Source organism: Sorex araneus, chromosome 9 (assembly GCF_027595985.1).
Source record: "Sorex araneus isolate mSorAra2 chromosome 9, mSorAra2.pri, whole genome shotgun sequence".
NCBI classification, from domain to species: domain Eukaryota; kingdom Metazoa; phylum Chordata; class Mammalia; order Eulipotyphla; family Soricidae; genus Sorex; species Sorex araneus.
In genome coordinates this window covers 18,598,498-18,659,445 of record NC_073310.1, presented here as the reverse complement: position 1 = coordinate 18,659,445, position 60,948 = coordinate 18,598,498, and the positions used below count along the sequence as shown (strand labels likewise).

At 45.9% G+C, this 60,948-nt stretch overlaps 2 protein-coding genes across 4 annotated transcripts in view; one reads left to right on the top strand and one right to left on the bottom strand.

Annotated features, from left to right (window-relative positions):
* Positions 1 to 535: 535 nt before the first annotated feature.
* Positions 536 to 36,431, bottom strand: RNF185 (ring finger protein 185). The gene is made up of 7 exons (XM_004615565.2): positions 36,272 to 36,431; positions 19,309 to 19,526; positions 15,018 to 15,036; positions 12,805 to 12,917; positions 11,453 to 11,507; positions 4,758 to 4,875; positions 536 to 2,967 (listed from the first exon to the last, which is right to left on the bottom strand). Exons 2-7 carry the CDS (start codon positions 19,476 to 19,478, stop codon positions 2,870 to 2,872), a joined length of 573 nt encoding a protein of 190 aa, XP_004615622.1. The 5' UTR covers positions 19,479 to 19,526; positions 36,272 to 36,431; the 3' UTR covers positions 536 to 2,869.
* Positions 36,432 to 60,224: 23,793 nt separating this feature from the next.
* Positions 60,225 to 60,948, top strand: part of PLA2G3 (phospholipase A2 group III) — a 6,625-nt gene continuing 5,901 nt past the window's right edge. For 2 of the 3 annotated variants that reach the window (XM_055147587.1, XM_004615564.2), the window contains exon 1: positions 60,226 to 60,948. This exon is cut by the window's right edge and continues 832 nt beyond it. The gene's annotated coding sequence lies outside the window, so the exon portion shown is untranslated. The other variant, XM_055147586.1, reaches the window with a different exon arrangement.

Genomic DNA, 60,948 nt, shown 5'->3' with positions numbered 1-60,948 from the left:
CGTGCAAGGCAAACACCCTACCCGCTGTGCTATCACTCCAGCCCCCACTTAAAAATCTTGAGAAGTTCTGTGCCTACGAAAAATCAAATCAAATCCTCAGGAGCGGCACTCCTCATGCTCTAGGTTGAGGCCCATCTGCCCGGGGCATGGAGATGAAGACACTGAGTAACCTGACTGGCCTCAAAGCTGCAGCTTGTAAGTTAGGTATTCCATGAGGCCTGGGGCTGCCTGTTCGACAAATCACTTGCTGGGAAAGGGTATGTATGAAGCGGGTCTCAATTTCCACTTGAAATCTTGTTAGTGCTTGCCATTATTGTTTCGGGACCCCATGTGGTAGTGGTCAAGGAACCATATTTGGTGCTGGGAACTGAATTCGAGTCAGTCAGTGTTTGCCAAGAAAACACAGTGCATAGCACTGTGTGGTGCTATGCAGAGGCCGGGTTCGTGTAACTGCTCCTCAGCCCATTTACCCCCCAGCCCATTTACCCCACCCACCGGCCCCTCCGCTTGACACAGACAAGACCAGAGCTCACAGTAATGTAAAACCATTTGTTTAATTCTAAATCAAATCACTTTCACAACAGTGAAAATTAGTTTCTGGTTAAGGTGTGCCACTATACATGGTGCCGTTTTCTGACTGGTTGGGATCTGGTCCTGATCCACAAATGTGGCAGGAGGGGGGAGGAGCCAAGAGCATAGAAAACATACATGACAAAGGAAAGATGCCTTGGCAGAGTGGTGAGCCTGTAGGAGTGGTGTGAAGGGGGCTGCCATTTGGGCTGGGCCAGCAGCTCCAAGGTGGGTCCCTGCCTCGGCTCCTGGCGGAGGTTGTGTGGGGACATATAAAGTTCAAAGTCAAAGGGCACATTGGCCCACCAGGCTCTACTAACGGTCCTGGGGATGCCTTTTCTACTGGAACTCTCCTGGGATCACTCCATTTTATTAAACAGTCCAAATGATTTGATTTTCTATCTCTAACTATTCTTTAACCGTTTTCAAAACCCATGTGTCGGTACGGCCTCCCTCACTGAAGTCCTTTTTTATCACCACTAGGGGGCAGCAGTGTACTCAGCCATCCCACCAATCCTTTTGCCATGAGAGACGAGGGGGGCCTCTCACGTTGGAGATTTTCCGGTGATAAAAAGAACACTCTGGAGAGGGTGCCTCAAGAATTTTTAAAATCAGGCAGGTATACTGAAAGCTGGTGGCTTATTCCTGCCAAATGGATTCGGCAAAAGAACCACCGATTCAATACTTGTATTTTGACAGTTTAAACACTGAACTCTGGCATTGACAGGCGCAAAGGGGAAAGGGCAGAGGATGTGAAGAGGGGAGGATTTTCCTCATCTTACTCAAGGTATTGGTTTCCGCGTGCTACCCAGAGCCATATTTGAAAAAGTGAAAAAGGCAGGCCCTTCTACAGTTGCTTATTGCTTTGGGCAAGGAGCAGTATGAACAGGTCAAGTAAGTGGCTGCAGGCCCTAGAGGAAATTTCTCCCTACCCCAGAGGTCTTCTGGGAAAGGCTGGATTTCCAGAAGAGGCCTGACTGGCTGAGTGGGAACCGTCCCAGCACGTAAACTGTCCTCCTGCCTGGTACCACACTCCCTCAGAATCAGAGGAAGAGGCTTGTGGAGTTGAAAAAACAATCAAGGACTTGCAAGAATAAATCTGCCTGGGACTTTCCAGGGGAAAGACTTCCACAGGAAGACCACATCGTTATTTTCAGGTTGAGGCTGCACAGGCCCTGCTGCCTGGCTTTACAAATCATCAGGGGTTGTCTGCTCTCAAGTCCCATGCTTCCCGGGTTGCAGCACACTGACAAGGAGTTTTCAGGGGAATCCATCAAGCAATACCAAATTCAGGGCAACACACAGGTCTCCCCACTCCCTGCCTCTTCATACAGGACAACTTGGCGTCTGAGGAGGGTAGTCTTAAACATGCAGCTGGGATGACTTGATGAGGCTGCCTATTCCTTTGGGCAGGTCAAGGGGAAGATGCACCAAAACATCTGCCTGGGGGGCAGTCTTCTGCAGTGGTTTCTGCATCCACGTCCCAAATCCCACAGGAGTCCTGGGTGCAGGTCTTTCCACAGGCATGGCATCAGCACTGAGACAGGAAGAGGTGCAGTTTGGGGTGAAGGGCGATCAGCAAGTGTGAATGAAACCACGAGTCTGCAGGGCGAGTCTGTGTCAGGAAACCACGAAGTCACTGAAACAACTCTTCATGGCCCCGATTCATGAAAAGACCCTTAGGGCTCTCGGGATTTTATGAGGCAACTCCAGCTTCAGTCACTGCAATTACAATTTTTATAGAAGAGCAATTTCTTGCCTCTCGAGGAGGGGGGAGGAGGGAGGGAGGAAATCAGGAGAGAATATCACAGACAAATGGAAGGGGGCCCTCACTGCTGTGCAGCCCCGCTGACTTCACAGGCAGTTTACAAAGGAGTATCTTAGAGATGAAAGGAAGTTTCGGTAAGGATCATTTGGTGCATCTCTGTGTCCTTGAGATATGAAGCTTAGGTGAAATTATACCAGCTGTTTCCCTCTTCCCGCCTCTTCTCCATGCAGTCAGGACGTGCTGATCTGACTGGAACAGGATTTCATGGAGTCACCCATGAGAGATGATGCCATGCCATGGCCTGAAGTTTTAGCAGGGCATTTACAGCAGAGATCACGCTCCACGATCCTCACCAACTGGGCCTGATTGAGTCCCAAAGCTCTGATGGAGAAGCAAGACTCCTTGATATGTTACTGAGCCCACTGATTCCAGGGGTCAGGATTAGCCAGGAAGCCAGACACCGAGAGTGTGGGGGGTAGCATGTCACTAGTCCAGAGGCGCTGCCATAGATGTAGGCTGGGAACCCAGCAGTTAGGCAATCAGGAGCCAGAACATGATTACCAGGGCCACAAACAGGAAGAGACGTGACAGGAACTGTTCATCCACATACTGAGGTGTCCCAGGGACAGCTGGAGAGACAGGAGGAAGAAAGGCTGTCAGAATGCTGCAGCTGTACACAATGTCCAGTTGGTGCAGAAGGCAAAAGCTTTCATCTTTATATCTCTTTACAACAGACTCCTGGCACATTATAAGATTTCCAAACCCAAATAATATCAGGCCAAAAAAAAATTCTTTTCATAATTTATAGTTAATATTAACTAAAGCCTAAGAGGGTTTAGCTTGCGAGTTTAGCTTGCAAGTACAAATAAAACAGAAAACTTAAGAAGAAATAATAGAAGAAAACTATTATTTTTCTAGGCATCCTCTGTGTGCTATGTGCTATGCACAATTACTGCTTGGTGGTCAGTATTATTCCCCAATTTGTGTTAAAAAGAAATCTAAGGTGGAGAGGTCACACTATGGTGTTGGAACACTAAATGCCTAAAACAACTGTATAATGAACAACTTCGTAAATCACAGCGAGGAGAGGGGGAAGGCGGAGGAGAGGAAGGAGATGGGAGGGGAGGAAGAGGAAAGGAGGGGGAGGAGGAGGAGGAGGAGATGACAGAGAAGAAAGAAGGAGAAGAAAGAATAAGGAGGAGAGGAAGGAAGAGGGAGGAGGAGGAAGAAAGAGGAAAAAGGAGAAAGAAGAAAGAAAAAGAAGAACCGACTGGCCCAAGATCACAAGATTCACAAGTTGGTGGCAGAGCCCCCAAGTCCCCAGTCGTGCCGAGCCTCTCAGCAAGCACACTGCCTCCTGAGGCCTGAGCGTATCTATGAATTCTCGCTCTGTTGAGCCAGGAGGGATCTCGTAGGGCACCCCATGGGATGCCTCCCTTTCCCAGAGAGGACAACTAAAGCCCAGGCAGTCTATGTGATCTTTATACCACACTGTGAGTAAAGGCAGAAACTGGCTGAGAACTTTGTTCATCTATTTAAAGAAAAGCAGCCAACTGGACTATAGAGATAGCATAGGGGATAAGGTGCTTGAGTTGCACTGGGCCAACCCTGGTTTGATTTCCAGGGAGGTGCTGAGTGATTTTATTTTCCTGAAAAGGAGGCCCATAAGCCAAATAAGTTTGAGAACTTCGGTTTCCAAAGCACCACTTGTGGTTCCTCAAGCACCACGAGGAATGAACCCTGACAAGAGAATCAGAACTAAACCCTGAGCCTCCTAGGTATGATCCAAAACAAAAACTATAGAGCGCCTGCCTTGCACATGGCCAACCCAGGTTCTATTCTGGCACCATATGGCCCCATAAGCAGTGGGAATAACCACTGAGCACAGAGATAGAAGTGAGCACTGAGCACCATCTGGTGTGGTCCATAAATCAAAGAATCCCCTGCCCTCCCCCCAAAAGCTGACTTGGGGTGGGGGAGAAAAAAGAACAAGGAGCTGTATCCATCCTGGGATGAACAAACACCAAATGTGACCATATGGGATACCAGGAATAGAACCCAGGTAGGCTGCATGCAAGGCAAGAACCCTACTTGCAGTACCAGAGCTCCAGTCCACTTTTTATGGGTCTGGTGTAGTTCTTGGGAACCATTTCTGAGCATTTCCTCATTTGTAAAATAGAGTTAATCATATAGCTGTCCCATAGGCTTACTGCAAGAACCTCTAGATTGTCAAGAAATGAGCGGCTTAAATGAGCTTAATACTTGGGAAGTATGTGCTATTACTAGTGTAACTACCAGTGATACGAAGAGAGTTCAGCACATTTTGAAAAGGCTAACAATGAGATGACAATGGCTGTTATATATGTACTGATTAATTCCAGAGGATTCCCAGGTAGGGTTCACAGAAACAGAGCCTTACCTGGAGGAGGCCGCCCATCATTTATGTTAAATGCTGTGGCAAATATCCCAAAGGGAAAGGCCCCAATTCCAAAAGACATCTGGAAGCCACCATCTCCAAATCCAAATCCTTGAAATCCCTGTATGGAAGGAAGAAATACAATTAAGAACAATAACCAGTATTGCAAATTATAAAATATCTCAATCGTTTTTAAGAAAGAACAAAAGAGATTCCTTTGCACTTGTCAAATATGTCACCTCCACTGTGGCAGCCACCTCCCTTCCATACCTTCTGCCATCTGTTTTTTTTTTTTTGCTTTTTGGGTCACACCCAGCGATGTTCAGGGGTTACTCCTGGCTTTGCACTCAGGAATTACTCCTGGCGGTGCTTGGGGGACCATATGGGATGCCGGGGATCGAACCCGGGTCGGTCGCGTGCAAGGCAAACGCCCTACCCGCTGTGCTATCGCTCCGCCCCCTGCCATCTGTTTTTTTGGGGGGAAGAAGTTTTCCTTCCATCTGATCCCGAAAGTGGTATAATTGGGAAGCTCCTCTGCCCTTCAGGCCTTAGAGGAGTCCCAATTAAGGAGTGTACAAGCTAGGAAAAGGAGATTGTGATCCAGAATAAAACTCTCTGCTGATTGAAGTCGAGGTTCTTAGAGCTCCAGGCCTTTTTTTCCCAGATCCCACACTAGCCAGTAAAATTTTCTATATGCTTTACACAACAGTAAGACCAGAAATTGCACAGTTAACAAGCTACACAGTACTGTGAAGTTCTAATTAACCAACGTAAGTCATGACGGAAACCATGATACATACTATCAGATTCATTTCACTAAATATATAGTAATAGAAAAACTCTTCTGACCACTTATAGGACAACACTGTTCTAACACATGGTCACAAGTACATGACAATATGCAGTTATATGGTGTTTTTTTCTTTTTTCTTTTTTTCACTTTCATTTCCTTTCCCCTACTCACTTAGACTAGGGTTTGCGCAGACTCTGCGTTATGGTGCTTGTGCACTTGGCCAGGATGCTCACCAAGGCCTGCATTCCTTTAGCTATAGTGCTCACTTGGCTTTGCTGTGGGCTGCACTTCTGAGCTGAGGCACAAAAATTAAGGAAGGTGGTGCTTGCCAGAGCTGGCTATGGTATTCACATATCTCTAGTTGCAATGCTCACGAAGGTTCTCACCCACTTTTATTGTTTTTTTGTTTTGTCTGTTGGGTTTTTTTTTTTTTTTTTGCTTTTTGGGTCACACCCAGCGATGCTCAGGGGTTACTCCTGGCTTTGCACTCAGGAATCACTCCTGGCGGTGCTTGGGGGACCATATGGGATGCCGGGGATCGAACCCGGGTCGGCCGCGTGCAAGGCAAACGCCCTACCCGCTGTGCTATCGCTCCGGCCCCTTGTCTGTTGGTTTTTTTTGTTTTGTTTTGGGATCACACTTGGTGGTTCTCCAGGCTTACTCCTGGCTATGTACTCAGGGATCTCCTGGTGGAGCTCAGAGGACCATATAAGGTGCCTGGAATCAAACCCAGGTCAGATGCGTGCAAGGCCAGTGCCTTAGCCACTGCACTATCTCTCCAGCCTGTAGCTCCCCATTTTTTTTTCTCCCCATTTTTGAGCCACACCCAGTGATCCTCACAAGAATCAGGTTTGGCGGTACTCAGGGGATATAAGGTGCCAGGGAGCAAACCTGGGTCAGCCCTATGCAAGGCAAACATCCTACCAGCTGTACATCTCTCCAGCGCCCTGTAGCTACAAACTTCTTGCTGGACAGCATTACTGTAAAGACTAATAGTCAATTTAATTGAAAAAAAAAAAAAAAAAAAGCAATCCGATAGGAAAGAAAGCAACAGCTTCCATCTCAATGCAGAAATGCTTCTTTCACAGACTAGCATGGCTGAGTCAGGGCTCCTGGGACTGTGGCTGCCTTACCCAGCAAGGTGCAATTGTTTCATCAGTGCCATCCTGAGCACTAATCCCGGACTCCTTTCCATGAAAATCTGTATCATCACACAGGACCTCACTTTTGGAGGGTTTACATTCCATGGGCAGTTGCAAGTGCCTGTAAACACCAGGCGTGTGCATCACGACCAGACTTTGGCTTCCCGGGGTCTCAATCTCATTCCCGGGTTAAGAGCTACTGATCACTTCAGTGGGAACCAGAGCCTGGGAACGGAAAGTGGTGTCTCCCAAAGCCATAAGTGGGGACTTCAATTACAGCCAGCTATAAGTTTCAGTCCATTTGCGTGGCTATGAATCAGTCACTTCACTTATCTGGGTCTCTGGGATTTATACTAGATTACATATGCGAGAAGGACCTTAGTACAAAGCTTTCACATATAAAGACCATTCAACAGTATTTAACAGTTACATTAAGTTTCATTAATTTAACTCTTAAAAGCACTGATACCAAAAATAAATGTTTTGAGCACTGGGGCCAGGAGTGAGAGCCCCAGTGAGCACGGATATGAGCACTACAAGCAGAATAATCAAGGGCACAATTTAAAAGAGTGTAACCATTAGAAAAATATGTGTCCAAGCAGCACAACTAAAGGAATTTGACCCCTGGCAAGCACCTCAGCCAAGTATGTGGGCACCACAAAAGTGTGAGTACCATACCCAAATGTATGTGTGACACTTTTCATGGCAAGTAACATCAAAGAAGGGAAGGGGAAAAAGGAAATATGTAGACGAGGACCCCAATTTCTATGGCAATCTCTGATTCCGTGATTCTTCCCAAGGACAGCTCAGTGGTGTCTGTCTGGGGAACATGAGGATGTGAGTTTAATTGCTGGCACTGTCACACATGTTTGGGCGAGATTCCTGGGGCACAGCACTGCTCTTTGGGATCCTGGCACCACAAGTAAGTATGTGGTGACATGTCATGGCCAGGGGGGCCAAAGCACAAGTAAAGTGTGCAACCAACCACTAGCTCTGCAACAAAAGTGTGCGTGGCCCCATAACCAAATGTCCAAGAACCACATCAGCTCATCATAACAGCAGCAACAAGAAATGGGGAGTTGGGGAAAATCTTATCCCTGGAAATCCAAAGAAAATGCTGCGATCCGAATAGGAAAAAAGTATGTGCAAAGCGGGTCATGGTAGTATTATATATAACAGCAAAATCCAGAAGCAATTCAAAGGTCCTTTAACTGAAAAACCTAAATCATGCATCAGCATTAAACTGAATAAATATGACCCTTTGAGATACATGAGGGGTGGTAAAATGACAGTATAGGGTGCAGAACACTTATTGCCTCGCATGTGGCTGACCCAGGTTCAATCTCTGGAACCGAATATGGCCCCTGAGCACCGCCAGAAGTGATCCCTGAGCACAGAGCCCTGAGTAAGCCCTGGGCACCCCCGGGTGTGACCGAAAAACAAAAATGAAAAAAAAAAAATCACAAAGGACCCACATGAATAGCTCAGAAGCACTGATCTTCAAGCTTATGGTCAGGAGTTCAAAAACACCAAGCTCCATCCTGGAAGCAATCCTGTCCGTGACCCCTGGGGCTGCTACTCCTGGGAAGCACCACAGCTGAAAATGTGTGAACACCATGTCCAGAAAATGCAACACGTGGTGAGCACCACACCAAAACTTGAGTGCCTCAACTAAGAGTGCCTTCCCTGGCAAGCATGTGGACACGCAACACAGCATGTGTGCAAACTGAGGAGTACAAATCTTGGTGAGTACCATAGCCAAATGTGTGTGCATTCAACCTGATTGAAGACCCCTGGAGAGCCTATGAGTACTATGCACCCGGGCAGTCCCTGTAACATCATCACTGATGAAGGGAAGGTGAGGCATAAAGGGATAAAATATCTTAAAAATAAAAAATTAAAGAAGACACTAAAAAGTTACATTAAAAGTACTGAATGGGGGCTGGAGTGATAGCACAGCGGGTAAGGCATTTGCCTTGCACGCGGCCGACCCAGGTTCGATTCCCAGCATTCCATATGGTCCCCTGAGCACCACCAGGGGGTAATTCCTGAGTGCATGAGCCAGGAATGACCCCTGTGCATTGCCGGGTGTGACCCAAAAAGCAAAATAAATAAATAAATAAATAAAAATAAATATAAATAAATAAATAAATAAATAAATAAATAAATAAAAGTACTGAATGGGGTTATGGTACCACCAGCAGGTCCACTTGTACCTGCAGGGCGAGTGCATCAGCAGCTTGATAGTGCCTTCAGTCTTCTAGATACCCCAAAATAAGAATTATATTTTAAACAAACAGCATAGTGAAATAGTGTCAGATACTATAAAAATACACATATACAGGCATATTGAGAATTCGGAAAAGTATAAATACACTTGTTCAAGGACTCTGATAATGGATTCTCTCCTTTTAAGATTTAATCTTTTATAAGTGCCGAGGATCAAAACTAGGGCTTCATACATAATTTCTACCACTGAGTCGTATTCCTAGCCTAAGACAGTGTTTTCACAAGAATTTTGTTTTGGGCCACCCAGGAGTGCTAAGGGTCAACTACCAGGCAAGTTCCTTAGGGATTGTTGAGTGCTAGAGATAAAACGGCCTCCCACATACAAAGCCTGTGCAAAAACCCTTTGAGCTATCGCCCAAGCCCCCAGAAAAAATTTTTTAATACTAGCTTCTGATTTAAATGATTTTTCTCAGCTAGTAATTCTAAGAATTCTAGCAAAATAATCATGAACCTGCTACACATATCTGTAATTTTTTTAAGAGCATTATTTATTTACAATATTTAGGGGTTTTTGAACCATACCTAGCAATGCTTAGTTACTCCTGGCAATGCACTCAGAGATTAATCTGAATGATTGGGGGAACATATGGGTTCAACCCAGTGATCAATCCTGGTTGGTCCTGTGTAGGCAAGAGCCTTATGCATTGTAGAATCTCTCTAGGCCCCAAAGCATCTTTTAAACAGAAGAAAAGGAGGGACCATAACACAGCAGATAGGGCATTTATTTGCCTTGCACATGGCCAATGTGGTTCACTCCCTGGTGCTCATATGGTTCCCTGAGTACCTCCAGGAGTGAGCCCTGAAAGAAGAGCTAGGATTAAGCCCTGAGCAGTGTATACCCAATGGTCTACCACCACCCCACCCCATAAAAGGAAACAAATATCCAATGAATTAAATAAATTATAATTGACTAAAGTCTACTTTAAAGTCTAAAGTACAATCCTCAGACTCTACTGAACTGAAAAGGAACAGGAACTGAAGGGAGGAAGCGTTCACTGGACTATGGTAAAGAGAAGTTAGTCCTTTGGTAGTGGATAATGTTTGGTAACATACATTTTGAACATGTGATAAATTGTATCCCTGTGTCACTGTATCACTGTCACCCCATTGTTACTCAATTTACTCTAACGGGCACCAGTAACTTTTCTATTACACTCAGCCCTGAGATTTTAGCAGCCTCTTCTTGTCTTTCCCAACAATTGAAGGCTCTTTCAGGGTCAGGGGAATGAGACCTATAATTATTGTTTTTGGCATATCGAATACCCCACGGGTAGCTTGCCAGGCTCTGTCGTGCGGGCGGGATACTCTCGGTAGCTTGCCAGGCTCTCTGAGAGGTATGTATATATGTTACTGTATTTTGGAAATGAATACGTCACAGGAAGCTTGCCAGGCTCTCCCAAGTGGGCAATAGACTCTCGGTAGCTTGTCAGGTTCTCCAAGAGGGAGAACTAGGCTATTAGATGCTTCCGGGAGCTTGGTTTTATAGTCTCTGGATATTTCCTTGTATGATTGTATCCCTAAAACCTATATATTAAGTAAACAACATTTCCTCAATAAAAGAAGTCAATTAAAATACTATAGTAAATTCATACAAATAAGTACTAAATAGCTATTAAAATGCTACTGACACAGGAAATCTCTTATTGTTGAGGGCTGGAGATATAGTATAGGTTAAGGCCCTTACTTGCTTTACATGAGCCAACCTGTTTGATTTCTGGCACCACATATGGTTCCCTGAGCATTGCCAGGAGCATTCCCTGACCTCTATGGGATGTCCAAAATCAAGAACCAAACCAAAACCAAGAATAAAAGATATATTGTTGAAAGGCTGTTCTGAGACTGTCAATTGCATAGAGCAAGGATCTTTGCTGTGTTCACTGTGGTACCACCAGCAACTAGAATAATACTCTAACATAGAAAGGCACTTAAGATAGAACAAATATTTAAAAAGAGCTATAAATAGTAGTCACATATTATAAAAAATAAATAATAACTCAATGGACTGAACACATGCTCTGCACGCAGAGGTCCCAGGTTCGATTCCTAGCACCACAAATTTTTCTGAGCACCACAAGTGACTCTCAAGGACTAAACCAGCTGTAACCTCTGAGCCTCACCAGATAAAACAAAATTCACACATATAAACAGATCTATAAAATCTGCAATAATAGTGGCCAGGAATATGGCTCAGTGGTAAAAGCATGACTCAAAATATAAAGGCCTAGGTCAGATCCCTGGCACTGCAAAAACATTTGATAGAAAAAAGACCAAAATACTTCCAGTGTTCTGAGTGGTATGATTCATAGGTAATAATTAATGGCATCATTAATCCCCATTTTCCTCTCTATAACTTAGATTTTCCTTTACATTTATAATCAAAGGGAAAAAGCATAGGGTCAAGAAGGAAAAATAATATATTAATAATTATTAAGCCATGGGCTCATTTCTCCAGCTCTTCCTAGAATGTTCCTCACCCCTCTGTTCTCTGGCTCCGGTCTTTGTCCTTGAGGACGAGGAGGGGTCTTCTCTCTGAAACAAAAACAGTATAAAGCTCATTACAAAACACTCTGAGCTGATCCCTGGGTGGAGTGGGAGTTCTCCACCCACAAGTCAAAGTTCCCTTTCCTACCCAGCACACGAACCAAATGAAACCAAATATAAAGTCTTCATTTTCCCGGCAATTAACTGTTTTTCTCAACTGCAGAGGAAGCCAAGGAATAAAGCAGCTTGTTATGAGATTCATTAGATTGCCCTATAGCCTACTCCTCTCACAGGCACCTTAATCCAGACAGGGATGAATGCCAGCTAGTTCTTCTCCCTGGGTTGTCCGATAAAAAGTCACTGACGACATGAAGAAATCCCTTAATTCAATTTTGAAAAGAGGAGGGTTTGTCACTGAGAGGGATAAAATTCAGGATCTCTCTTTTTTTTTTTGCTTTTTGGGTCACACCCAACGATGTTCAGGGGTTACTCCTGGCGGTGCTTGGAGGACCATATGAGATGCCGGGGATCGAATCCGGGTCGGCCGCGTGCAAGGCAAACGCCCTACCCGCTGTGCTATCGCTCCGGCCCCTCAGGATCTCTCTTATTTGTCCTGTAACTCAGTTTTATCTTTTACACTTTTTGGACAAGTGTCACCTCTATTCTGTTTGCCTCTGGGTCTAAGCCTCTTCTACTATGGTGACAACTAATGTGAAAGACAACCAATGTGAAGGAGGTGGTTAACTTTGGACCTGTTCATTGAAGGTGAGCCTAAATTAGAGGTAATACAAGGGGTTGAACATGGGCTGAGCTCTCCCTCTTTTGGGGATAGCAGAAAAGCTGGTGGGAGAGGAAACACAAGGATTCAAGAATATGAATGGGCTGATTAAGTCCTTTAAAAAGAAATCCAATATATCTGGAATGTCAAATATCTATAGGGAATGTAGAGTGGGATAGGAATGTAAGCAATATTGTCAAGGTTTTTAAAATTTTTTTATTTGGGGGATGTGCCAGGCCATCAAAAAGGGTTCTGTTATAGCAATTCTCTGCCCCATTCTCCTGCTAGACACCCTGTTCCCAGGTGTGTTCTTCATACCACCTTGCATATTTGCAAGTGAGATGACATATACACCCCAGGTATATGTCCACTGGCAGAGGCTCAGTGGCAGCAGTAATCAAATCCAGAATTTGGTTACCCTAACTCTCAGCTTACTCCTGCATGCATCCTCAGAACTGAGGGTGAGCAAGCATTAAGGAAAGAATGGGTAAAGGAGTGATGAACAACTTGAAAGTCAAGTTCAAGGGCGGAGGGGAGGAGTGTGCAAGAGATGCCCCAAGGCCTCACCTGGGGTCCTGCTGTCCCGTGCTGCCCCTGCCGTAGAGTGGGATGACCTTGTCTCGACTGATGCCGGCTTTGCAGACTGGACACACCTGCCTGTTAGGTCTGGTCTCTAACCACTGCAAGTAGGAGAGAAAAAAGCATGAATGGCCCAAGCTCAACATCAAGCAGTCCATTAGAACAATATAGGCCAGAGCCTTAAAACTGGAATACCTCAAGGAACCGACTCTGACTCTTGCCCCTGGCACTCACTAATAAATATTTACTAGCGGTGAAATCAAAATTGCCTTTAAACACCACCATAATTACACAGGCTTCTTCACGCATCATTCTCTCTAGGGGTTCCCAGCAACAGAGCAAGAAGAAAGCGCATGCCTGGTGAGGTGTCAAGGAGCCTGTGTTTGAGTCTGGGCTTCAGTTTGGGATCTAGTGCAGCCATGAGTCTTTAAATTGCCACCTTCCCTGATGGATCCCTGGTATTACCCTGGCGATTTTTCTGTGATGTTTCATTTGTGTAGCATTTTGCCAACAACTCTGGGACTTTCTGGTGACTTACTGTTTTGCTTATTATCTAAATTCACTTTATTTTTTAACTGTACTTTCACTGACATTTGCATTGTTATTGCTTTCAAAATTAAAAAAAAAAAATTCTATACGGAGTTTCCCAAACCTTTTAACTGGTTATATTAAAAACACTTTTTTTCCTGGAGGCCACTTGGAGACCACCCCTGGCAGTGCTCAGGGTTTAGTCTGGGTTCTGTGGTTAGGGACCACTTCCAGTGGAGCTTGGGTGATTATCTGGAGTTGCCAAGGATAGAACTCATGTCAGTGAAGTACCATACCCACTCTACTATTTTTTTTCGGTCCTCCATTTTTAACATTGTTTTGGGGCCACACTCAGGGATGTTCAGGGGTTACTCTTGGCTCCAAACTCAGAAATCACTCCTGGCAGTGCTCAGGAGACAATATGGGATGCTGGGAACCAAACCTAGGTTGGTCAGTGCACAAGGTAAGTGCCCTACCCTTTATACTATCTCCTTGCCCCCCCATTTTAACTTTCTTAAAAACAGAAAATTAAAATGATAAAACATTACCTATAGTACCTTTATAAACCTTAATTAATCATGTTTTTTTTGTCAGAATATAAATTGTATCTTTGGGTCCAGTAAGGATAGATTTATTATACATATGTGAACTAGGGCTTCAGCATCTAGAAGGCAGCGTTTATTGATTTTTTTTTTTTTGAGGGGGGACCAAATCCAGAAGTGCTCAGAGGTCACCAAGACTACACTCAGTAATGCTGAGGGGAGTGGGGAAGGAAAAGACAGGCATGACATGAAGTGCCACGAACTGAATTTAGGAGATTAAACATTCAAGACATGAACTACCATTTGAGCTAGAGTCCTGGTCCTGTGTTATTCCTTAAAAACATCAAAATGCATGTATTTTGTGCTATAAACGTGCTCTTCTGGGTTCCACTGAGATCAGAATGCAGCCCTGAAAAAACCAGAAACACTTCTCTTGTCTCCCTCTTCTCTTCCATCCAGATTCTGAGACTACTGGTCAGCAACTTTCTTGCCCCCCCACTTCCTTCTCCCAAACACCTATTAGTGCAGGTTCTAACTGCAGGCAACAATGGATAAAGGCAGCTCTGCAAAATTATTCATAATTCTACACCCCAGGCCTTGCTCTGTCCCACCCACCAGGTGCCTGGGTCCCAGGCAGTATGGACTGATTTTCATAGTGTGAAGCTGGACAACGGACTTTTAGTTTTTGGGCTACACTCAGTGATGCTCAGGGGTATCAAAAGCTCTTTGGAATAAAATTGTTTCCCTCCCAACATTTTCAAACCATAAAAGATAGGGGGGATTGGTGATGTGGTTCTTTCTACAGAGAAAAAGTCACAAACATAAAAACCTACAAAAATGTAAAATTCAACACAATTTCCAAATGAAGAAAGGGGACCTGAGAGGTAGTGGGTTGCTAAGGCCAGAAAGGCAGTATATAACACGGTCAGGACCATCTTGGGTATTACATTAACCACCCTGCAGTTTCATCAATCTCTGTCAGTGGGCAGGTGGATAGAGAGTTGGGGGAAAGTAAGCAAATGAATCCACAAGCAAAGGAGATTGCAGCTTCTGACAGCAGTCTCCTGAGACCAGGAGTGCCTTGTGCAACCACAGCTGATGAAAGACAAAGTAAAATGAAAAGCATCTTACCTGATGTAAACATGGCCAACTGCCAGAGTCCCCAAGGGCAAGCAGTCATCAAGGAGAAAGAAGGGGGAAAAAGAGAAAAACGCTTTCATTAGCAGAAACACTGAAGATGCTGGGAACAGAAAAATGGGGGGAAAAGAATCACTACAATCCACTGAGAGTCCGAAGGCATCACTAGTCAGAAGATGCCGATGTCAAAAAAAGAATGAGTAAAACCACAGGAATGATGAGGCCATGAAGACAAAATGCCTGTCACCAGCCTTGGGCCTCCATTACTTGTGAAGACCTCCAGATCCCAGACTCTTCCAGACCCACATTCTTTATAAGTGAACTTTTGAAGGGTAGTGGCATCCAAATCAAATAAAAACTAAGGACTCTCTAGAAGGAAAACCACCTAGGGATGCTTGCACGTATGCTTAACACACTATTTTACTCAGTTCAATAGGTTCAGTCTTCTTGGAGGTTTCATAGGAAATCTGTGGATTTATATCTATGTTAAAGTCTTCAGGCTGTCCTCAGCCCTGAGAACTCTGGCAGGAAGTAGCCTGGATGTTCAGATCTACTGCATAACATCTTTAATGAAAAAAATGAGTATGGGAGAAAAACATTCTAAATCTCAGCTTTATTTTTTTAATCTCAGCTTAATGAATTACAAGACAGAAGCTGCTGCCCAATCTTTTATTTATTTTTTATTTGTTATTCATTTACCTATTTTTGGCTTTTGTGACACACTCGGTGGTGTGCAGAGGTTACTCTTGGCTCTGCACTCAAGGACTACTCCTGACCATTCCTAAAAACATCAAAATGTATGTATTTTGTGCTATAATTGTGCTCTTCTGTATTCCACTGAGATCAGAATGCAGCCCTGAACAAACCAGAAACACTTCTCTTATCTCCCTCTTCTCTGGATGCCAAGGACTGAACCTCTGCGCAAGGCAAGCACCCTATCCACTATACTATCTATCCAACCCCTCAATCTTTTTTTAAAGATATGTTTCATTTACTTGCTCCTGCTTTTGGGTTTTTGGTTTCCCAAGCAGTATTCTGGGAACCTGGGAACCACTCAGTCTGGCTCTGAATGCCAAACAGGTTCAGCAAAGCTAGGTACTTGGGCTATCCCAGTGGTCTGGATAGGGGGAATGGTGCTGAGGACTGAACTCAGTGTTCCTGCATGCATGGCATGGGATCTAGCCCTTTGAGCTACCTCCGAATGCTGAAATTTATAATTTGAAAAATGACAAAATTAAACTCAGAAACATGAAATAGCTCACCTCAAGTGCCAGGTCTAAAATGCCAAGTCAGCTAACTTTTTAGGGTGATTAATCCTCCTCTAACCTAGTATTGGGTACAAGAAGTTATTTTTATAGACTCTAAGGAAAAGTTACCCTAAGTCCAGGTTTGGGGTGAGGGGTTAGAAGGGCCTTTCCACGCAATGCTCAGGAGGTCCAGGGGCTTCTAGATACTCGGATACTGGCTGTGTGGGCTACTGGCTCAGTGCTTGGGCCTGGTGATGCAGGGCTAAATGCCAATAAGGCCTCGCTGGCAGTGCTTGGGGCCACTAGGGTCACACCCAGTCCAGAGGTCCTTGGGGATGATGTGCTGCTAGGGACTAAACTTTGCACCTTGAGAATATAAGGAATGCATTCTAGTCCTTCAACCTATCTCTAGTCCTCATTGCAGATTTTCCAATCAATCTTAATTGATTCCCTCATACAGTCATTCACTCACTCATCAAACAATTTACATACTGCACATACCTGCTCTATGCCACAACAGTGGAAAATGTAGGCATGATTTCTGTTCCTCATCAATTGCCTCTCCTACTGAGTCAAGTTTGAACTCAGATCATTCCTTTAATTCCTAAACAATTCAGCTTCAAAAATCTAGATGTACAAACTCCCTGAATGTAAGAGACACCTGCTTCTAGCGTCAACATGCAAATGCCATTCTAAATGGAGCTGAGGAATCCCTGCTCAGGAAATCGCATCCTCTGTGGGAGAAGCAGAAGTAACTTTCCTTTATAGGAAATTTAAGGATTAGGACAATGATAATTGTCTTTTTTTTTTTTTTTCTGTTTCAGTGGAGGTGTTGAAGGCAGGGCAGTGCTACATCTGACAGTGCTCCAGGTCCACAAAATGCTAGAAATCAAACCCAGCACCTCACACTGTAAGAAGTATGCTCTACCATTTAAGTCACACTCCCAGTCTGCTGTCATTTATTTAGTAACACTATGTGCCCAATGTGGCCAAATAACTTTTTATGTAATGTTACTGAATGGCTCCACTCACCTTTGAGGGAGTACAATTATTTTCATTTTAAAGATGTAAGGCACAGAAAGACTGGCAGATTTTCCCAGAACAAGGGACCCTGACTGAAAGCATTTGTTTCATGTTTTTAGTCTATGACCATTTCAATAGTATTCTCTTTGTTTTGGAGCCACACCTGGCAGTACTCTGGGGTTATTCCTGGCTCTGAGCTCAGAAGTGACCCTTGGTGATGCCCAGGGACCATATGTGGTGGCAGATACCAAACCATAACTGAAAGCATGTAAGGCAAATGCTTTGCCTCTTATCACTCATATCAAGTCCTAGTTTTATGATACTCTGGGGATCACCAATTTCAGAAGAGGGCTGACAGTAACAGTTTCTGAATCAAAGTAATTACAGACAGCTCAAGGACTGACTGCATGTTTTATATGTGGAAGTCCTGGGGGTAATCCCCGCAAAACCACCAGTAGCAGCAACTCCCCACACAGCCAGAAATAGCCCAAATACTACCAGGTATGGCCCAAATCTCACCCCAAAACAATCATGGCAAGAGCCTTAAACAAACAAACAAACAAACAAATCATGGCTCAAACCTCCATCCCAAAATAATCAGAGCAAGAGCCTCAAAAAAAACATTCCTCATTTTACTCATTCACCAATTTCTTACCTTATATACTAGTTGCTAACTAGTATAATTGTTTTGTATAATGTTTCTGGGCCACACCTGGTAGTGCTCTAGTCTTATTCCTGGCTCTGCACTGGGATCAGTCCTGGTGGTTCTTAGGGGACCATATGAGGTTGAACCTGGGTCAGCCACATGCAAGACAAATACCTGACCCATTGTGTTCTCTCCCCAGTCCTGCTAAAGAATGTAATTTAAATAAATCACACTAAAATGATCTTTCCTTAAGTTTCTTTTATACTAGTTGTTAACTTAAACATCTTAATATTGCTTAAATGACCCTTTCTTCACACCACTTCCCTCCTCAAAAATATTCGGTAGCACTATGTCCTAGTCAGTCAAATTTGGGTTTCCTTATCTGGCCTAGCCTCCCTTAACTATTTGGAAACAGTTTCTAAATACTCTCCAATCTCTATCCAGGATGCTATTAATCAGGTAGCCTCAGTATCTAAGAAGAATCCAATAATGCATATAGCTGTCCCTTAGTAGGCAATTACCCGCCTTGGGATGGCACATATTCCTTTCCTTAACTGGCATTGTTACCCCAATTTGCCTCTTTAAAAGTTTAAAATCATGAAGGAAAGGTGGGATTCTTGGTTTTGTTTGTTGTTGTTTTGGGGACACACCTGGTAATACTCAGGGGTTACTCCTGACCCTGCAATCAGGAATTATTCTAGCAGTGCTTGGCAGATCATATGCAACATCAGGGACTGAACCGACATCAGCTGCAAGCAAAACAAACACCTTACCTACTGTATTATCGCTCTGGCCCCATAATGGTAAAAATTATTTTAAACATTCACCTAGATTCTAGGAGCCAGGAAAGAATTCTGAAGGCCTGCAGGCTGAAAGAGAGCCGCTACTTCATTTCCATAGATATAAATTGTGACAATTACTAAAACCATAGCTAAAACCTTTTATCCAGAGTAAACCACTGCTTACAAACAACACTGAAAAATGGGGCCAAGTACTGTTTAATTGCCTTGTCCAAGGATCATTCAGTAAAGTGGCAGAATGAGGATTCTGAACAAGGGTGTCTGGCTTGCCTTGCTCCTAACCACTGTGCTATACCACCACTGGGTTCAGCACAGCAAGTGGCACAGTGGTGTCACTAAATGATGAGTATGAAAACTTTAATGGAGGGTTATGGAGTTCAGGATGAGGACAGGATTTACTGAGACCACTCAGGTCATGAACAGGAGAGCTGGGATGAAGACCAAGATCTCCTGTCTATTGGACTTGAGTTTATGAGGAATGTGGGAAATCACGTGCTCCATGGTAACCCAGTGCCCGAATTTTCTAAACTAGACAGTGCTGCCCCTGGGAAGGTGGTGCATATACTGACCAGAAGAGGTGGCCACACAGGCTAATCACCGCATCCTTGGCTGTGTCGAGGCAGATGTTACACTCAAAGGTGCTGTCCTGCCCTCCACTCTCACCAGCACCATTGCCACTGGGACCCCCTGCACTGGAGTTCTCAGGTGATGCTGAGGCCGAAGGTCCCTTGCTTGCCATCCTGGACTGCTGACAAGCTCTTGAGTGAAGATTCTCTCCAAGAAAATCCTGAAAAGCAAGGAGTCTTTTATCTTTGACTGCCCATGTCTGCAGAACACCCTCACCCTGCCTTCATTCTTATGTCCCTGTCTGTTCTCAGTTTATTTTAGTTCATATTATGACTGAACCCCTGAGCACACGTCACAGGCTTCAAAGGATAACAGTCATGGGGCACCACTGAGAGCACAATGATCAAAAACCCATTACCGTAGCCTAGAACATACCACACAAACTGCACAAATACAAAGCACCTTCAAGACCGTCATTCACAACAATGAAGTTCCTGTCTCACTGTTCTTATAGGCTCCAGGATGAGCACAGGTGACAAATACATGCTCAATCAAATTCAGCATTCAAAGGCTTTTTTTTTTCTTTTTGGGTCACACTTGGTGATGCACTGGGGTTACTCCTGGCTCATGCACTCAGGAATTACTCCTGGCGGTGATCGGGGGACCATATGGGATGCTAGGAATTGAACCTGGGTTGGCCATGTGCAAGGCAAATGCCCTACCCGTTTTGCTATTGCTCCAGACCCTCACAGGCTGTCTTCTAATGTTGGTCATCCTTTCCTTGGTGAATGAATCTGCTCAGGCCAGAAGGCTGTGACTGGTACACACTAGAGTATTAAGAAAACCCTACCTAGAACCAAGAAATATTAGTAAGTGAAAGAACTGAAAAAGGCATCTGGTACAAATTCTTCTATATACAATCTTGCATTCCCTTGCTGGCTGGATTATAATACCACCTACCTTAAATTCTCTAAACCAGTTTTCCTGGTGCCAGAGTGACAGTACAGCGGGTAGGGTATGAGGGTATGGTGCTTGCTTGTCTTGAACACAGCTGACCTGGGTTCAATCCCTGATATCCCATATGGTCCCCCAAGCCCACCAGGAGTGATCCTTGAACTCAGAGCCAGGATTAACCCCTGAGCATCACTGGGTGTGGCTCCCCAAAAACAGAACACAAATAAACCAGCATTTCCCAGAGTGGTCAATATAGCTCCCTAGGAGGAGCTAGAACAATCCAGTGGGTGAAACTGGAAGGTGCTTCTGTTTGCTTAAAGGAGGTATATTTCCAGAAGGATGCTGAGTAGTAAGGTGTTGTTTTTTTTTTCTCAAAGGTCAAATAAATTTGGGAACCCATGGAAATAATAAACTTTTTAGCTGTAATACATTTAATCTTTTTTTTGGTCCAGGTGTGGGAGAAAGGGGTCACACCAGCAGTGTTCAGGGCTTACTCCTGACTCTGCTCAGGAATCACTCCTGGCAGGGCTCAGGGGATCATATGGGATGCTGAGGATTGAACTCGGGTCAGCTATGTGTCAGATAAGCATTCTACCTATTATAGTAACATTCAGACCCAACAGCAATACATTTAAAGAAGGCAGTTTTCATCTCTTCTAAAGAAAAAACTACTATGTGTAAAATGTTATAATATACATATTATAACATTATATGTATGTGTGTGTATATATATATATATATATGTATCTTTGTGAAAAATTTTATTGTCATAGCCTTGGAAATCATCAGGTATACTCGGACCATATTTTGAGCAAACAGGACCTAGTCCATCTCTTTAGGAAATTGTGGCTGAAACTTCTGGGCTAACTAATGCGGAGCCAAGGGTGGGGATCATATTTTGACAGCCACTTTATTATAAATACCATGGGATCACCACAGAAAGCTGGTCAAATACTGAGTGTGGGAAAACAGACCACACATCAGTCTCCAACTCAAAGAACCTGCTAAGGAGTTAACGAGGATACCCGGACCAACACCAAGAGATACTCAGAAATCCTGGACACAGACTAAGATGTGTCAAAAGTCTAACTTAGTCACCCTCGCCAACTCAGAAATTCTGAATAGGGAATGCTGGCTGATCAAGAGAACCAGAGGCTTGGATACTAGCTTCCGGCTTCCTGGGTGGCTCAGCAATCCTCTTTAAATCTCTCTGGCTACAGTTTTCTCACCTGTAAGCCAGGTCTATCGGTCCTCTAGCTGCCCCTCTCCAGCTCTGAGCCTGTGTCGCACTCCAGGTCCTCTCACCCACTCTCAGAAGCAGGCAGCCCTGCCATAGGACTTGACTCACCGGTGCAGCACAACAGTTGCCTGGTCGCAGCTTCGAAAATACGAAGATAAGGACCAAATGTCAGAGTTCTCAGAACAAGGAGCCGTCCTACGCACAAGCAACCTCGATCTCTGGACTCAACGAGCATCCCTCACAAAGGCGACTCAGAGACTTGAGCAGGGAGAGAAGAACTGCTCACTGCCGCTTTTTCACTCAGTTACATCATTTTACGTAAGGTCCCAGAAGGGCAGCCGGCTGCCAACAGCACCAGTGCCTTGCTGGCCATGGCTCCTAGTCCTTTTCCCTGACCTAGTCCTCCTTCCTCTCCATATTTATCTGATCTCCTAGAACGGTGTCTGCTTCTGAGAGGCATGTTTAGGTTTTTCCTCGTTGTTTTGGTTCAAGAACCCGTTAAGTGTCTCTAAAAAAAAAAAAAAAAATCTTTGAAAAAAGGACTACAGGGCCAGGGAAATGGCTCTTTGCATATGGGAGCCCCAGATCCAACAGCCAGCCCCACATGGGCAGCAAGCACCTAGTCATAGAGCACTGCTGATGTGGTCCAAACTAACCTCTTCCAAATAACTATATTTTTTTTATCTTTTTATTTTTGCTTAGATGGGAGCCACACCTGGTGATCCTCAGGACTTACTCCTGGCTTGGCTTGGGAGACCATATGGGGGTACCAGGGATCGAACCCGGGTCAGCCATGTGCAAGTCAAATGCCCTACCCACTGTACTATCTCTCCAGCCTGTAGCTCCAAATTTTTAAAAATTGTATGTACAGATGTGAAAAGACAGCCATAAACATAGCATAAAGACAATCGTATTCACTGAGCAATCTTAATGATTGCTTGATGTGACTTAAGAAATACAAAGGGTCAGAGAGATAGTACAGTGGGTAAGGCATTTGCCTTGCATGTGGCTGTCCCAGGTTCAATCCCCAAAACTGCATTATAATCTCCCAGTACTGTTAGGATTGATCCTGAGCAGCCAGGAATAAGTCCTAAACATAGCCAGGTATGGCCCCAAACAAAAGAGCAAAAAATACTTTAAAGAAAGGAAAGAAACAAACAGAGGGACCAGCGGTGATAGCTCAAAGGGCTGAAACAAAAGCCTTGAATATATGCAGCCTGAGTTTAATCCCCAGCACTGCATAAGGGTCCCTCTCCCACCAGGTGTGACCCAAGCACAACAGCACAACTGGAGATCAAATTCTACCCCAAAAAGCACACGGCACCAATAATAAAGTATTCTTCAAACACAGACAAACCATAAAATCTCCAAAGCAAATGAGTTGCTTTTAGAAAACAAGGGCATACATGAATGTATTTGTTGTTAATCAACTCCAGGGCGATGCAATCAGCAGGTCCAGAATATGGACTTTCTGTAGAACAAAAACTTCCAAGTTCTGCAAAAACGAAATAGCATAAACAGTGCTCAAGAAACCTCGAGACCCCAAAAGAAATTCACAGTCAGTGGTTTAATGCAAAAGCCTGAGGATGTAGTGCCCTGCCTGGACCCTGCAATACCGGTGCCAGGGATTACCTGGACCTCCCTGGCAGTGCTTGGGGATATCCAGGGTTTGCAGCCAGCCACGCTTGGGAAACCATGTGGCGCCAGAAACCAAACCCAGATTAGGCACATGTCTAGTTCGTGCCCTAACAATTACATACTATCTCCTAGCACCAAGAATCTATATTTGGTCAGTTTGGTGGTCACATCTGATGGTTCTCAGGGCTTACTCTTGACTCTGGATCACTCCTGGCAGACCTTGGGGTTCAAAGGTTTAAACTTAAACCTCATGTGGCAGACCATATGAGGATTAAACCCCAATCAGCTGCGTAGAAGGCAGGTGCCCAACCTGCTGCTGTACTCTTTTTTTTTTTTGGGGGGGGGGTCACACCCAGCGATGCTCAGGGGTCACTCCTGGCTCTGTACTCAGGAATTACCCCGGGCCGTGCTCAGGGGACCATATGGGATGCTGGGAATCGAACCCAGGTCGGCCGCGTGCAAGGCAAACGCCCTGCCTGCTGTGCTATCTCACTCCAGCCCCTGCTGCTGTACTCTTGACTCTGGCCCAAGAATCTATGTTTTTAAATAAATGCCCCCAGCCTTCAATTCAGATTCTCTACTAAACATTTTTGGAAATTCAGCTCTGTAACAGGGAAAACTCTAACAAAAATGGTGTTTAAGAGGAAGAGGAACCTCAGGGCATGTCCAGCAGAACAGACACTCTTTGCCTATAGTACCCCAGGGACTCTAGACAGGACAGATAACTTGGGAGTTGGTAAAGGTTAAGCTGGCTGCCATCTAAAACCACCTATCACCCATCGGTCCATCTGGGACAGAAATGCTTATTTAAGATACAAGCTAGTTTTGAAAGACATTCCTAAATTCAAGATGTCCAGAGAGGCACGTGGTAATGGGACTAACACACATGTGCAATACAGTGTAATCCCTTAGGAACGCAGAGCCTGGCAGCTGGGAAGCTGACAGACTACCAGTCTCAGTCCTATTACCTTTCCAGAGCTGTCCTGGCCCACCTCACAGGAAACGAGCAAGAAAGAGAATGCCAGATCTGCTTATCCCTGCAGGAACCACTAGGGAACTTGAGCCTATGAAGAAATCTCTTTGTAACATTCTTGTGTTCAGTTCACAGTTTCTAGAGAACGCAGTTATTATCTGCCTTCTTTGTCACTTTAACTCTTAAGAATTCTTCAGCCCGCAAAAATAAAAAATAAAATAAAAAAATTCCTCAGCCCTGATATACAGAAGTATCTAGAATATTCATCTTGGCTCCGGAGATTATAAATTTGGGTGATAAAAGACAGGCATGGTCCAAGAGGGATTCCAGCAGAGGTCTTGTTCCTGTGGGCACATTTGTTAATAGAGATGAAGCTTTCTGTCAGGAACCATGGTGTACCTGAGCATGTCTGGGCTGCTCCCTAGGCTGTGCCTGGACCACCTGTAGGCAGAGACAATTACCGTGTTCCATGAACGTTACATCACACTCACAGAAGGTGGGTGTGGAAGAATCTGAAAAAGCTGACTGGAACACAGAACACACAAAAATCAAGCACTGTAATTTCAGAGGCTCAAAGGAATTGTTTTTGTTTTAAGCTCATAGGCATGGGCCTCAAGAAAGGCCATGGGCATTAAAAGCCTTCAGGTCTAGAAAGGGAGGCTGAATGACAGGGGTGGCTTCTTTCCCCAGGGCTGCACACGCCCTTTCCTTGATAACTACTTCATTTCCCTATGTAGTCAACCAACTATTCTCTGACTCCTATGCAATCCTGTATGCCAGAAGTTCAGGATCCAGGGGACAGAGCGACAGTACGGTAGGTAGGATGCTTGCGTTGCACACAGCCAACCCAGATTCAATCCCCAGGCACTCGTGATGGTCCCCTGAGCCCTGCCTGAGTTGACCCCTGTGCACAGAGCCAGGAATAAGCCCTGAGCACAGCTGAGTGTGGCTCCCAAAGCAAAAGAAACAAAAAGAAGTTCAGGATACAAAAAACAAAGCAGTGGGGGGTGTTCATTCTAAAGAGACACAGGGCTCAGGCTGTAGCTCATCGTAAAAGAGCTTGCCTTGTATGCTGAGGTACCGGGTTTAATCATCAGCACCTCAAATAAAGGGGAACACACAAAAATAAATACAGGGGACACACACACAGATAAAAACACAGGCAATTTAAAAATCAGTAAAGCAACCCTGTGGTTGGCACTGACAGAAGTGTGTACCAGAGAAAATGAGCGCAGGGACACATGGAGGTGAACTCAGCTCCCAGGACAGGTGGACAACGTACTGGGGCAAGTCCAATGTAGGGAAGCCCAGCAGGTACACAAGCGAGAGCTGGGACTCAGGCAGGCAGAAAGGCTTTGTCCCATGAGCCCTTCAGTATCACTGCTGAAGCGCCTAACCACCAGTGGGCTCTGTAATTCCAGCAGCCTTTCCTCCTAGAGCCCGTGCTCTGACTAAAAACCTAATACACTCACATGCTAGGCTGCAGTCATTAAAATGACGCTTCCAGAGATTTTATTTACACGAAAATTTAGATTATATCATATTAAATGGAAAGCAGAATATAAAATTGTATACAAAATATGAACAGACTACATTGCATCAACAAATTAAAGATACAGATAAACTTAGGGAAGAGGCCAAAAACATTAATGGTAATGAACTCTGGACAGTGAAATTATGCAAAATTTCTTCAGTCTCTTATACTTATCTGTATTTCTCAACCTTTCTACCATATGTAGTGATGGGGATTGAACTAGGGCTGGCCCCATGCAAGGCAAATGCTTTACCCTTCGTACATTGGCCTGACATGTCATACCTGCCAATGATTTGTGTTTAAAAAAATTTTTACTAAGTAACATAAGGAATTTTGGCAGCTTAGAAAGATATTTAAATTCCCTATAAAATCCATTGTATTTCATGTATAGTGCTAGGCCTCAAGAGAACAATTTTCAAACAACACACATACTTGGGTAAGGATTCTAGGGTCAGCTATTTGCATTTTTTCTTTTTTTTGGATGATCCCTGGCAATGCTTGGGGCCACTCTGACTTTGTGTTCAAGGGTCATGCGGAGCAGTGCTTAGGGACCATATTTGTTGCTGGGTTAAGCAAGCTGGGCAAGTTCCTTAAGCTTTATACTCTCTGGTCTTGTTTGTTATTTTGGTCATACCTGGTGACGCTTGGAGACTACTCCCGACTTTGGTGCTCAGCACCGCTCGGGTGATATGGTGCCAGGGATTAAATGTAGGGTGTAAAGCATACACTTTGGCAAAGGGGTGGGGGGTTCCATACCCAACAGTGTTCAGGGACTCTACCTGGCTCTGTGCTCAGAAGCGACACTTAGCAGCGCTTGGGAATCACAAGTGGTACTGGAGATTAGAGTTGGCCACACATAAGGCAAGCGCTTCAAGCACTGTACTATCTCTTCAGCCACTCAGTGAATTTTCTGAAGTTTACTAAAGGTGGAGCAAGAGTTAAATGACCTGTGGTTATCCAACTGGCTGCCTTTTGTCTGTCTTTCTCTCTCCTGTTTTTGGACCATATCCGGAGGTGCTCAGGGATTAGGCCTGGCTCTACACTCAGGGATCACTTCTGGTGAAAGTGACAGGGACCATATGGGGTGCTGGTTTGGAACCTGAAACAGTCACATATAAGGCAAGCATCCTACCTACTGTTCTACTACTCCAGTCCCCATTCTTTCCCTTTGAACCTGTTTTACTCATCCGTGAAAATGGAGCTATTACCTTCTTCACAGGAGAGTTACCTGAGTTTCCTGGCACATAGTTAGGTGCTCAAGAAATTATAACTCTTTTCCACTGGAAGGTTTCTCACTAAGTACACAAGAAGGCAGAATCAAAAAATCAGGAGATATTTGTTTCATTTTCCATCACTGTGAATAACATCAGGCAACATTCTGCTCACTTTTTAATATAAATCATTTAATCTTTAAGGTCTACATTTGAGGTACACACTTACACCATAGCCAGCATCACCTGCTGAAATGTTTAAGGTTCAAAGTCATGAGGTCACCTGTGTAGGGTCATAGAACCAGTCAGAGCCAAAGCTCCCAACTGCCAAGCCAATGTGCTTAATAGGCAGAACCTTACTGATGTGTCTATACATATGGTCTTGAGTTTGAACTCAGGTTCCAAGTGCCTTACTCAGCAAAGGGACAGGCATCTCAGAAATGTGTGGGGGTTGATAGATTTGATGCCCAAGGACCGCTGAGAACAGTACCACATAATAGGAATCAATCTAGTCAAGTAGCTGTGGACAATCAGTATCCTTAGAAGAATTCCTCAAGAATGTAAGATATTATTCAGAACAGGAATGTCACTGTTAAAAATAGTTTTTTAAAAGTACTGAGGGGTAGGAGAGATAGTATAGGGGTTAAGGCACTTGCTTGTACATGATCAATTCCAGTTCAATCCCCAGCTCCACAAATGGTCCCCTGAGCATTACAGTGTAAGTAAGTAGGCCCTGAGCACTACCATGTGTGGAGGAGGGAGGGTAGAGAGATCAGACGGAGGGGGTCAGGCATGCAGCAGGCAGTCTAGAAGATCTTCTGTTTGGCCCCTGGCACCACAGTGAAGAGGACAATCTCAGTACATATAGATAGGTAGGGAAAGATGTGCAAACACTGCGGCCAGAAGCGTGTTAAGTAAGCACAAGTGTGGGAATCACAGGGATCACAACTAGAACATAAATGCACACTACTAAAAAGAGTGAAACCCCCAGTGAACACAGTAAGCATGACTTTGGTCACCTGCAACAACAAAAGGAAAGGGAAGAGGGAAAAAAAATGAACAAAGGGCTCAGACAGAAAGCCTGAGCTTAATATATGGGAGGCTTGGGTTTGATGCCCAGCATTGCATACAACCCCAAAAAATTCACCAGAAATGATCCCCCCCGCACCCCAAGCACTGAGCCAGGAACAGCCCCTGAGCATTGCCAAAAGTGTGTGTGTGGGGGAAGGATTTAAATAGATATTTTTCCAAAAATGCACAAATAGCTAATAACACAAAAAGATGTTAAAAAAAAGAAAGAAAGAAAGAAAGAAAGAAAGAAAGAAAGAAAGAAAGAAAGAAAGAAAGAAAGAAAGAAAGAAAGAAAGAAAGAAAGAAAGAAAGAAAGAAAGAAAGAAAGGGCCTGGAGTGACAGTTCAGCGGGTAGGGCATTTGCCTTGCACTCGGCTGACCCAGGTTCGATTCCCAGCATCCCATATGGTCCTCCGAGCACCACCAGGGGTAATTCCTGAGTGCAAAGCCAGGAGTAACCCCTGTGCATCAACAGGTATAACCCAAAAAGCCAAAAAAAAAAAAAGTTCGACATCCCTATTAGCAAAATGCAATAAAACCTACAAAAAATGAGTAGGATGGTTAGCTGTTTTCTCTAAAAATAAATAAATAAATAAATAAATAAATAAAGGTCTTTTTTTCCTACAAAGAAAAAGTACCCCAGTTAAGGTCCTGCATGCTGCTGACCTGGGTTTGAACCCCCTGCACCTCATAATGCCCCTTCAGTCCTGCCAGAAGTGATACCTCTAAGCGCAGGGCTGGGAAGCCTGAACACTACTTGGTATGCCCAAAAATAAAAAAACAAAGGAACAAACACAATAACAACAACAACAACCCCCAGAAAATAACAAGTGTAAATGAGGTATGAAAAAACTACAAGTTTTATGCACTCTGGTGGGAATGTAAAATAGTGCAGCTGCTATAAAAATAGTATGGCAGTCACTTAAATAATAAGAAATAAAGAGCTAGATCAATAGGTTTAGCTTTTTTTCTTTTTGGGTCACACCTGGCAATGCACAGGGGTTAGTCCTGGCTCTGCACCCAGGAATAACCCTTGGCGGTGCTCAGGGGACCATATGGGATGCTGGGATTCGAACCTGGGTTGGGTGCATGCAAGGCAAACGCCCTACCTGCTGTGCTATCGCGCCAGCCTGCTTACAGGGAGTCTGGTTTTGATCCCCGGCATGGCAGAGAACTGATGGGGATGACCCCTAAACTGGGATTAAGCCCTGAGCACTGTCAGGCATGGTAAATAAATAAATAATGTGACTATCCTGTGAACAAACAAATTCCTTTTTGGGTATGTAGCCAAAATAGTTGAAAACGTGTCCAAAAGAAATAACTATTTCATAACTCCACTATTCATAATTGCTAAAATGTAGAAGCAACCCAAGGGTCTAGCAACAAATTAACGAATAAAAGCAAAATGTAATATATACACATAGTGGAGTATTATTCAGACTATTTTTTGTAGGAGTGGCCACACTCAGTTGTGCTCAGAGCTTACTCATGTTTCTGCACTCAGGGATCACTCCCAGCAGGCTTTGGGGACCATATGGGATGCTGTGGATTGAACCCGGGTCTGCCACATGCAAAGCAAACACCCTACTTGCTGTATTATCTCTCCAGCCCCAAACTATACACTTTCAAAATGGCCACCAGGGCCAAAGAAACAGTGAATAGTGTTGCTTAACACAGCAGGCAGGTTCGATTCCTAGTACCACATACGGTTCTCAGCCCTGCCAGAACTGATCCCTGAGCACAGAGCTATAAAAAGCCCTTAGGGCAACTGACTGTAGCCCAAAAACAAGCAAAAAAAAAAAAAGCCAACAGTGACTTACATGTAATATATTTTTATCACAATTTTTTTAATTGGAGGGGAAAAAATTCTTTATTTTTACTACAAAACTCAAATTTATTATATGATTCCCTTGTAGGGAGTATCTACAATATGTAAATTCCAGAGATAGAAAGTGGATTAAAGGTTATCAGGAGCTAGGGTAAGAAGAGAATGAAGAGTTATTGCCTAATGAGTACAGAGTTTCTGTTGAGAGTTTGGGAAGTCAATAGTGGGGATAGTTGCAAAACGTTGTGAATGTACTTAGTGCTACTGAACTATACACTTAAAAATGCTTTAAGGGGTCAGAGAGATGGTATAATGGGTAAGGTGAATGCTCTTCATGCAGATGACCCAAATTCAATTCTCAGCATCTCATATGACCCCCAATTCCACCAGGAGCGATTTCCTGAGAGCAGGGTGTGGGGCCCATGAACAAAAATGTAATGCAGCACTAATGCTACAACATGAATAACCATGAAGACAGTATGTTTAATGAAAGAAACCAGAAACAAACAAAATCACATCTTATGAGATTCCAGGTTAATGGTTTCCAGGAATATGGAAGAGTTGTTGCTAGGAAGTAGCTGCTAAGGTACACAAGATTTCTTCCGGGGTTGGCAAAAATGTTCTGGAATTAAAACACTGGTGTTGGGGACCAGAGAGATAGCTCAACGGGCTAACTATATGCGGTGAATGCGGAAGACCTGTGTTCAATCCCCATAGAGCATGGTACCCTGAGCATAGCAAGGGGAATAATAGTGGAACACCAGTGGGTGTGCCCCAAAACTAAAGACACTAGTAAAGGCTGCACAACTGTGAAATACTGAAAAACACTGAAATATACACTTTTAAATGATGAATTTTGTGATATGTTCAGTCATATCTAAAAAGTTTTGAGACTCTCCATAAAATAACTGGCCAATCCTCTTCAAAACTCTACGGTTATTAAGGATCTAAAACAAAACAAAACAAACAAAACACCAGACAGTCTTATCCATGATTGAATCTGTTGAAAAACCCAGGTATGCGGGACTTGTGACTGCAATCACCAGGCTCAAGTGGAGTCAGGAATGGGCGACTTCCCTCCATCTCCCTGTGCTTCTGGTAGCCTGGCAGTCATGCCCAGGAGCTGCCTCTGGCACCACCTAAGTTCATTAATGCTGGCCATGACCAAGAGACACACAAATAAAGCTCTCTGAAGAGAGCAATACAGAACGAGATATGCTGCAGATGCCTCTGGACCCTGAAGTCACTGTCCAGTTGAAAACAAACAAACAAACAAACAAAAAATGAAATTAATCTTAATATTTAAAATTTTAGAATTCCTGGAGCAAGCAGCCACATTTTATTTGTTGGTAATCTCTTATACAAGGACTTACTGGCTCCAGGGTGAATTACAACAATCTTCACACACATTCCTTTAAGGAAACATTTTTGGATCACTTTTAGATTATTTATAACAAGCAATACAAAATAACTTAGGTCCTGTTTTGGGGGCAGGGTTTGGGGATAGGGGTGGAAACATTCGAAATATGATGGTGGGTAGGTATAATGGTGGTGGGAATGTTGTTGCAATATTAAATGTAACAAATCATTGTGAACAACTTTTAAAAATATAATACAAATTAAAACAAACAAGTTATACCTTAGCACAAGCAGCTGAATCTTCCCAGATGGGATGAGTATGCAGGCTGAAAGCTCTGGGGTCTTCTCAGAATTGGGACTGGCAAATCCCTCCAAAACACCAGAGGGAAAAAAAAACAGCAGCCTCTGCAAACACCCACCATCTTTCCAGCAGAGAAATGGCCCAGGCCCATAACTAATCGTGAAAAGCATGACACCGCAGAATCTTCCCAGGACAGGTCCAAGATGAAAACTCTGGGACATTCTTGGGATGGGAGCAGGTAGATTCCCCTTTATGCCTGAAGGCACAGCAGCACATAGCCATACCTGATACCCTCCGACATAGAAACAGCTCAGGTTCACCACTGAACCTCATCAAGCAACCACTCCAATGCTCCTGGATTGCATGGCTATGTATGCAGCCTCCAAATTTCACAGTACTATCAGCCCAGCAGGATCACAGCAAATCTGATGGGAAAGTTTTGTAGAAGACCACCAAACCCAATGAGTCTAAATAATAACACAGAAGTCTAATCTAGCACAAACCAGCCCGGTAAATCCTCAATGATTTTTTGTTACACTATTGTAAAAATACAACAATTATCACAAACTGGCTTTTACTGATCTAAGTTTTGAAAATTCCATTTGCTTTTGTGTTAACAAACAGTATGAAGTTTCTTTGTACCTGCTTATAAGGCAGACTGGGGTGGTGGGTAGAAAACTGGAGACACTGGTGGAGGGAAGGTGATACTGGTGATGGGACTAGTGTTGGAACATTTAATGCCTGAACAACTGTATTATGAATAACTTGGTAAATTATGGTGCTTTCACAGAAATTTTTGATTAAAAACTTGACTAGATCAGCAGAAATAATACTGGGTCTAAGGCACTTGCTGTGCACAAATGTTCTACCCCTGTCACCACATGATACACTGCCAGGAGAGTATTCCTGAGCACAGAGCCAGGAATAGCCCCTGATCACTGCTGGTTATAGCCCATAACTCCACCACTACCAGAAAAACAAGTGCCGGGCTAGAAAAATAGTTCATGGTTCAAAGGGCTGGGGCACATGTGGGAGCACCAGGTTAAATTTCCAACGCTGCATGGTTCATCTCCCCTTCCCCTCAAACCCCCGTCCCAATGCTTTCTCACCAAATTCTTACTGTGCTAGTTCCATGGATGGAACTAGCAAGTGCTGTGTTAAGGGAAATCAGATGGAAAAAGATATACTGGATGATTTCACTCATCTGCAGTAGACAAATCAAGAAAATGGATAACGTCCAATGAAAAAAAATTGACACTGACAACAGAGTTGAATTTACCAAGCCAGAAAAGGGGATTGCATGGCTATGTATGCAGGGGGATGGGAAATGATCTATGGACAGTAAGGAGGGAAACTGGCACTTTGGTGGTGGGTGTAGTACAGTAACACTATAAACCTAAAACAAATATTTCTGCAAGTGCAAACCATTGATACCTCGCAACCATTTGAAAAACAGTGGAGCCAGAGAGATAGTACAACCAGTAGGGTACTCACTTGCCTTGGACCTGGATTTAATCTGCAGCATTCCATACGGTCCCCCTAAGCACCACCAGGAGTGATTTCTGAGTGCATAGTCACCCCTAAGTACAGCTATTGGATGTTGCCCAAAAACAAACAAAATACTTCATATCATTTAAGTTTGGCAATAAGGATTAAACAAGGCTTGTGCATTTCAAAGTTTGAAGGATATCTCAGTGCCTTTCATGTGGTATATAAACTGAGAAACGCCAAGAAGGGATGACACGTAGCTTCCTTAACGTATTTATATCATAGAATACTTCTTCCAGATGTATCACTTGAGGTTAGTGGTCTAGAGAATTATGGCCACTACTCTCAAGACTATTTCATACTATGGAAATGTTGGCTTCTATTTTTAAAAGCTATTTTTATTTATTTCACTAATTTCTCTTCATGGTGCCAGGAATCAAAACCAGGGCTCACTGCATGAAGGTATATGCTTTGCTGCTGTCACATCCCTGACCCCTAGATTTTTATTTTATTTAAAAAAAATGTTGGGGGGAGGGATTTTGGGCCATCCCTGGCTGTGCTCAGGACTTATTCATGGCTCTATGCTCAGAGATCACTCCTGGCAGGATAGAGGAACCATATGTGACGCTGGGATTGAACTCAGGTGGACCTGCATGCAAGGCAATTTCCCTACCTGCAATACTATTGCTTCCAGCCCATCCCTAGATACATTTTTAAAAAGAAATTTTCATATAAGAAAGGTTAAAGATATCACCAAATTAAGATTATCCTACCCAGAATCTGAATATCTAAGTATTTCATAATTTAAAAAAAATCCTATGAAACAAGCATGTAAATTAACACAAATAGGAAGCCCTGATTCAATATCAACTGTTTCTTGGGGCCCTGAGGGGAAGAAAGAATGTGAGCAGGATTGGGTCATAGACTCTCTGGCCACAGAAGCACTCTAGCAGGTTATGAAAAAATTATCTACTTGGAGATTTGTAAATCACTAATCACTGTATCACTGTCATCCCGTTGATCATCGGTTTGCTCGAGTGAGCGCCAGAGCCTTAGTGGTTTTTTTTGGGTGGGGTCACACCCAGCGATGCACAGGGGTTACTCCTAGTTCTACACTCAGGATTACTGGCGGTGCTCAGGGGACCATATGGGATGCTGGGTGCTGGGAATCAAACCGGGTCGGCCGCGTGCAAGGCAAACGCCCTACCCACTGTGCTACTGCTCCAGCCCCTAGAGCTTTAATGTTTTATCAGAAAAATAATATCCTAGAAGTATCATCCACAAATTACAGATGAGTAAGGATATACTGGCAAGTCAAGTCCATAAAAGGTCTGATCTTAAATGCTTGTGGGAAAGTTAGTGGACAGATTGCAAAAATTCTCAGCAGATCAGGCATTTATATAACATATGGTGGGAAAGAGGATGAAAGAGTGATTTATGTCCCAGGGAAGAAAGGCTGGTCTGAATAACCTCCAAGGAGTCATTCTAAGACTCCTCAATTCTGTGATCTGAAGAGTTCACCGGAGTCTGAACAAACAAAGTCTGCAGAGGCATTTCCTCAAATTGTCTAAGGAAAAAAAAAAAAAGCTTCAAATCCATGGGGTGGGGACCCTGCTTTATTATTTCTTCAACAAACAATTAAGAACTTTTATCAGACCCGGCCTTTCCAAAGTCCTAGAAAAGAAGGAAGATATACTTGACACAATGGGGAAGCTGATGTAAGTTCTGATCCACTAACCAGAAGATGTAGCAAGGAGGATGGAGAGGTGAAGAAATAAGGGAGGAGGGGATGGAGAGAGAGAACAGTGGGGAAGGTGGTTGCCAAGCCAGGTTCAATCACCAGCACCCCATAAGATCCCCTGAAGCCCTGCCAAGATTGATCCCTGAGCAGAGAGCCCTGAGGATAGTCAGGTGTGACCCCAAAACTTAAAAAAAAAAAAAAAAAAGAAAAGAAAAGAAAAAGAAAAAGAGGAGGCTGGAGCGATAGCACAGCGGGTAGGGCGTTTGCCTTGCACATGGCCGACCTGGGTTTGATTCCCAGCATCCCATATGGTCCCCTGAGCACCGCCCGGGGTAATTCCTGAGTGCAGAGCCAGGAATAATCCCTGTGCATCGCCGGGTGTGACCCAAAAAGAAAAAAAAAGAAAAAGAAAAAGGGGAGGGAAAAAGGAAGTCATGGTTACCCGGAGGATAGAGTCAGAGCTAGAAGATTCAAAGTAACTACTACTGAGAATCAGACGCTTGCTGTGGGAAAGAGACTTCATCGAATACCCATTCACTACCTTGCCTTCAAAGGTAATCCAGTCCATTGCTGGCATCACCTTACGCAGCATTACACTATTCTACCAAGCCCAAAGGGCTGTGTGCACCCTAGTTCAACCCCTAGAGCAGCAGAAGGCGGGACGCTGGGGCACTGAGCTGGGCGTGGGTCCCACAGCATTGCTGGCTGTGCCCACAAAACTTAAGTCTTACAAAGTCAAAACCCCGTCTTCTTCCTGTTAGAAGCCACCTGTGGGTCGTGTTCCGCCTCTCTCAGCCCCAAAGATAAAGAAAAGCCGTTTCCACCATCGTCACCCCCCACCATCCCCAACTCCCGCCCCTGTCTGGAAAACTCCACCCGATGTTCGCTTCTGGGCAAACCATCCTCATTCTTTCCAATATCCCGGACTGGCTCCCGCTGCCTCGGAACCAGGAAAACACACGGGCTTCAAACATCAGGAACCTCGGCCTCCCTGGGGCTTACAATCAAAAAGCAACTTCCCGGGTTCCGATCCAAACTCTTCTGAGGTTTGCCTCCCCACCGCCCCCCGAGGGTTTTCAAGGGTGATGGCCATGAAGACATGGCGCTCCTGCTTGACGAATGAGGAAACTGAGGCCCGGAGGGGGAGAGGCGTTTGCGTCCCGAAGCACCATCTGCTGCCGACCGCCCAAGTCTCGAAGCCCCGTGTCTCTCTCTCGCTCGCTCGCTCGCTCCCAAACTCAACTCTGCCCATCACGCTTCCCGACCGCGGCTCCTCCACACAGCGCAAATCCTTTCAAGGGGTTTCAGAGCGCGGGGTGGGGGTGGAGGTGGGGATGAAATAACAAACAAACGCGCTCCATATGCGAGGGGCGGCCTCGGGGGCGGGAAACTGAGGGCGACGGGCGCGTTCCTGGGGAGGGGGGGGGCTTCGTTCCGTCTGGAATCCCCGACGGAAAGCCCCCAAGGCAGCCCGAATCCTCCCCCGGGCCGGGCCGGGCCAGCGCGGGGCTCGCCGTCTCGGCGCCCCCGGGCTCAGGTGTCTCAGCGTCAGGGCCCTGAGAAGCGGCACCCCTGCTCCCCGCCCCCCAACCCGAGCAGCCACCAGCCGCCGCCACAGCCCCTCACGCACCTGTCCCTGCTCCCGTCGCGCGCCTCGAGGCCAGCCTCGACGGTCCGCCCGTCAGCTCTCCGCAACCACCCGGGCCGCGACGGCAGTTCGTCCAGCCGGACCTCGGAACCTTCCTACGCGGACTCCAATCACCTGACGCAGGACCGCCCCCTCTCGCATGGACTTCCGGCTACGACCGGAAGCGGCTCTTACGCTGCAGTGTGTCTTCCGCCCCATGGCCCAGGACCGGGACGCTAAGGTTCCGCTTGCGGGCGGGAGGAAACGAAAGAACACGGCGGGCGGGGGTGGGGGTGGGGGGCGCTTGGGAGGCAGGGGTCGATTTTTCCAAGAACCCTGTTAGAGAAGGGAAATTTACAATTAGCTTGCAACTTTTTGTGCCACCAAAATGTAAGGATAGACATGTTTTCACGGACAGGACCTTGCAGGGAGAAGGATGGTTTCTTCTGTAGTGAGGGCCGAAGGATAGGACGGGTTTCTCACGATGAGTTCCGCCTCAGAGGTCAAGAATCCTGGGTGACGTTTGCTGAGGAGCAACTGCTAAAGCCTGGGTGGACTCAAGGCAAAAATGCTGGGCCGGAAGGAGAACAGAACTATCCAGGGAATCAAGGTGTCACGGAAGCAGGACGCTCATGCAATGGGACACAATCCTGCCAAGGAAGTCACCATGGAAAGAACCCTTTAAGAAGACCGCTTCCCCATACTACCTCATAACCATCCCAAGGTCAACTTACTGTATCAGAAGTTTGTGAAGGTGGCCAGACCGATTTCAGGTGGGGAGAAGTTAGACAAAGGTTCAGAGCTCCGTAGTGCAGATGACAATCCTGGTTCCAAGTCTGAAAATTCTGGCTGTTGAGATTCGTCTTCAGGCCTGTGAGGAGCAACAAGGAGCAAGAAGAGACGGCAGCCAGTGGAGGAAAAGCACCTGAATAGAGAGGCTGGAGAAACCCAGGAGTCTAGCATAGCTGGTGGGGGTGAGAAAGCAGTCTTCAGTGCCAGGAAGCCATGGAAGCAAAAAGAAAAGGACATCCAGAGAAGGCAAGGAGAATGGCAAGTCACAGGATGCATATGGGCTTGGGCTACAGAGGCAAGAAAAGGAAGCAGCAGTCACCAGCTGAGAGAGGAGGTGGGAAGAGCACAAACCAGATAGGAAAAAAAAAAAACACAGGGAAAGAGACAAATCATAGCAGCGCCGATCTATTCCGTCCTAGGAGTTGAAGCCTCAGAGACCTGACACCCCTTGGTGAAGAGTCTCTCCCGACCTCTAGAACACCAGGCAGCTAAGGGGAGCGTGGGGTTGTGCTTCAGTTGAGGCCTCCACAGGGCTTCCAACCAGAGATTCTGGACTTAGATACTGTCAGAGCCAAACAGGGCCATAAGATGAAGACTTCAAGGGGCCTCCCCATTAGAAGAAGCTGAAAATGTAGACAATAGGTGAAAACTGGTTTTAAAATATTGTGAAGACTGAGAAAAACACAAATTTAAGTCTGTGGACTTAATTCATTAATTAGTTCTTTCTTTCTTTTCTTTTCTTTTCTTTTCTTTTTTTTGGCCACACCTGGCGGTGCTCAAAACTTACTCCTGACTAGGCTCTGAGGAACTATTCCTTTTGATGCTTGAGACCACACAGTTCGGCTGTGTGCAAGATAAGTGTCTTACTCACTGTATTATTAATTTAGCACTTGGATTGCCTAACACTGTTATCAAATGATTGAATATACATCAGCTTGGGCTCCAGGTCTACGTACAAAAAGAAAAAAAGTAAAGATAGTGAGAATGAGCATAATAGTAAAGAAGGAAAAATTGATAGTGTGTGATGAGATTATATAGCATCACATGAAGCTACTTACTTTCTTGGTAAATAAAGAACTTGGTAGTTCTTTCACAAAACTAACCACTCTTTTAAAGTTACACCTGTTCTGTGTGTAAATCACATGATGTTACTGTCAAGAGAGTTAATGGTAATAGATGTTAAATACCCCAAGAGGAAAGAACAATGAAGACTGAAACTCATGGTATCTGGGACTGTTTAGAGTCTGGAGGATCCTGAAAGAAGGACCAGGTGACTGATGAACTACTTTCAGCTCCAATTCATGCTTTATACAACACTTTTGCATAAGAAGTCACAGCCACCTACACTGTCAAAGTTTACAATTGCCATGGCAACCCCCAGAAGTGATCAAGTATCATTAGAAGCTGGATTACCCCAGACTCCTCCCACTTGAAGTAGCATTAATATCCCACCCTTCTTAATTTGCCTATGTCTATAGAACTGGAAAAATTGTAGACATCTGTGAAGCTCATTCTTTTTTTTTTTTTTTGCTTTTTGGGTCACACCCAGCGATGCACAGGGGTTACTCCTGGCTTTTCACTCAGGAATTACTCCTGGCGGTGCTTGGGGGACCATATGGGATGCCGGGGATCGAACCTGGGTCGGCCGCGTGCAAGGCAAACGCCCTACCCGCTGTGCTATTGCTCCGGCCCCTGTGAAGCTCATTCTTTGGTTATACCTGAGTATATTATATTTGTATATTATATTTTTATAGTATAGTATATTTGGTTATACCTGAGTTATTCCTGAATATATTATTCCTTAATATATATTTTCTACTCTTTATTCCTCTGAGTATATTATTCCTTAATATATGTTTTCTACTCTTTATTTCTCTGACTCATTAAATTCTCTCCAGGTTAAATGAACTTGGGACCCAGATTGGGACCTAATAGTCGTGGCCCTAACCAGAAACTGCAACAATAGGAGTATGTCAGAGTACACAGGAGATCATGTCTAAGATGGTCAAATCTAAGTGATTTGAATATCAAAATACAAAATATAGTGAGACCAGGAGATAGTACACCATGCACCTAACCTGGGTTCAATCCTGGCATCACCTGGTTCCCTGAGCACCACCAGACCTTAAGGCCCCGAGCACTTCGAATGGCCCAAGTAATCCCCAGAACAGCACGACTCAAATGCTTTACGTCCTCAACCTCTTGCACTGAATGGCTGGCCCACTTGGCCAAGAATCATCCGTAGGGCCCCCAGGCTTCCTGAACAACACTTGAGAGCTCCCCTAATACATAATCATAATAACAGTATGGGCTGGAGCAATAGCATAGCGGATAGGGCGTTTGCCTTGCACACAGCCGACCTGGGTTCGATTCCTTCGTCCCTCTCAGAGAGCCTGACAAGCTACCAAGAGTGCCCCGCCTGCATGGCAAAGCCTGGCAAGCTACCTGTGTCATATTCAATATGCCAAAAACAGTAACAACAAGTCTCACAATGGAGACGTTAGTTGTGCCCGCTCGAGCAAATCGATGAGCAACGCTATGACAGTGATACAGTGATAGTGAATAACAGTACAACTTTGAATAAAATGATAACCTGTGAGCTTTTGCTGACAAGTTAATAAAATATTAGGGTTATATTCTTTTTTTAGGGGGGGTATGCTTATAGTAGGATGGCAACTACTATACATATTGGAGTTAGGAAAGTAATGACAGGAAAAAAAAGAAAAGTAATGACAAAAGGGTCTAAGCACTAGTCTATCAGGTAAGGAAGGCACTTGCCTTGAACATAGCAAACCCAGTTTGATCCCTGGCACCCCATATAATCCCTTGAGCCCTGCCAGGACTGATCCCTGAGCACAGAGGCAGGAGTAAGCCCTGAGTAGCACTGGGTGTGGCCAGTATTTTTTAATTACTGGTTATGAAGAGAAACCAATAATTTCACAGAGGTATAACCTCACAGAACAAGTTAACCAAAGTGATCAAAGTTAACATCCCTAATAATGAATCTAATGGGATCAGGTGCCTTCTAATAGGACTGAGAAGGGCAGTTCTCTTCTATGGTATGTCTTTTTCTTCTCCTCTTCTCCTACCTCTCCTTCTCCTTTGCCTCCTCGTCCTTCTTCTTCTTTACTTTGGGCCACACTCTGCGATGTTCAGGGATGAGCTGCATGCAAAGCTACCACCTTAACCCTGTACTATCTTTCTATCCCATTGGGTTATGTAATTTTAAAAAGAAATATCACAGAAGATGAAACAAAGAATAGTATATAACCTCCGAGGTACCAAGGACCATCAAGGGCTACACTGAACACAGATTCAGGAATAGCCCCCTGAGTACCATTTGGTGTACTCCACCCCTGCCAAAATGCATAACCCAAATCTCATGAGGAGGCAAGAAATAGACCCAAATTGAGGGCCACTCTACAAATTACTGTAGGAGCTGTAAAATCAAGGGAAGATCAGGAATCTGCTCCAGGTTAAAGGAAACTAAAGTAGTTTATTTCAAAGCATGGCAATTCTAAACTAGGTCTTGGACTGAGGCAAGGGGCAGAATAAGTAATGGACAGTTTGGGGACACACTGAACTTCAAGTATTTGTTTGTTTTGTGGTCACACCTACTGGTGCTCAGGGCTTGCTCCTGGTTCTGTGCTCAGGGATCACATCTGGCAGTGTTCAGGAGACCATATGTGGTGCAGAGATCAAACCAGGATCTCCACATGCAAGACAAGCATCTAAACCCCTGTACTATCTCTCAGGCCCATTGAATTTTAAATACAAATTATAAATTAACTTTCAGGGGCTGGAGTGATAGCACAGCGGGTAGGGCGTTTGCCTTGCACGCGGCCGACCCGGGTTCAAATCCCAGCATCCCATATGGTCCCCTGAGCACCGCCAGGAGAAATTCCTGAGTGCAGAACCAGGAGTAACCCCTGTGCATCGCCAGGTGTGACCCCAGAAAAAAAACCAAAAAAATTAATTAATTAACTTTCAATACAGACAGCAATGTTAACTTTCTAAATGTAATCATTGTGTTGTGGTTGTGCTTAGACAATGTCTGTGTTCTTAGGATGTATTTAGAAGTAAAAGGGCACAATGATCTCAACTTTATTAATAATTAATTACTAATTAATCATCCTACCAAAAATGTCTCTCCAAATGCTTCAGAAAAATATGTGTGTATATATATTTACATATACATGTGTGTAATAGAGAATAAGCAGATGAAGCAAAATATAAATAATTGAAAAATCTAGAGAGGTATATGAGATTTTCTTATATAAATTGTGCATTGAAGTACATAATGTGTATGAGAATTCTTTTATGAAAGTGTGTTGAAGAAAAACACTTTTCACCTCTTTTATCATAAGAACCACAGAACTCAAGTGGATGAACTGGTTGGCACCCTAAGGGTGGTGAAGAGCTTACCTGCAACCTGAGATTTTACTTCACTGTAATCTAATCACAACGAAATGCTGTAAAATTCTCCTCTCTTCCGGCATGCCTCTCTTGACAGTTTCCAAAACTCTTTACATGTTTTGGGAAGGGGGTTGTGGTCCCAGTGCTGAGAAATCTCCTCCCAAGGGGCCAACTCTTCTGGAAAAAAGTCCTCTTTTTGCCTGAATCTTCAGCCCCAGACTAAAAGAAGCCTTTGCACTACTGAGATTCTGTCCCTGAGGCAGCTCTTCTTTGAGTTTGTGTCCCAGGCCCTGTGCCTTTATAGCATAACTGTATTGTCAAAAAAAAAAGCATCTTTGGGGGCCAGAGCAATAATACAACAGGTTGTGCATTTGCTTTGTACATGGCCAACCTGGGTTTGATCTCCAGCATCCTATATGGTCCCCTGAGAACTGCCAGAAGTTATTCCTGAGTGCAGAGCCAGGAGTGACCCCTGAGCATCACTAGGTGATCTAAAAAATTTTTTAAAAATGTATTCTTTTGAATTTCTGTATGTCTTCTCCTCAAATTCTTTTCAAAGATGAAAACAAAGGCTCCAAACCCCAAAGATGGGTAGGGACTAATAGTTGACTTTTCCTGCAAAGAGACTAGCTTTGCCCCAGCCTGAGGACCATAGCTCCCCAAAATATAGGTGGCAGGAATTTATTTCCAAGCTGAGCAGATCAAATGGAAGTCTCACACAGATTAATGGCCGCCCAGCGGCACAGTCAGGATCTTACTTAGTTTCTACACTGACTTGGAGCACCTGCAGACTTGGTGAGTCCTGACCATCCTCATCCTTGGATGAGGGTTAGTGGCACTGTGCCTCCCAGAATAGCGCCGAGTCCTTCAAGAACATGATGTGCAATGTGCAGGAGGGCAGTGCCACTCTATCCACATTCTCTGAAGTTACTGTAGACCAAGGAACCGTTGAAATTTCCAGTTACAGAAAGTTCTAGCGGATGTCTTCCAGGAAGATTCTCATGTTAGAAGGGCAAGAGAGGTGGATCTGTGAGGGGAAAGACCCACAAGGATAACTCAAGCTACCGATCACAGCCACTGGTGCTCAGGAGTCACTCCTGATTCTGTGCTTGGGGCTCGCCCCTGTGGTGCTCAGGATCAGGTGGTATAGTACTGAGGGTCAGATCCAGGCCTCCTGGATGTGAAGCATACACTTAGCCTGTTGAGCTAGCTCTATGGTCTCTAAAATATTTAAACATATTCAGAACCATAAAAATAAAATAATATCTGCCTCCCCTGGGAACTCACCCCAACAGCAATGCTTAGTGAGTTAAGTTACACAAAGCAAGACATTGTGTTATTTCAACCCATGGATGAACCAAATAAAAGAAAAAGTAACAAGGAGATGTGGGTGTTACACTGTTCAGTGCTGAGGGGGCTACTCAGGGGACCATGTGGTGATAGGGATTGAACCAGGGCCTCTGGCATGCAAAGCATGAACTCCAGTCCTTTGAACATCTATCTATCCTGTCCTCAAAAATAAACTTTTACATTTAAGACAAATTAGTGGCTACCAGAAGGGAAGGGGGAAATAAGGTAGGTAAATTGAGTAAAAAGAATTAATTATATGGTGAAGGAAGAATTGGAGTTAGGGGTGAATGAAGCTTATCTATATATTGAATTTTTTGTCTATTTTTGTTTAGGGGCCACATCCTGTTTGTGCTTGGTGCAGTGTTGGGGATAGAAATTGGCCCCCTGCATGCAAAGTATGTGCTCAACTCTTGATTTATCTCCCTGACCCCCATACATTGATTTTTAATAATGCCATTCCTGAAACATATCATATTTTCATGAAATGTTTCTTAAATTCTATTATTTACTTTATCATTATTTGTGGGCTTTTGTAGCCACAAATATTAAATAAATAATATAATTTATAACTATTATATAATATTAATATTTATATGGACTGGAGCGATAGCACAGTGGGGAAGGCATTTGCCTTGCATGTGGCTGACCCGGGTTTAATTCCTCTGCCCCTCTCGGAGAACCCGGCAAGCTACCGAGAGTATCTCGCTCGCACGGTGGAGCCTGGCAAGCTACCCGTGGCGTATTCGATATGCCAAAAATAGTAACTAGTCTCACAATGAAGACGTTACTGGTGCCTGCTCGAGCAAATCGATGAGCAACGGGATGACGGTGACAGTGACAGTGATATTATTCCTATATTTATATAATAAATTAATATGATTTGTTATTATATAGAATATCTTTTTGGTCATACCCAGTGGTGCATAGGGGTTACTCCTGTCTCTGGTTAGGGCTCACTCCTGGATGTCCCCAAGGGACCTCATATGGTAATAAGGTAATAAGGTAACAAAAAATATTTCTTTTTTTGTTGTTTGTTTGTCATTTTGTGGCCCCAAAGGGCCACACCCTACAGTGCTCAGAACTTATTTCTGTAGTCAGGGTTTACTCCTGGTGAACTGGTGAACTATATAGGGTGTTGGGAATTGAATCCAGGTCTACCGCATGTGAAGTAAGCTCTTTAACCACAGTACTATCTTTCTGGCCTCTGAAAGATTAGTTTCTTAATGCCTGTACTTTATCTTTCGCCCAGGAACAATATCTTCCATGTGGGGCATCAAATAGAGCTTCACACACGCAAGATATGTGTTCTACACCAGCTCAATTTTATCCCCAGTTCAATTTAAAAAATATATGTATCACAGACCAGAGAGGGCGTGGTGCTTGGGAGTTGTGCAACAGGCTGAGTGAACGCCTCGTGCCACACAGTTCCCTGAGAACCCGCAGGAGCAATCCCTAAGTACAGAACTGGGAGTAGCTCCCAACATACAAACAACAAGGAGTATGCAATCAAACACTAATGAACTATTTATCCTCTGGGGGAGGGGCTTCTCCTGTTGGGGAACCCTGAGGGCCATTCTTGGCATCAGTCCCACCTGCACAGGCCTTACATTTCAGTGCTCAGGCCTGGCAAGGAGGTGCTGCTTGTGCCCAGCAGTGCCACTGTTGCCCACCAAGGCCAGCACAGCAGTGCTGAGGTGGGTGGGTGAATAGAGGCTCATGTGATGCCAGGGATTAAACTCAGGTCCTAGTGCACGAAATGTATGTGCTCCCGCACTTTAGGCTATCTCCCTGGCCCCTATTTATTTAAAAAATAATAGTGCATAGTTCAATTATTAGTGCAAAGCAAGCCTCTCACCCCCTGTGTTATTTCTCTAGCTCCATTGACTGTGTTTTTAATATGAAAACTTTCACACCAGGGTTTATCTGATCCTCACTGCAGTCGTGTGAACTGCAGTTTTGGATCTTCATTTAACAAAATTATATCCGTCAGGGAGAAGATGCTCTCAGACCACATGCTGACGGTGCTGGAGCTGGGAGGAAAGAGTCTCCAGTTCTCCCAGGCTTGGGGTGAGGGTTGGGTTTGAGGAGGAAGTGAAGGAAATAAACCCACATATGCGATTCCTCACCAGGCAGCCTTCTCAGGTTCCCCTGGATGGGGAGTAACTCCAGGGAAGTCTCCGGTTACACTATGTGGGATTTGAGACCAGCCTCTGAGCAAAAGAAAAACAGTCCCAGAGCCAGGACTGAGCTGGCATTCACTGGTAGGACTGGGTGTTTTCCTGTTGAACACAAAACATTCCCAGGACATCAGCTTCACACAAGGCCCCTCTGAGACCAGGAAGATCTTGACAAGAACAAGATCCCTCCCAGTGCCTGAACTGGACCAAACTTCAGCTGTGTCCAAACTACGAAGTCACAAATAAGCAAGGCCAAGCATCAGCCTATCCTGGCTTATAAGGAGATCACTGCTTCTTCTCTGGTTTATATCTTTAGTCTCAAGTTAGGCTTCTCTTCTCAAAGTTAGATATCAGACTTCCAAAGAGATAATGCGGGTGGACTCTTTCGCCAAACCTGGTTTGATCCCCTGCGCTGTGTATGATCCCCCAAGCATCACCCAGAGTAATCCTAGAGCACAGAGTCAGGAACAGCATTGAACACTAAATGAAACAAAGCAAACGTATTAAGATATTCAACCGTAGACAGCCTCTGATCCAAAACCAAAGTCCTGCCAGAGTGGATAAGGCACCTACTTTATGGGTCAACCCCGGTTTGATCCCCAGCACCCCATATGGTCTCGTGAGCCTGCCAAGAGTGATCCCTGAGTGCAGAGTCAGGAATAAGCCCAGAGTATATCCTGGTTTGGCCCCATCAAAACAAAACAAAATAAAACAAAAACAATCCCAAAAAATAAAAATACCCAAAACACCAAAAACCAAATAAATAAACCCTTCCTCAAATCACCAAGTACAAATCCAATTCTTTTTTTTTTTTTTTGCGTTTTTGGTCACACCCAGCAATGTTCAGGGGTCACTCCTGGCTTTGCACTCAGGAATTGCTTCTGGCAGTGCTTGGGGGACCATATGGGATGCCGGGGATCAAACCCGGGTCAGCCGCGTGCAAAGCAAACACTCTACCCGCTGTGCTATCGCTCCAGCCCCACAAATCCAATTCTAACTGTCCTTTCTACATCTCAGTTCCTGAGATTAAACCGTTGCTCTCCCGGGTTCCCACCTCACCCAGCCCAGCCCGGCCCCAGCCCCAGCCCCACTTTGCTTATTCAACCATGGGGATGTTCCTGGTGATCTCAGAATAGAGGCATTGAAACTTCCAAACTTGGGACCGGAGTGATAGCACAGCAGGTAGGGCGTTTGTCTTGCATACAGCTGACCAGGGTTTGATCCCCAGCGTCCCATATGGTCCCTGGAACACCGCCAGGAATAATTCCTGAGCTTAGAGCCAGGAGTAACTCCTGTACATCGCCGGGTGTGACCCCAAAAGGAAAAAAAAAAAAGAAAGAAAAGAAACTGCCAAACTTATTACTGATTTGATTTGATTTGATTCCAGTTTTTGAGGGGGCCACACATTGGGGCTCAGGGGCTTCTCCTGGCTCAGTGCTCATGGGCTACTTCTGGTGGTGCCCTGGGAACCATGTAGTGCCAGGGACTGAGCCTGGGCCTCTCACATGCGAAGCATATACCTTACTTCAGTCCTTTCAGTCATCTTGCCAGCCCCTAGCTAGTGATTTTAGACAGAAAATTCATTTACAGAAACCTCTGCTTCCTCATCTCTTAAAATGGAAATATCTACCTACCTCAGAAGGCTGACATGAAGACATGGAACAGATTTTGCACTGAGTGAGGTCTCAGTAGACTTATTATGATTTGGGGAGGTGGTGTTGGTTGGACCAAAGAGTGATGCTCAGGAGTTATTGGTGCGCAGAGCACCCTATGTGGTGCTGTGGATTCAAATCATGATCAGTGGGATAAAAAGTAATCTTTAGTCCTTGAACTAGCTCTTCAGCTATTATTATTATTATTATTATTATTAGTAGTAGTAGTAGTAGTAGTAGTATTTGAGTGCTGCTTTCTTATGCACCATTGTTATGAAAAGTACCGAAGTCATCAACTTCAGTTCAGACAAATTTGCAATTATATATTTCAATACATTTCTTGTTAGTTTAGGAGCAAGTTCAACTTCTCTTTCCATGGTCATAAATGAAATACTTTTCTGGAAAGCAATGACCACATTCCTAAAACTTTAATGTGAGGAAACCAGCACTGTTTATTACTTCATATTCATATATAATATATAACAAACATATTATATATTTATATAAAATCAAATACCATAAGATAGAGTTACAAAATTGTTTCTGTCATACAATGTTCCAACACCCATACCTTCACCAGTGTATATTTCCCACCACTAATGTCCCCAGTTTCCCTCCTGCATGTATCCCCTTGCCCCACCCAGGTTCACATTCTTGTCATTAAAAATACTCCCCAATGGGGCTGGAACGATAGCACAGCGGGTAGGGCTTTTGCCTTGCATGCAGCCAACCCGGGTTCGATTCCCAGCATCCCATATGGTCCCCAGAGCACCGCCAGGAATATTTCCTGAGTGCAGAGCCAGGAGTAACCCCTGTGCATTGCTGGGTGTGACCCAAAAAGCAAAAAATATATATACTCCCCAAAATAACACAATTAGAATTGGAGAGATAGTACAGTTACGCAGCTAAGCATTTGCCTTGCACATGCTGACCTCAGTTTGATTCCTGGAACTGTATAAGATCCCCCAGGCACCACTAGGAACCCTGAGTACTGTTGGGTGTGAAGAGAGAGGCAAGGGCTAGGGGCTTGGCTTGGCTCAGTAACAGAGCCCTTGACTGTGTAGGGTCCTGGGTTGAACCAGTACCACCATCACCACTACCTCCCTGCTATACCAATAAATATAAAATAACATTTACTCCACTTCATTTTATTTTTTTTTCTTTTTGGGTCACACCGGGCGATGCTCAGGAATTACTCCTAGCTCTTCACTCAGGAATTACTCCTGGCGGTGCTGGGGGGACCCTATCGAACCCGGGTCAGCCGCTTGCAAGGCAAACGCCCTACCTGCTGTACTATCACTCCAACCTCAACATTTACTCCACTTTAAGCACACTAAGGCAATTACAGATCTGCAAGTCTCGTTGGTGGTATTTGCATTTTCCTGCTAGTACCCGGCATGGATTGACTATTATTTGATGCCTACAGCAAATTATTCTGAACTAAAAAAATATTCGGCTGGAAAATAATAAGATCAATAGGAAATATGTTTATTATTTCCTCTGCATTCTTTGCATATCTCAAGGAGTGTGTGTGTACGTGTGTGCTGTGTGTGTGTCTGCAGAACCAGAGCCAGTCTCCCATACAGAAGGTATGCCACCTAATGCCATCTGTACCATCTTACCACTGAGCCACACCCTCAAAAGTCCGTTTTTATTTGCTTTATTTTTTTTTAGGGCTACACCCAGCAGTGATCAGGGCTTACTCCTGGCTCTGCATTCAGGGGTCACTCCTGGCAGGCTTGAGGTACCCTGTGGGGTGCTGGGGATTGAATGCAGGTCGGTCACATGCAAGGCAAAGGCAAATGCCCTATCTGCTATAGTATTGCTCTGGCCCCTCAAGGGTCTTTCTTTTTTGGTCCTGCCTCCAGCACCTCTTTCATTAAAGATCGACCTGGCATACTCAGAGGCCGTTACAGCAATACCTGCTGGGGCTTAGGGTACCATGTGGTACCAGGACACAGACTTAGGACCTTCCACATGCCCAGCATGTACTCTCCTACCTTGTTACTTGAGCTACACTCTTAGGTCCTCAAAGGTAAAGTTTTTTGGGGGAGGTAGCATTCACAGAAGTACTCAGAGCTTGCTCCTGACTCTATGCTGGTGTCCAGGAGAACATACGCAGTGCCAAGGATCAAACCCAGGCCTGCTGTGCCACCTCTGCTACCTTTGAAGCCCTCAGCATTCTTCTTTAATTTCATGTATTTATTCATTTATTGGTTTGTGGGCCCTAGTTGGTGATGCTCAGGGGCGAACTCTTGGCTTTGCACTCAGGAATCACTCCTGGTGGTGCTCAGGGGACCATATGGGATGCCGGAGACTGAACCCGGGCAGACTGTTTTCAAGATAGACACCCTGCCCACTGTACTATCTCCCTACCCCCAAATTCTATGTATTTGTTATTTTGGTTTGGGGGCCACCTTCTGTGGTGCTCAGATGCTACTTCCAGTTCAATACTCAGGAGTCACTCCCAGCAGTGCTCAAGGGACTGCAATACTCAGAAGAAAACTCAGGGTTTCTGCACACAAAATAAGCACTCCAGCTCTTTGAGCTATTGCCCACTCCCTCAACTTTTTTCTGGCCCACCTGCCCCCTTTTACTCCTATGAATTACTGATAGTAGCAGCTAAAGTTTTTTATTGAGGATTCATCAGTGTGCCACACATAATGCTTACATACATCTGTCTGTGCCCTGCCAGAAGAAGGAGGAGGAGAAGGAGGAGGACTAAGAAGTGGAGGAAGAGGAGGAGGAGGAGAAGAAGGAGAGGAGGAGGAGGGGAGAGGAGAAGGAGTAAGAGTAGTAGTAGGAGGAGGAGGAATGGAGAAGGAGGAGTGGAGGAGGAGGAGTGGAGGAGGAAGAGGAGAAGGAGGAGGAGGAGGAGGACGAAGAGAGAGAAGGAGGAGGAAAGGAGGAGAAGAGGAGGAGGAGGATGGGGGAGGAGGAGGAGGAAAGGAGGAAGAAATGAGGGGGAGGAATAGGAATTGAAAAATTAAAAATAAAAAAATTTAAAAAGGAGGGGGAGGAGGAGGAGGAGGAGGGGGAGGGACGGAGGAGGAGGAAGAGGAGGAGAAGGAAGAGGAGGAGGAGGAAGAGGAAGATGCAGTATGCAGTAACTCATTTCTGGTTTGTGGTACAAGAGAAACCAATGCAATTGTTCTCAGTTATCTGCTTCCTAGTCACCAGGGGGCAGCAACTATCTGTAAATCTCCTGGTCCCTGGCTAGGCAACTTTCTCCTGGCTCTGCACTCCCCAGTTGGGTCTATAAGGGCTTGGAGGACTTTAGGTGGTGGTGGGAATTGAACCCAGGTCAGCTAATTACAAGGCAAGTGCCCCACCCACTGCACTATCTCTCTGAACCTTTTTTTTTCCTTTTGGTTTTGGGACCACAAAGGCTCCAGGCTCTGTGCTCGGCGGTTCCTCCTGCTGATGCTTGGGGTACTCTGAAGTGCCAGGTCTCAAACCCAGGCCTCCTACAAGCAAAACCCGTGCTTAATCCATTGAGCTATTCTTTTTTTTTTTTTTTTTTTGGGTACAGGCGATGCACAGGGGTTACTCCTGGCTCTGCACTCAGGAATTACTCCTGGCGGTGCTCATATTCCGAGCATATGGGATGCTGGGAATCAAACCTGGGTTGGCTGCGTGCAAGGCAAATGCCCTACCCGCTGTGCTATCGCTCCAGCCCCCCATTGAGCTATTCTTGATCCTGGACTCTCTGTGTTCCTCTCCCTGCACCCTAACTATACATCCTCATCCTCCCCAACTCAGGAAATTATCCCACTCTCATTCTGTTTTCACCCAGAGCCAAGCAGTTAATATTTTTCCCCCTCCCAGAGGAAATAATATTTGCATACAAAAGGTCAGTCTCCATTTCAGCTCCATGAACAGTCACATGTGGTATACGAACCCCTGAAACCAGCAGGCAGAGGCCTGTGGAGCGAGTGTCGCTCGCGGTCAGAGTGGTGGCCTTTAGCCTTTAGTCTGCAGCTACTGAGAATCTGAAAAGTGGAGTCTTGAATTGAGACACCTGGCAAGGTAAAATGTGCACTGGACTTCAAAGACTTAGTACAAAGAAAGGGAATATTGGAGCTGGAGAGATAGTACAGCATGTAGGGTTTGATCCCCGGCACCCCCTAGGGTCCCCCAAGTCCCAGTAGGAATGATCCCTGAGCATAGGAGTAAGCCCTGAGCTCTGCTGGGTGTGGCCCAACCAAAACCAATGAAAGGGGGTTAATGAAAAATGGCTTGTTAATAGCTTTTCAATAGATATTACACATTGAATGATGTTTTACACACGCACACACACATAATGCATTATTACAATCAGCTTCACTGTTTTTCCTCTCACTACTATGGGGTGCTGGTGGTCATGCTCCTGGGCTCTGGGGTCCATGTGGTGCCAGGGATCCAATGTGCTTTCCTATTTGAGCCGCATCCCTCATTCCCTTCTTTTTTGTTTTGTTTTGGCCACACCCAGTGGTGCTGGGGCAGCCCCTTCTCTGTGCTTAAGGGATGCCTGTGTTTAAAGAGATGAAAGAATGTCTGTGTGACTGAGCAAAGAGGTGGCAGTTGGTGTGAAACAAAGCTTCAGGTCCTGGAGAAAACTCCAGGCTTCATCGGGGGCCAGAGCTGCCCAGGTAAGTGTTTTAGAAAGATGAGGCTGACCAACAGGCAAAAGGTTTGTTTTTGTTTTTTTTGGGGGGGTTACACTGGTGATGCACAGGGGTCACTCCTGGCTCATGAATTCAGGAATTACCCCTGGCGGTGCTCAGAGACCATATAGGATGCTGGGAATCGAACCCAGGTCGACCACATGCAAGGCAAACGCTCTACCCACTGTGCTATTGCTCCAGCCCTGCAAAAGGTTTGTTAGGGTGACACCGAGAGTCAGAGGGGAGAAGCCAGCAAAGAATGGACAAGAGAAGGTGAAAAACTGCCTCCCCACCCACCCCTACCCCTCAACCCAACTACACACACACACACACACACACACACACACACACACACACACACACACACACACGCACGCACACGCACACAGTCCCCAACTATTTCTCTAGGAGGCGCTGACATTGGATGCCCACTAGGAGGCAGCAGATTCTGGCTCATGTTCTAGAGGCTTCAGGCCCCGAACCCTGGCAGACCTTTCTGGTCTGGTCCTGAGGAAGCTGCTCCCTGGGTTTGCTTATCCAAACCCAGAGAGACAAGGAGAGACCCGGTGACGAGGCTCTGGTCTAATGCTAGTTTCCATTTTCCTCCTCTGTTGACTTTAAGCAAATACATATACAAAACTGCTTGGGAACATAGGTCGTTGGGGGCAGGGAGGGTATTTACCTCACACGTGACTGTCCTGGGTTTGATCCCCAGCATCCCATATGGTCCCCTGAGCACCAACCAGGAGTGTCTCCTGAGTGCAGAGCCGGGAATAACCCCTGAGCATCACCAGGTGTGGACCCAAAAGAAAACAAGGGTCCTTAAAAGCACAAGTCCTTAACAGTTGAAATGGAAATTGCTTTGATCTTTCTGTTCCTTTTCTTGTAAGTTTATCTATTTTATTTTGGAGAAGGTTGGGATACACCTGCGATGCCCAGGGGCTATTCCTGGCTCTGTGCTCTGTAGATCCATGACGGTGCTCGGGAATTTGAAGGATGATCGCTGCACGCAAGGGAAATGCCTGAAATTCTGAACTATCTCTTTGGTCCTTCCCTTTGTTATTGACGTTATTGTTGTGAGAACTATGGGTTGCAAACACACCATATATTTCTCTGAGTCCCACTAGGAGTTATTCCTGATGCAGGGCCAGCAGCAGCTCTGAGCATGGCCAGGTGTGGCCCCAAAACCAAATGTCACTGTCACTGTCACTGTCATCCCATTGCTCATCGATTTGCTCAAGCCGGCACCAGTAACGTCTCTCATTGAGAGACTTATTGTTACTGTTTTTGGCATATCCAATACGCACGGGTAGCTTGCCAGGCTCTGCTGTGCGGGCTCCATACTCTCGGTACCTTGCCGGGCTCTCCGAAAGGGGCGGAGGAATCGAACACAAGTCATAAATAAATAAATAAATAACTTAGTTAATTTTTAAAAAGAGAGAGGGGAATGGAAAAAATAAAGGGCCCAAAATCCAAACTTCCTGCCCCCCAAAAAAATAAGAAAAGGGGCCCAGGAGCTAGTTCAGTAGCTAAGAACATCTGCCTTACAAGCATATGGTCATGAGTGCAACCACCAGTGCAGTCACATGCACCAAGCACAGTCTCGGCAGCTCTGCTCTTTGAGCCTGTCAACTCTGTATATGACCCTGAGTGCTACAGGCCGTTTCTGGTAGTGCCACAGCCAGGTGTGTGTAAGCACCACAAAGCAAGGGAGAAGACTAGTGAGCGCCATCACTAAAATATCCATCAACACTCCAGACAGGAATTGCAACTTCTGGAGAACTAGTATGTGAGCATTTCAGTGACCCTTGCACTGACCTGGCAAGCCACCACCACAAAAGAGTATGACCCTTGGTGAACAAGTCACCCATCGAGAAAAAAGTGTCCATTTCCATAAGCACCACAATCTAATACACAGCCCTGCATGGGTGTGTGTGTGGGGGGGCCCTGCTATTGTTTCACTAATAGCAACAAAGTGGAGCAGGAGAGGAAAAGAAAATTTTCAAAAAGTAATAATGCTAATAAAAGAAAGTGTAGGACCAAAATTTAGGTCTATTCTGGTCTTATTTGAGCCCAAACCACTACTTTCCCCACCCCGGGAGTTGAAGAACTCTGGAGTTTCTTCTAGATAAGGAAATTGGGCCTACAGTTCAGTGGTGGAGTGCCAGCTTGACAGGGCAAGTGTAATTTTCAATCATTGGCACCACCCCACGTATCTGTCTAATGCAACTCCTAACCTTACTGGTATGATCTCAATGGAACAACCAAATGTGTGACCCCCATGCCCCACAACAACAAAAGGAAGAAAAGATGGGGTGGAGGGAAGACAAGGAAAACCCATCCACAATGACAATTTTGATTTTTCTCCCCAAACTTGACATTGTGTTTCTTTTCTTTATGATATTGCATTGGCTGAGACTTTCTTTTTTTATTTGTTTTTGGGGTCACACCAGCTATGCACAGGGGTTACTCCTTGGTCTGCACTCAGGAATTATCCCTGGTGGTGCTCAGGGGACCATACGGGATGCTGGGAATCGAACCCGGGTAGGCTGTGTGCAAGGCAAACGCCCTACCCGCTGTACTATCACTCCAGCCCCAGGCTGAGACTTCAATTACATTAATAATCAGTACAGGTTCTGTTTGTTATTATTACTACATAATTAATACTTTCAAAATTAGTGTGTCAAAGCAATATCTATTGTCTCACACAATTTCTGAAGTTTAGGAATTCAAAGAGACCTTGCTTGGGTGGTTCTGGTTCAGAGTCTCTTGAGGTGACAGAAAATGTGCCAGTCAGATTTTACAAAGGTGAAACTGTCTACTAAGCACATGAAAAGATGCTCAATGTCATCAGTCATCAGGGAAATAATTTTTTTTTTGTTTTTTGGGTCACACCCGGCGATGCACAGGGGTTACTCCTGGCTCTTCACTCAGGAATTACCCCTGGCGGTGCTCAGGGGACCATATGGGATGCTGGGATTAGAACCCGGGTCGGCCGCGTGCAAGGCAAACGCCCTACCCGCTGTGCTATCGCTCCAGCCCCAGGGAAATAATTTTTAAAACGCAAAACACAACAGAGGGTTGGAACTATAGTACAGTAGGTAGGGCGTTTGTCTTGTTGACTCAAGTTTGATTCACAGCATCCCATATGGTCTCCTGAGTACTGCTGGGAGTAATTCCTGAGCACCATCAGGTGTAGCCCCCAAATAAACAGGCAGACAAAAAAAAATCCCGAAATGGAATTCCATTCATAGCCACTAAGGGAGCTAAAAAGACAATTACAAGGGAGTGGCAAGGTTATGGAGAAATTGCATCTCTCACATACTGCTGATGAGAATGTAAAATATGGTAAATGGAAATAAGTTTGGTATCTCATTTAAACATTAAATATGAGTTTATCATATAACCCAGCAATTCCACGCCTAAGAATACATTTAAGAGAAATAAAGTCATGTACCAATACAAAAACATATACATGAGGGATGGAGAGATAGTATAGCAGGTAAGGCCCTTGTCTTGCACACAGCTGGCCTGGCTTTGTTCCCTGTCACCTATATGAGCCCCTGAGCACCATATGGTCTCTGGGAACAGATCCAGAAAGCCCTGAGCACTACTGAGTGTGGCCCCCAAAATAAAACAAAAAATATATATTAATATCTATAGAAGCATCATTCATAAAAGTAAAAAATATGCAAACGATCTAAATGTTCATTAGCTGATGATTTTAAAATGTGATACAGGGGCCAGAGCAATAGTACACTGGGTAGGGTGCTTGCCTTGCACAAGAACAACCCAAAGTTTGATTTCCAACACCCCATATGGTTCCCTGAGTCTTCCAGCAGTGATCCCTGAGCACCGAGCCATGAGTAAGCCCTGAGCACAGCCAGGTATGCACCCCACACCCCCCATGTGCTGTTTGCACCCATGTGCCAGAGCACATGTGCCATCCCCATATCCCCTCTTGAGATGTGTATTTTCATGCTTTCATGTCTAATTCTGAGATGTGTGTAGGGGCTCTCTCTGCCCTTGGAGAAGCTCGCATTCTAACTTGAGCACGTTACTCTCCACTTTCTTCAACTTTCTCTTCCTCCTTCCCTTCAAAACCTCCAAATAGGGGCTGGGGTGATAGTACAGCGGGTAGGGTGTATGCCTTGCACACGGCCGACCCAGGTTCGATCCCCACCATCCCATGGTCCCCTCAGCACTCAATAATTCCTGAGTGCAAAGCCGAGAGTGACCCCTGTGCATCATTGGGTGTGACCCCTCCGCAATAAAAAGCAACCTCCAAATAAAATCTGTTTTACTTCATTGCTCCTCTGCTCCTGAAATTCTTTTCTGCAAGGTGAGACAAGAACCCAGTAACCCTGGGTCCCGGGTGGCAGAGGTGGATCGGGAGAAAGTGGCCATCTTTCTCCTCCCCACTTCACATAAGCCACCACAGGGCCCACCGACATCACTTCGAGGACAGAGTCCTCCATCTGGTTGCCATAAAGTTTATCGAGTGCATCTCCACCTGCGCCACAGTGGAACCAGACCTCAGGGACAAGATCCAGGGCTTGTCTTTGTACCGGATCTACTTGGGATCACATATCTGGAAACCTCACAGGGAACCTGGACAATCAGGTTCCTATTTCTGGGCCCTGAGACCACCCTCCCCGCCCCCCCCATCCCCAGCCCCTTTAGCACTTCCTCCTGATATCAGACTCTCTGTGTCTCCTTGGGTTTCCTCTCCTGGTCTGTGGCCAGTGGGATCCCTGCAGTCCCCAGGGAACGGCCGCCACCAGCTGACCATGAGCAGGCCAGGCCAGACAACTGTGAGCCCACCGAGAGCTGGTGAGGGGAGGCCCCGTCTACCTGCCCAGTGCCACCCACTATGGTTTGGGTGCTCTGGGTGCCAGTGCTCCCCACCCCTGACTGATCCCCAGCAGGGAGACCATCTCCCCAGCCTCTTCCTCTTCCTCTCCACAGACTGAGCTGCTACGGGGATGTTCCCTCCACCCCGCAGGCTCCGTCTCCACCTTCCACCTGCTTTTTCTCCAGTTTCTCAGATTTCTGACTATCTCCTTGGTGGTGACTTCCAAGAGGACCCAAGTGGGACCAGTTCCTGAATCTCAGGAACCCCAGATCCTCATCCACACCCCTCTTACAGAAGACTCCCTCCCACCCCTCCTCAGTTCTGCCCTCCCTCTCCTCCTCGCTCTGTCCAGGACCTTGCCCAGTGCCTGGCACACAGACACTCAGTGGCTATTTATTGCTGAATGAACGCAGAATGTTCTGCTGCTAGGCACAGCCTGCACCATTCTCTGGACACAGAGAACCGCAGAGCCCTTGGGGTTGGGGTGCGGCTGTGGGGGGCGGGGAGGGGATGCAGCTGTGAGGGGGAAGAGGCACCTTCTAGGCAGAGGGCCAGGGGAGGCTCTCCCCACAGGCCAGGGGAAGTCTGACCTGGCCCTTCTCCCTTGGGAATGGCAAGGATGGAGAGTCTCGGATGAGCTCAGGCATGAGGTCATGGCTGGGAGAATGAGAATGGGGAAAGGGTGAGCTTCCTGTCCCTTCCTCTGTCCCTTCCTGTTCCAGGCTTCCAGCGCCCTGGAACAGGAAGGGACAGAGAAAGGAGGAAGTGAAGATAGAAATATAAAGAAGGGAGGTCGGAGAGGCGGGACACAGGTTAGACACTTGCCTTGAAAGCGGCCAAGTCTGATTCATCCCAGGACCAGCGGTTCTGAGCACTGCAGAGATTCCCCATAAGGTCCCCAGCGCCCCAAGTAATCTTTGCTCCCACACGCCTGAGGAAGTACTGCATCCTCAGACCTGGGTGCTGAACCCCCAAACTCAGTTGACCAAGAATTGTCAGGTGAGGCCCATGGGCCTCCTGAGCACCCACCCTCACAAGAATTAAAGAAAGCGAAGGAATATAATGGAGGAATCCAAAGAAAGCAAGACTTGAGAAAAACGTGAAAAGAAGGAATGAGAGAGGAAGGGAATAAAAACAAAACACAAAGAAACAGAAAACCAGGTGCTGGAGTGATAATACAGAAGGTAGGGTGCTTTCCTTGCACTCAGCTGACCCAGGCTCAATCCCCGGCATCCCATAGGGTCCCCTGAGCCCACCAGGAGCGGTTCCTGAATACAGAGCCAGGAGTAAGCCCTGAGCACATTCAGGAGGGTCCACCCACACATTGGAAAAAGAGAGAAATGTGAAAGAGAGTGGGGAGAGAATACTGAAAAATAAGGGCAGAGTAAAAGACAGAAATAGGGTGGGAAGAAGAGAGACACAGAGGGAGGGGACAGTGAGAAGCTGGGGAGCAGAGCAGAGGAGAGAAAGACAGGGAGAGGAGACACTTTGCATCCTGGAACCGAGGGCGCCCTGTGCATCCTCTCCTGCAGGGGGCGCCCGAGCCGGAACCCCTGGAGGCTCCAATGGGCCACACTTGGGCATGGTGCCAAGGCTGAGCTGGTTCCTTCAACCCCTGCTGAGATCTCCTCAGCTGCTCAGAGGGCAAAAAAAGAACGATCGTCACTTGTGCTAAAGTGGGTGGTAACAAACAGCTCATGGATCAGGAAGCTCTGCATGGCGTGGTGGCCGCCGCGGTGTGGATGTGGCTTTATTTCATTTGTGGGACTGGGAGTGACCGTGGGGCCTCGTGCGTGCCACACAGGTGCTCTGCTGCTGGGCCATGCCAGGCCCTGGGTGGGGCTGGAGGTTGGGTGAGATCATGAGGGCCAGCGTGGCCAACCGGCTGGGCTGCGAGGACGCTTGCCTCTGACATCTCAAAGCTCAGGTGAGTGTCCCTGGGCCAGTCCCAGGATTAATAAATGTCCACAATAGCAAAGAAATGGAGACAGAAAGTGAGATGGAGCAAGAGGGAGTCAGAGAGGGAAAGGGAGGAGATGGAGGAGACGGAGCAAGAGACAGGAGATGGACGGAGGGAAGAGAGGCGCGGATGGACAGAGAAAGGCGGGGCACCTGCCTGGGGACGTCCACCCAGGGACCCTGTCCACTGGCCCCTGGCGCTATGCACCCTGTCTGTCCCTGAGGTGTGGGGCCCCAGAGGAGAGTGTCTGCCAGGCCCAGCCTGCCTGTCCCCAGCCCCTCACTTCTGCCACGCTCCCCTCCTTGAGAGGTCTTTGAAGGATTCCTGGTGGCAGGGTAGGCCAGGAGTCATCCTCTCAGTCCCTGAGTGACAAGAGAAGGAAAAACCCAGTGACACCCTCCCTTGAGGCCTGGATAGGCCCTGACTGGCTTCCCCGTGGGCCCCAGACAGAAAGAGACTTCAAAGGTCAGAATTACTGTCCCCTCATTGCACAGTGGGGACAAATGCAGCCCAGAGAGGGCAGGGAGAAGCCAGAAGTCACACAGCAGGGGAAGGCGTGTCCTGACCAGCTCTACAGAGGCCCACAAGCTTCAAATGGGCTGTCTCTGGCTCAGGGTTGTCCTGGGGCATGTGGAGTTCAGGATGCCGGGCAAGGCTCCAAGAGTCTTACCCAACATCTGCGACGTGACTGCAGTGCCGTAACCATCATACCAAACTGAGGCTCAGTGGAGACTGCTGAGTCTGGGGGGCGCTCGAGCCAGTCAGTATCCAAGCGACAGCTGTCTGGGGCTTGTACCAGTCAGGACCCTAGCAACAGCTGTCTGGCTTTGAAATGCGGGTTCCTACCCTGGGACCACCCACCCTTGCCTGTGGCATGTGGCGAGGAGGTGCAGGGGGGTTCGATGATATGGAAAAGGGGGTTCAAGGGACTTGGCCACTCCTACTTGGGACAACATTTCTGGAACAATGGTTTTCTGGCACAGAATTTTCCAGATACCTTGGTATAGGCGTGTCCCTGCCTTTGGGAACCCCAAGTCCCTTCCTGTCGTTCCTGCCACCACTCACTTGACTTTCCGACATCTTTCCTACCTCTGGAGAGGTGTTTGGTTGGCTGGGGTCCCAGGGCCTCCCCCCTCTTCTTTTTCCTCTTTCGTTTTTATTTTGTTTTGGGGTTATACCTGGTGATGTTCAGGGGTTACTCCTGGCTCTGCACTCAGAAATTACTTGTGGTAGGCTCAGGGGTCCGTATGGGACGATGGGGATGGAACTCGGATTGGCCCCGTGCAAGGCAAGTGCCCCACCCACTGTACTATTGCTCTGGCCCCTTTTCTTGCATCTTATCCCCTAGCAGTGACCTGTTGGGCTGTGGCCTAGACTTGTTCTGGTCACAGAGATTGTATGCATGCTCTGAAGCTCCCTTCTCCCTCCTTTGCCCCACCAGTTTTGCTTCCTCAGTTCTGCCCTAGCTTTGACTCCTTTGGTTGCATCCTTATGAATGAGACTCAGAAATTGGGGGAACAGCAGGGGAATAAGCAGATGGACAGACAGACCAGTCTCTACTACCCGGTCTGACTTCTTAGCACAGCCCCCAAGAACTGCTCTTGTGATCTTTAACCCCCTCCCAACTGAGAGCTGATGATTATCTAAGTAGCCTTAGGAAGCCTCAGTTTCTTCATCTGTACTATGGGTGTAAGCACTGGGCTTCCCCAGATGAATGAAAGCTGAATAATGTATTGGCTTCGGGACACAGGATCCGTGCTGGGCATGGCAACCCCCGTGCTCCTTTCTTTCATTTCTTTTTCTTTCTTTCTTTTCTTTTCTCCTTTCTGGTTGTTTGTTTTTGTTTTGGGGTCACTACTCAGCAGTGCTCGGGACTTACTCCTGGCTCAGGGATCACTCTTGGTGGGGATTGAGAGACAACATGGGGTGCTGGGGACAAACCTGGGTCAACAGTATGCAAATCAAACAACCTATCAGCTGTACTACGGTGTACAACCCCTCACCTGTTTCTTTCTTTCTTTTTTTTTCTTTTTTGCTATTTGGGTCACACCCAGCACAGGGGTTACTCCTGGCTCATGCACTTAGGAATTACTCCTGACAGTTCTCGGGGGACCTTATGGGATGCTGGGAATCGAACCTGGGTCAGCCACGTGCAAGGCAAATGCCCTACCAGCTGTGCTATCACTCCAACCCCTCACCTGTTTCTTTTTGGCTTTGTGGGTCACACATGGCAGTGCTCGGGGTCTACTCCAGGAGCCGTGCTCAAGGAAGCATGCAAGATCAAACATGAAGCTCCTATATACAAGGCCAGAGCTCAGCCACTGAGCCCCATGGCAGGACCAAACACTGCTGTCTCTGGCTGTGGCAGGTGTAACTGCAACCAGTCAGTGCCCAGCCTGGCCTCAGCTCCTGTGGGAACTGGGCTCCTCCAAGTCATCACCACCGCTGCCCCCTGCTACTTTCAAGACCTGGAACATGGGAACCCCTGGGAATGCAGTCTTTCTTCGACACTTAGAATCAGGATGGGAGAGAGCTAGCTCCCCAGGAGGTGAGAGGAGGAAAGCTTTCTTCCCTCAAAGCCTTGAGAGTTCCCGGGCACAGCCAATGAGCCCCAGCCTTGCCCTCAACCAGCTCTGGCAGAGATCCAGGGCCTCTTGGCAGCTTCAGGGAGGGGGGTGTGGCAGCTACCAGTGGGTGGAGGGAGGGCAGGAGGCTGAGTTCTGGGAACCTCTTCCGAGACCCTGAGCCCTGTTCCCTGCCCAGGAAGATGCAGAGCGTCTCCTGACCCCTGTCTGAGGAGAACTACGGCTCACCCCAGGGCCCTCCAGGCCG

Coding starts and splice junctions, on each gene's coding strand:
- RNF185 (XM_004615565.2), bottom strand. CDS start 19,478: ATGGCAAGCAAGGGACCTTCGGCCTCAGCATCACCTGAGAACTCCAGT. Junction 11,508..12,804: donor ACGGGACAGCAGGACCCCAG/GTGAGGCCTTGG, acceptor TTTTTGTTTCAG/AGAGAAGACCCCTCCTCGTC. Junction 2,968..4,757: donor TGATGGGCGGCCTCCTCCAG/GTAAGGCTCTGT, acceptor CTGTCTCTCCAG/CTGTCCCTGGGACACCTCAG.